Here is a 52993-nt window from a genome sequence, read left to right as displayed (position 1 = left end):
ACAACACTGCACACAAAGTAAAACTGCTTTTCAATCCATTTCACCTGCAGAGTTCAGAGAAAGGGACTGAAAGGATTCAGAAGGGGTGTGTGTGTGAACAGAATAACACTGCCTGCAGACCATTTTTTCTTTACAGTATAATCAACCAAATGAAAGTAGAGACCAAATCCTGGAGGCCACCCACTATCTGTGTCAGCAGCAGCTGCACTACCGGAGCTGCAGGGTAACGTGGCAAGATGTGGGAGGGTAATGGCTAACGTTATTCATATTTTCTACCTTATCTGCTTACATCAAGCTGCTTCTGTCTGCAGTGTGCTTAATGGGAGCTGACCCTGTTTAACGACCACAGCTGGTGTGTCTCTGACGATAATAGGGGGCCATCGGCCTCACGAAGGACCACATCTCATTTTCTCAAGCATTTGGAAATACTAACGAGGAAAACATTTCTAAAAGGTCAGCCCAGAAACTGATGCGGCTTATTATTATGTTAGGGACATATTTAGGTTTGAAGCAACCCTGGATACATTTCAGCAATTTGTAAGTTTCACCAAACGAAGAGGACACACATGACAACCGATGGCATTTGAGAAAGGGCATTTAATTCCACGAGGAGAAACATCGATGTAAGTGCACTTTCATTTTCAGCACACTTCTTGTGAACAGACATAACCTTGAAGAGAAATGTTAAGAGACTGACGGTGCAGGGTGATAAGCTTCAGGGAAGAGAGGAAAGGAAGGTGAGGAGAGGATGGGGGAGGGAGTAGGGCCAAGACGAGATTAATTGATTTTGGAAAGAACTCAAAAACACATCCCCAATCCAGTGATTTAAAGAGCTGGCTCACAGTCAGCGTGATGGAGCCGGTGCGGCAGCTGGCTGCAAGAATATGAAGGCATCCAGAAGTCTTTTAGATCACATATTTTTTGGAATTTGTACTTTGAGGTCATTTTCAAAACAATTTCTTTAAAGGGTGTTGCAACAGTGACACAGCAGGTTATCACTGCCGCAATACGGCATTAATGAATTATCCCTACAGTATGGAGCGACTACAGTTTTTAACAGCATAGACAAGACTGTAGCAGCACCTGCCCGGTGATATGTGCACCTCTGACACACAGAATAATCAAATGAGAAAATCATCTTTAACTACATAATTAGAACGAAGACCATTATGAACAAAATCATGCTGAATATATATAGAATAGCTAAGTTAATCAGACTTTACTATGTACAATGTACAGAAAAAAAGGTCATACTTTCAGAGGTATAGCTGCTTATTAAACCCATTTCTTATATGAGATTACAGACGAGTGTCACAGCGAGGGTTAGCAAGGTCCCCACTCAAACCTCCCCAAGAAAGCCAACTATGTCAACATGTTTAAACAGACTTTTTTCTTTCTTGACGGTAATGAAAAAACAGCAAAAATGACTGTGTCCATGCTGGACATGTCATCAAACCACAGTGTAAAAAGCCGTTTGAGTGGCTCTCAGAGGCGAGGAACCAAACATTACAACAATCATCAAACACACACACACACACACACACACAGCAGAGATTTTCAGACAGCCTGCAACACCACAGCACTTGTACTGACTAATAGGGTTTGAATGAAGCTGCACTGTGCTAAATGTCCCACTGCACTGAAGCCGAAAAGCAGAAGGTACATTTTAGTTTTGAGGATTACAGTACGTAATGTTACTCCATGTATGTAGTGTTGATTTGATAAAAATGTAATCTGAAAAATTAATATTAACTTGTAGAAATTGGCAAATTTATGAACTGCTTCAAATAAACAAGTCACATTATTCCAGCCTCAACTGTTTAACTTAGCTAGTTATTAGCTAACATAATAACTAAAAGCTACTTGTTAAACTTAGCTAGTTATTAGCTAACATAATAGCTAAAAGCTACTTGTTAAATTTGTGAACATGATAACACACTAAATAATTGCCCTTGTGCCTCAGGCTGAATTTAAACATATGCTCACATGAAATACACTATGTACATACTGTCATAACATGAATTTTAACTGCTTGAACATGGCAAGTTGTGCACAGATTAGCATTTTAGTGCAACTGTCATGCTAGCTGCCAAATTTTGTGAACACCAATCCGTTGAGTCTCTAATCACATATTATTCTATTGGAAGATGACAGTTTAGCACTTAAACATCACACAGTGCCAAATATAAGTGCTTAGGTCAGAGAATGCCACTTTCAGCTTGCTAGCTAGCATCAGCACGAATGTTTCTACCAAATTTGTGACGCAGTGTGGGAAACGCCGGATAAAGATGCAGGCTTTTCCCACACTGCTTGCACACAAAAAAAACGCCACGCAATCAATACTGAACAATGGGGCTTTTTCAACTTCACTGTCAGAAAAATCTTGTTTAATGAACAGTTTCTGGTGCACAAACTGCAAATGAAAAACACAGTATTTTCCATGAAATTCTTAAACAGCAAACCTCTCAACCATGAGGGGAAAACACTCGCTCAGCAGGCCTACACATGCCTCGAGGCGCAAACTGTCCAGGAAGCCAGTGAAACCTGCCCCAGTAACGCGAGCACCTTTTCTGTATTTGGCCTGTGGCGATAAAGCTGTGTGGACCGTGACGGATCAACACTTTCTTTAAAACCTAGAAGAATCAGAATTTTACTAGCGTGCTACCAATGGCTATTAATCTATTTCCATTTTCACTAAACCACAGTACTTGAAATAAGAGACTCATTTTGACATCTTTTAGTTAAAAATTAATGGAAAATAAACAAAAACGGATAGATGAAATCCATTTTTAAAAAATCTACAGGTTTTGAAAGTCTAGGAAACAATAAAAAGTGAAAAAAAAATTCATTTTGAACTTTATACTGGTTTCACATGCTGTGTCAAGCAAGCATGAAAAAATCAGACTAGTCTTCACTCACAATTGTTTGGTGCAGTTTATGCATGAGAAACTACTCAGTTACCTCCACTTTTCAGGCAGTGTTTTGCTTAGTCCCTTCCATTCTTAACGACTTTAACTGTAAACTGTAGTTTTCCACACTCAACTTTTTGAGTCCATCAGCTGGGTACTTATAGTGCACTCTGAACATGTACTCAAATGATCACGTGTAATTATGGAAGTACAGCAATTTTTGACACAGCATTTGTGTGCATATTAGCATAGCATTTAGCTCACCCTCATAGAGCAGCTAGCATGGCTTTAGACATTATGTCTAAATTTATTATATAGCAGTTACCAAGGATTAACAAAAATATGGATGATTTGCAAACAGCATGCTCAATGATTCTAAGACATTTCTGCTATTATTATTATTATTATTATTATCATATTACTGCCCTAGTTGGGTGTCACGGATTCTAAAGTAATACATTACATTTTTCTGTGTTGCAGAAGTGTGACATATTAACTACATAATAGCAAGAAATAACAATCCACAGAGCTACCAGTGAACCAGACGGACATTTTCTTAAGCTGTGCAAATCAAAAGAGCAAAAAATGTCAAACTTTTGCCAGGACAGCGGTGAGTGAGCGCGACAAGCAATTTATTCCTGCAGATTATGCAGTTTTCTGTCACGTTATACAGATAATTTCAGATTCTGAATTTTACTTATTTCCCATTGGGCTTTTACATAGATTCAAAGTTGCCTAGTGCAGCTTTCACAGCACCACTAAACAGCCATTTCATCTCCCAAGCAGTCTGGCAGACTTTCTGCATTCAGCACATTTAAAAGTCGGGCTCCTCCGTCGGCCCCCGCTCCCTCCCCCTGGCCCCAGCTGTCCCGGTCATCGCTCTCATCTGTGTTTGATTCGTACTCTGATCCAATCCCAGATTCCCTGAAACGAAGCAACTCCAGGGCTCCCAGGACCTGCTCCCCCAGCAGCGAGCTTTCATCGGGGGCCCCGTCGCTGGGAGTCTCCCCTGTGTCCTGTCCCTGTTCCTGGCTGTCTGCCGCTCGGGAAGCAAAGCGGAAGCACTCAAGCCTAACTCCGCTGCTGCTAAGCCCCGAGGGGATGGTGTCAGCGCCCATGGTGCCTGGAGAGCAAGACCTGGGCAGGACAGAGACCCAGGCACTATTGCTAATCTGAAGCTGGGACTGAGCTGCTAACAGGCCCGTAGATGACGAAGGGGTGGGGGGTTCATGAGGAACGCCGGGAGGCTTTGCACGAAATGTGATCTCCAGAAGACTGTCCTGGGAACCCACTGTGGAAAACAGAAATGAGAAGAGATCAAATATGACATATTTATAATGGATTAAGCAAAGAACAAAAGATATTTCATTATCACATATAAACAGAGATGCAGATCATGTAAGAAGAGGGGACTGGTCAAAGCTGAGATTACAAAGAGTGGGATGACGTCTGTGCTGGAACGGGAGAACGGGGAGCGGTACCCTCTAAGAGGACTGTCATAGTATAATTAACTGTGTGCCAGAAGCAGGAGAGAAAACGGAGTAGAAGAACATGAGCGCAATGGGAAAGAAAGAAACTAATTAAAAGTAAAGAAAAATAGGGAGAAATTTTAACGTTTTTATTACAGATTAGATTGGAGGTAAACAGGAAGATTAAAGGCAGCCAAATAAAAATCTACACTACACTTTAAAGGAGAAAATGATCTGAGTGGAAAGTCAATTACAAAAGTGTATTAGCCACTCACTGGATGTTAACTGGCCCGCAGCTTTGAGCTCCAGCTCCTGGATCTGTTTGACCAACAGGGAAATGTGCTGCAGCAGGTCTGTGTTCTGCTGCAGCAGCCTCTGCACTCTGGCCTGGGCTTCAGTCCGAGCACACAACTCCACCGACAGCTGTTCCTGCAAAACATTTACCTAAACACACACACAGACATACAACTTTTAAATGCCACTGCCTGGGAATATTAAGTGTTACCTGAAACTGTTCAAAGTTTATGTAAAGGTTTAGTGTCTGAAAGCGCTCTGTGAATTTCATAATCATAAATACAGATACTCATGTCCTGTTTCCTGGGAGGTTTTGATAATTTTTTTATGTGATCAGGAAGTTTTGTGTCAAACAGCCTTTGCTCAGTTACATTAAGTAAAGCACATTTAATTATTGAGCATATTTTAACCCCGTAACATCAAGCAGATCATATTTTAGACATATACCTCCACATAACCCAGAATGAAGACTCATAAATGCAAATCTTTTCCTTTAAAAAAATGTCCAGAAGGTTCAATAACCACTCCACTTTCAACAAATTACAATTTTTCTGCCAATTATTTCAGGGTTTCGGCTTTAAAGGGTTAAAACAACTGATGCTGGTATGCACACAGGCAGGTGAATTCTTCAAGGCTTGTGATTTTTTATTAAATGAATCACAGCTGATGATTCAGTGCACAAAAAAGAAAAAAAAACCCTGTGTGCATCAATACAGTTAGTGAGAGTTTCATCACAAAAAGGAAGAGAAGAAAAAAATTGTGCGATAGCGTCACAGTGGCATGAGATCACCTGCTTTAAAAATACTTGGGATATTTTTAGCTTCATTTACTCAGCACTTATGGGTCGGAACACACCCCTTTTTAAATGCAAGCTTCATTTCGATCTCAACTGCACTTCCGTGACGTTTTAATGGCGCTACCTCGCGTGGTTTCAACACCATCGCGCTGACAAGATCTGTCCACAGACAGGCAAACACACATAAACAGCTGCTATACTCAAAACTGCCGTTGTGGAAGTTTGCACTACGGTAAAATTTTCCATGAACACATTTTCCCATTAAGAGACTCACACAAACTTAAAAGGTGAAAATATCTTCTTTGAGGTTCCAGAAGGGGAAAATTACCTGCGCTGAAGCTGCTAGTGCTTGTTGTTCCTGCTGCTGCAGTTGTTTCTGAAGGAAGTGGACCTGGTGCTCTGCAGAGCAGGATCCCCCTGCTGCAGCATGAGCCAGCACAGAGGCTCCAAGGATGGGCGAGCTCAGCAGAAGAGACGGGTTATCAGATACCTATAATGAATAATAAAATGATGGCCATTTAGGCTCCACTACTTCTACAAGCTGAGTTGAAGTACTTTCACTAGTCATTCACTACACACATAAAGACTGCTATCTACAAACTTTGACAACCACTATGCTGGGATCAGACTACACAGTATTTTTGTAGGAGTAGGCAATTATAGACTTGTTTTGGCTTTTCCTGACCGAGAGACATATAGGAGTACACACACACTCGGGATCAAATCAACGTTTCCCAAGAAAAGAATACAATCGGACAACGGCAACCAAAGTAGCTCTTTTGATTCCTCTCTCAGTTCCCTCTGTCCTCCTACCTGTGAACTGGAAATCCATCTCAGCATATCCTCATGAAGGATGTCTCAAATCCTAAAATACACCCAGAGGATGGAGGAGTGAGGAGAGATGAGTCTCACAGGAGGAGCTATGATTGAAGCTGCACAGCTCTATCCTTTATGGAAGTGATTTTTTATTAGTGACTCGTGAAAAACACTCAAAGGGACAAAGCTGGAATATACAAAACCTGAAGGGCGTGAAGAGGACTCCTGAAATAAGTAAACGCTGTTATGCTTATCTGAGATCGTGGAATAGAGCAGTAGGTTTTAACAAAATCATGGACAAATGATCCAGCAGTGTTATACATCACATTTAAGTGAGATTGCTTTTAAATTACTGAATCTGTCAGAATCTGACTGATGTAGGAGTTTTAAAACCGACAGCGAAACAATATTTGGTGATTTAAAAATCTGCCACCTCAACACCCCCGTGTGTGTTGGGGACAGCTCTTTCATTATGCTTGCTTTGTTTATGCTATATACTGTCTTCAATTACAGTTGTGTAGAGTATCTTATTCTTATTCTATTCCAGTGTTCACTAATTTTTGCTATATAACTTTGCACTGTCCACTTTCTGCTGTAACAAAACAAATTTCCCACGTGTGGAACTAATAAAGGTTATCTTATCTTATCAATGATGTTTTAGACAATGTCCAGTTTGCTACCTGGTTGCCTGTCCAAGTGGATCCCACATACCTTGGTTGTATTACACTAATGCATTAATAGAAGAGAGATAGTTAGACAACAGTGTAATTGTCTGGAACTACTCTTCGGTTATTAAAGCGGTTGTGTTTTTAAAACCTTTGAAAGAGGAGTGAAAGAAGCTATCAATGTCCACTGTAAACAACCATCTTTGAACGATGACCTGGATGACTGAGAACCTTCACAGACAGATAACTACAGCCCAGCCCAGGCAGCAATATATTGACGACTAACCTTGTATTGTGGATGAATTATCTCAGTTGTTCTCCTGACTGAAGATTGGACCGTTTAGTGGAAACAAAGTTAGCGTTCATCCTCCAGCTTCACTGTGCTAATGTGTTTATATTATGCTAGCCATAGCTAGCCACCACGTAGCACATCATTATATACCAGCTAGCCCAACTTCAGTAACCCTCCAAACGTCACTGCTGTTTAGTTTCCTGTCTTCATTTATGTTGGAAGTGATAGCAGAGCTGTACGTTTAAATTTTTTCAGAAATCACTCAGTCAGACAATAGTATATTATGTTTAGGTGGAAACTAGCGAGCTAACGCCCTGCTAACATCTAACTCCACTAAACTTCATAAATTCTGTTTTCATGGATGCCTGGATTTTAAACTTAATTGTTACACCTGGTAAAGCAGCAACACTGATTATTTTATTAAAGATGAAAGAATTTATACAGTGTTTGTTTGACTTTGGGACCTGAAGCAGAGTTTGGACCCGAAAACGGGTAATGACATCAGACTTAAACATCGGATATCAGCCGATAATATTGGTCTGCCCATGAATTGGCTTTAGCTTTTATCCATTATGCCACATTATACGAGGCACACTGGTAAGTTGACATAGGGCTGCACGATTTTGCATAAAATGAGAATCACGATTTTTTGGCTTAGAATTGAGATCACGATTCTCTCACGATTTTCTTTTCCAGTATAAATATTTATTGCACTTATTAACTGCACATCAACTTCGTAACAGTTGAGACTGAACATAAAAACAATAAATAAACATAAAAACAACAAATGTCTCACGTTTTGTTGTTGCCGCAAAATGTTGTACTGCTTGAAATTCTGTCTCCACCGTTGCTCGACGCTGCGTGTATAGAGCAGGTAGTGCAACAATAGAAAAATAGTTGCGGGACGGCACTGTGTAGCGTTTGTCTAGGGTGTTGATCATTTTCCTAAATCCCTCGTTTTGCACAGTGTTATCTTTGGTCAGGTGATAAGTAATAGCCTCCGTAATTTCTTTATGCCTGCGGGAGTTCGACGGTTATAGGGAAGCGCTGTATAAGGTTCCCGTTATTGATGTTTGGGTGGTTGACCGGGACGGATTTTCTCCTGTCACTTTCTCGTCATCCCTGACGTGCTCTCCGTTGTTTTTTCTGTATCACGTGGTATAAGGCTCCGCCCTTGTCATTTGTTGAGCAGGAAGAGTGAGCGCTTGTTTTCATGCAGAGTACGTCCCGAATCAAAATGCGGTCCAATCGTCGTCGTCTTTTTTTGTTTTCTTTTTTTTTTAAAATCGTTGTCATTTGGAAATGAGATCGCACATAAGTATGAATCGAGATCGCGATTTTCTAACGATTAATCGTGCAGCCCCAAGTTTACACTCTGGTTTCTTTCCGGACACGAATAACCAACCTGTGTTAAGCTGATATGTTGTAGGCTGAAGTCGGCATTAGTCCCTGACATCAGGAAGAAACAGAGCTTGGCCACAGACAGAGAACAAAGTATAAGGCAGCAAAACCCACAATCCTACGTGACTAATAGCAGAAAGAAAAAATATATGAAAGTTTGTATGTGTAAAAGCATGTCTACAGCAGTGGTTTGAAAGCCTCTCTTTGCCAGTCTGAGCTCCTCAGGGAGGAAAATGCAAAGAGATGTTGCACTGACAGCAAGGAGCCTGTGTGCTTTCATCCCAATGGAGAAATCCGCAGATGGTTTCTTAGATATCCTCACTGCTTGATGCTTAGGGTGTCTACAAGGAATTTTGTGATGATCTCTTAAAATGTGTGTATAATGTGAATCCACTTTTACTGCTCAATGCTGCTGAAGTGCAGGCAGGTAGAGTGAAGTGCAGCAAGCCTGGAGCGAGCGAGAAAGCGATCAATGCAATATCTACCACGCCAAGTTGCATAAATGAAGAAAATATCAAAGTGGGAACTGTATTTCACAGCAAATAAAAATCAATAAACGCTGCTATTCTGTTGAAGTTGCTGCTGATGGAGAATTCTGTAGTGTTGGCTGTTCTTCTGAAGCTGCACAGCTACTTGGTGTTTGATTTTTTCTTTGAGGTCCTGACGACAGGCATGAAATTTACCAACATTTTAGAGCTGAAGATTGAATTATCTTGAAGTGTGTGAGGCACTGTGATAAATCAAAGTCTAATATTTAGACTGGCATTTTTTTTAACATAAGCATGATAATTATACTGTAAAGAAATGACCTTAGTCCAATAAGAATAAAAAAAATGTGAAAGCAGTGCTTTAATTAGGGTTTCTATAAATAGATGTGTATTGACTGTATGGGCCGCTGCTGCTGGGGTGAATGACTCACACAATTATGCTGGAGTGCTACAGCAGGAATTGTTGACATGAAAGTCTCATCTGTCAAGAAAAAGATGGGAAATCAATATGTTGGACTCCATTGTCATTAACACTTCACTGTGAAGGACACTTGACCTTCAGATTACAAACACAGGACTGAGACAGGTTGCACGTGAGACCTGATGAAATGCTGCAGGAAAATGAATAACGCAAAAACTATGACGCTTAAATTCCCTTGTTCTTGGGTCATTGTGCAATTAGACTTAATAACTGTTCGATTCGAACCAATTAACACCTCATCAGAACAACACCGGTTTTCTCTCTTGTGAGTAATAAAGCTGACAGTTCCTCAGAGACTCGGTGGGAAAATGAGCAGACAGGCAGATAGCAGAGAGCGGCTTGTCCGACATCACAGGACGAGCAGAGCAGCACTTAGAAATCCTGGCTGTGATTTCATCAATAAACCATATGATCCTATCAATATTGAAGAGCCCGTCTTCACAAGCAACCCTTAAAGACATGATTGCTTACAAGACCGCACATCCCTCTGAGCTCTGAGCCGTTTTCTGATCTTCTTTTGAGCTTTTATGAGGACAAACTTTAAAATTAGCAAACTACCCATCTGTGAGCTGTGGGACTCCAGGAAGCACTGAATAATACAATATTTTTGACTTTTTTTAAAATCCCATCCATCATCTATATATTTTGGTAACCTAATTCAGGATTAACAAATGGGTGGATGGACACTGGGCTTGAGGTGGCGTCGACTCTGGTCATCAGTTAATTTGCATTCATATTCAAACTTAAGGATAATTTATAGCCGATTAACTAATCAACATTTCTGGAGGAAACCAGAGTTACAGCCACTCCTACCCATAGTTAACATGCACAAGTTGCTTCTGCTCACTCCTAAATATCTCAGACCAGTTCTTCTAAAACATGGATGTAACCACAGTGACGTCACACTTTGGTACTGGATGCATTTTGAAGCTTTATTTTGTTGGCGTTTTGGCCATTGTCCAGTTGTTTTTTCTTTTCTTTTACCTTATATGAGAGGGTGCAGTGCAAATTTACCAGCTAAAAATGTACATTTACCTTTCCTTGGGTAGTAAGCCATATTCATAAACTGTATGGCTGCAATGCAGAGACACAAATATCTGCTTTTACTTTTGTCTTTGAGATACTGATGTCAAATTTGCTTCCTTTCATATAATTCCCTTGTATTTACTTTCATGCTTTAAATTAACCGTAAATATTTAACTGTAAATAGATACCTTGCTTGTATAACTATCTAGTTTGGAGGCTCAGTTTGTGGTTTAGTCTGCTGGGACACATGTGTGTCCCCCACATATCTGTTAATTAGTGCTATGTAATAGACTAATGAAATATTAGACTTTTATTCTCCAAAACAGAAGCACAAACGTATCGGATGGTTGCTATCACACAGCAAGGCATAATATTAATATCGGAATAGTCCAAATCAATAATCAAGGCGAATGAGTCACAATTTTTTTATTTTTTTTTTACCACACTCACACTTTCTATTCAGGGGGAAACTATCCAGGGACAAAACACGCTGTACCAGTCTGTAAACATGTTTTTTTTATGCTGTAAAGCTGTTATTTCAACATGGCAGGATCGGGGGCTCACTCCCTTTGGAGGTAGCCTCCAGTGGCACCAAGAGGAACTGCAGTTGGCTTGATTTTTCAAGAGATGAAAATGCCCCGTTGGTATCAATGAAAAAAGGTTTTACAGAAAAAAACAGGAGAGCGGTTTTCTAGAATATGTCATGGCCTGAATCAGCTCATTGGCATTTAAAGCTATAGACAATGGAGCCAAAAACCAGAGGTATACCTCTGTGAAAAATTAAAGATATGTTGGTATTTTTAACAATGAAACTTGAAGGATGGGAACGTGCTTGACGTATTTTAACTAAACTAAGGTACAAAATAGGAGAAAAAGTCCCTTTTTTGTTCTGCACATTCTGATTTAAAGATCATATTTTGTGGTTACCTGACTTCAAGAGTATAAGATCTGTGAAAAACACTGCCTACAAATACAATATGATACTACATACTGTTTTAAATGTGTCATATCTAAACATGACTTCCTATAACATCCTGGGCTATATTCAGAAATTTGAGAAAGCTCCACCCACATTATTATAGCATTATTATAATAGTAGTATAGTGTAGATTACTATAGGTAACTTGCCCTTGGTTATTTTTCTAACAGTAATCCTAATGAAATGCTTACAAGACAAAATAATTGTTTATTAATAGTAAAACTGACTCATTTATAGTTCTTTATTATAGTCATTTCAATTTTATTTATACATCTCCTAAACTCTCACCTAAAGATGCTTTACACTGCAAGGCAGAGACCATAAAAAGAGAAAAGAGAACACCTCAGCTGTCTATGAGCGTGAAGGAAAACCTGTCATGGTTCTGGGTCCCTTTGACCCAGCATTTTGAGTTTCTTTTGTTTTAGTGATATTTTGTATTATGTTTTAGGTTCAATAGTAGTCTTAGTCTGTTTTATATTTTCTCATATTCCCTGTTTAGTTCCTTGATTATTAGATTCCCCCTTGTGTCTTTGTCCACTGTGTGTCTGGTTTCCCTCCTTGTGTTTTATTCTATGTTCCCCCCGCTTATCATGTTTATCCGTGTTTCTCCAGCTCGTCATATCGCTCTCGTGTTCCCTCGCTACCTCTTGTCTGCCTTTCCTCCACACCTCTGTCAAGCTCATGTTTCCTGTTTTATTGTAAAAGACGTGCGTTCCATGTTCAGTGTGTTTAGTTTTTGCTTTCCTGGTCTCGTTGTGTCTAATTCGTCTCAGCTGAGTTTCCCATGTGTTTTCTGTTCCCTCGTCATTCCCTGTGTATTTAAGCCTTCCCTCTGTTCAGTGTCATGTTCTCCCTCATTCCCTGCCGTGTGCTCTGCCTACCTGCCTCTTTAGTCTCATGCATATTCTAAGTTTAGTTAGTTTTGCATTTTCTGCTGTGTTTTTGAGTTCAGTTTTGCCTCTGTGAGTCTACGTTTGGGTCCTATCTTGCCTGCTTTACACGGCCAGTCCATGACAAAACCTTCATTTTAACAGGAAGAAACCCCCAGCACAACCAGACTCAGGGAGGGGGGCATCTACCATGACCGGTTGGGGATGAGAGGAGGAAGACAGCAAAAGACACACATTGGGAAAGAGCCAGAGTTTAAAATTAATTACTAAAAATTAAATGGACTAAATGCAACTTGGTGTATAAATACAGGAGATGACTGAAGGAGAAACGGTCAGTGCATCATGGGAAACCCACCCATGTGCCATATCCATCCATAAATAAAATGTAAGTGTGCCTATATCATCTCCCTGCAGGATTTCTGTGTTTCCATGTTTCATAACAGCGATGCTGAAATGATGAAGGGCAACAGTACCTTTCCATCATTACCAAGAGCCTCGTCCTTTTTACTCTTCTCCGGGTCTGATGATGAGACGCACTCAATGCTCTCCTCTGTAGTGGCTTCAAGGTCTGTCTCCTCTGACAATGCAAACCTCTTCTTTGCTGCAGAGACCAGATGCACAGGATGGATTGTCATGCTTTATAAAAAAATAAATAAATTGTGCTTTAAAGTTCGCAACATATCTAGAGGCAGTGACAGCAACAGTGTCGGCTGGCAGCAGCCCACACAAAAAAGGGCTTTGATCAGTGGGCTCGCACAACTAACCAAAACCAATTTGCAGCTTCAACATTCAACGTGGCAAGTTGAAAAAAAAATGGAGGAGGATAATGACATCTTTTCACACAGAGGTGTGCTCAACTGCCACTGTTTGATTCTGCCTCACTCCGAGTTTTAGCTTGTATAACAGAGAAAGCGAGAGAAACAGGAGTCGCAGGCCTGTGTGCGTTGTGTTGTGTGACAGAAGCAGAACGGGAAGACGTGAGAGAGAAGGGAGTGGTTTTGCGGATGCAGATTTGTGTGTTTGCGTTTGTCGGTGTGAGTCACCTGGCACCGCCTGCAGCTCCTCCGCCTTCCCCTCCTCATCCTCCTGCTCGTCGTCTTTCTGTTGCAGGGTCAGCTGGTGACACACATCAAACGCCTGACCCACTGTCCGCACAATCCTCATGGCCTGAGACTGTGAGAGGGGGTGGGGTGGAGACACCAAGAAGATGGTGTGTGTGTGTTGAAGTTTTGAGAGAACAGCAGCAGGAGGCCAACGAGGGTGGATGCACAAATGAAAGTACACAGTTGGGGAGAAAATGAGGCCCCAGAGGAGTTGCACAGGAAGAAAAGCGAATACAGAGAGAGCGAGTGTATGAACATTGTGCACAGGTAACGAGAGAGAAGATGAAAAATGCAAGCAGGAGGAGGAAAGGGAATATTGGGGCAAAGCAGGAGGTGAAGGCAGACGGAAACGGAGGGAGGAGAAAGAAAACAAATTAGGACAGCAAATGCTGGGAGGACTTGAGCTGCTTGTCCTTGTGTATCTCTTTTGTATACATGCTGCTGTCACAGCGATGATTGGTGTAGTTCAGGAGCAAGTAAATTTGATGGCAGAGTGAAGATTAAGCCATTTTTAGTATAGGAGGTTCAATTTAATTTGAATTAGACACAAATATTAACTACTAAGATCTTTTTAGTTGGGTCGCAGGAATGGCGCTACAGTAAGGACTCATCTTAAATGTTTGGTAACTGTGCTAGGGTTAGGATCTGATCTGAAGAAAAAGCCATTAGAGATTAACCCTGACATTTACAAGCATGTCCTAAAACTTGATTTTCCACTAATTACAAACCCTAATTATACACAGGAGGAGAGACGCCCAGAGAGTTACAGAAAAAATTACACAGTATTAACCCTCGGTTGAAAAATGTCGACTATTTTACTGTAATCTCTTTGTTTTATCTCCACAGTTAGCTGGAAAGGGTTGCATATTGAAACAATTGAAATATAACACACTTAGCTCTGAATGATGTGAAACGCCACGAATGTGGGAAGTGAAATGACTGGCCTACAATAAGCCTCTTTGAATAGAAAAATAAAAATCAAGCAAGTACAAATGTACATGCTGGCATCAAAAACGAAAGAAATTCCATCCATCCATTCTCTTCCGCTTATCCTTGTTAGGGTAAGCATGGAGAGTGGGAGGAAGCTGGAAGAGAGTACACGGAAAGAACCCAGCAGTGCTCATCACCGCGCTGCCCATGATTAGGAATATTATTCTCAGTTAATTATTAACTGATAAATGGTCATATTCACGATTTCTTGTGTATAACTGTTTTCACTGATGCACATTCAGATCAAAATCTGTTGTATGGTGAAACATCGAACACGGAGGAAAGCATCAAGTTAAATAAATAGTTAGTTTACATGTTGTTTTTAGTCTTAAGAACAAACAGCTTAATGCTTCTTTTTCTTGATTTTTTTAGGTTGTCAGAGCCAGATCTGCATTTGTCATCTGTCCATATTTGTCTGTTTTAGTGTTTTAATAAAAAAAACCCCAAATGGTTGCAAAGTGGTTTAGCTCAACAAGAGGAGAACTGCAACAAGTGTCATGTGTCAATATTTGATTCATGAGTTTTCCAGACTTCTACATCATCAGTGTTTCAAAAATGCAACCATATATGGCAATACGATATAAAAGGCGAAAAGAGTTTGTACAACTCTGGACTCTCTTAGGCAGCTTTCTTGTAATTGCCTTAAGTATTCTTCAGACATTCAAAGCTCTTCTTTGGATGTTTCTGCCTTTTGTTCTGTTCTCTGTCAACATGCTCTCACACTGCTTCGTTAGTCTGTTGAGGCCAATCCATAACTGATGGATTGGCCTCAACATGTATTTCCATTCATTCTTTTGCTGCATTGGCAGTACGTTTGGGATCAGTGTCATGTTGAAAAATGACACCCGATGGTGCTGTTCTGCATTCATAAATCCATCAGTTTTGACATGCTCTCCAACAGCACAGTCACAAACTGTGACAGAGCCTCCACCGTGTTTTACAGACTGCTGTAGACACTCACTGGCTACACCACTCTCCTGACCTCATCTGTGCAGATGCATCTCTCAGGTCCTCTGTCAGGCCTGTCCTGGTTTTTTTCTCTATTTCTTAAAGACATGACTTTCAGATGTTGTTCTACTAAAGATTTTTTCCTCATGCCAAGATATCAAGATAACAAGTTTTCAACTAATAGGTCTTTGAAAGCTTTTTTTCAAAAATACTATTTCATGCCTGTCAAACTGTGCTATGTTTGGTATTTTAAGTAGATTCAGCTAAAGAAATGGGTGCTAAAGCTAAAGTTTTGGGTTTTGCAACTGGCTGCTAATAACAAAGTGGTTCATCCTTTGAGCTATGTGTCTTTTTAATTTTTGGATGGCTCAACAAACCAAAAAAACAACACTTCTCTGAGTGAAAACAAGTGAAAAAGCAGCCTTTGGAAAGCCTGGAGATCTATCTATCTACAGCTCAACCTCGCATTTCTTTTTCCATAAAGCCTTAATATGCAGTCCAGAGGCAGCAACCTTAAACCACCGGAGTTAAACTTTATCCACCATATCCTTCCCCAGTCTCATTACAGGTGACGCTTTCCATATTGAACAGTGGCACAGAAATGCATTTATTGATATCTGCCTCTAGAGGACCATCCTGCCTCCAGGCATTCATTTTAAATTTCAAGGCAACTCGAGCTTGAAAGTAGTTCAATCAAGTGAAATAGCAATATAAAACAGCAAAAGCAAAAACACTGTAAGAAAATTTGTCATATTTCTCAATCGATACAGAATTTAATTCTTCTTTAAAATTGTCAGGTTAAACTGACAGGCCTCCGAGGGCTGAGCACAAAAGGCTGTGTTGGTGTACCGAGCTGACATCGAAGCTTTGCTACGCTGCAACATGCCGTGATGAAAATAAATCAAATCTCCTCTTATCAGCTGGTCCATCTCCTCCTACTCAGCACACATGCTTGGCCTGCAACAACCAGATAAGGCTCAACAGCCCCAAGGAGGTAGAGAAGCACCACAGACCATGTCTCTAACATTGTGATGTGTATTTGGTTCAGCTGTAGTGAAAATGTCTTTAAGCGCGGAGCGAAAATGCCCCTTTTTCTTTTCGCTTCCCACCAGAACGATTAGTATTCAGCTTCACTAAGCCACTGTCTGTCTGGTATCCATGGTGAAGGGATGGGAGTCAACCTCAGTGATGCTCAGTCTTTGTCGTGGAGGAAAAATTGACACTGCTTGATATGCAGATATGTGGAGAAGAACACGCCTCTCATTTTTCATAAGTTATTTACTAGCACAGCCATTGGGGTCTGATTCTAGAAGTGCGCGCTATGGCTATACATCCCTGAGATTACAGACATGAACGCTATTAACAGATGCTTCAGAAGCTGAACTGGAAATGCAAATAAATGTGCTTTTGTTGATGTTAAAAAAGAAAAAAAATCTGCAAAAGATGTTTGTCTATTTCTGAATCGCTAAAACAGTAAAACACTGGAAAATATACTTTCAGTCATTCGCTCAGAGGTGGTTTTAGATGGGAAGACGGACAGAACCATCCAGTTTTTTTCACGTCAACTTAGCCTTTCACAGAGATTGAAGACTGGGAAAAAGAGAGTCGACATGTTGCCTCTAACAAAAAGGGGAAAAAAAAAACCTACAAGCCTCTGAGCAGTGCTCTGATTAACACATTCTGTTTGTATCTTGTTTAATCAGCACAAAACTCAGCGCGTGACGTCACAGCGCCCACAAGACGAGCAAGCCGAACAGCCAAAAAAAAAAAAAAGTCCAAACGAACGGCAGCTGTCAAGTTAACATTTCATTTATCTCTGGAGTAAACAAACAGCACGCCAATTAGCGAGCTTCAGAGATCCTGGCAGGGTTAATTCTGTTTCCACTGAATAGAGTTTGGCTTGCTGCTTCCCTTATTTCTGTGAAGCTCTATCTTCAGGTAAATGGTATCTTTGCCCTCATCAGACTGTGAGCCAGAGAGTTTAGGAGCCTCCTAAAATGACCAAATTGTTAGCATAGAGAGCTATTTGCTAACAAGGTGAACTGGTGAAGATATTCTGAAAGCAGCCTTTAAATAATGCAAACTAACCCTTTTTGTGCATTTGTGAGGAAAATGAAGGAAATGGAGACTCGGTGGCTAATTGTCATTTTTGAAAGTAACGTCTGTTAACAGGAGTAGAAATATTAAGATGCCTGGTTAATGTCGCTAACATTACCATTATCTCCAGAGAGGAGAGGAGAGGGCTAAATTGTAATGAAAGGTAATGTGTCATTTATGTTTGCAGTAGTTTTGGGATCTGTGAGCAGTGAGGCTTACCTTTCTCTTAGACTTAAACACGTTGCAGCGGAAAATGTTGCTCTGTCCGTCTCTGGCTATATAACTGAATATCTTTAAGTCTTGAGCATCATGTGAGACGTAAAAGATCCTGTTGAGGCAAGAAAACATGTCAATTTTTTTGTAAATTGGGTGTTTGATTGAGATGGTTTTTAATGTAAAGTGCTCATTTTTCTCCCTGCTATGTAGCTTTTTTTCCTCAGTAGAAAACGCTGCCACTAAACAGCCTCCAAGACCTTGTTTTGTAATCCAGGCCTTTCTTCTGGGACTTATTTAGGTCACTATGGCTACGTTCACACTGCAGGTCTTAATGCTTAATTCAGATTTTTTGATCAAATCCAATTTTTTTGTCTGCTCGTTCACACTACAAATAAAATGCGACAGCAAACGCGCTCTTGTGTGAATGCTCAAAGCGGCCCGCATGCGCAAAAGAAGACGTCGCACTGTCTTGTGTCAGTGACGTAAAAGACGGATTTAATGTGACATGACTGTTCAAACAGCAGTCGCTTTCAAAAACATCGGATATGTATCGGATTCAGTACCACATATGAAAGTGACCCAGATTGGATTTGAAAATATCGGATTTGTGCTGTTCACATTGTCATACCATGATCGGATATGGGTCACATAGAGCAGCGGTCCCCAACCCCCGGGCCTCAGACCGGTACTGGTCCGTGAGTCGTTTGGTACCGGGCCGCGAGAGTTGAGGCTCAGGTGTGAAATGTATGGTTTTCAGGGTTTTTATCGGTTTTCAGCGTTATTTTGTTATCATTTTTATTGTTAACTTGGTTTTCCTGGGTCTTTTCACGTGTGTTATGAATAAATCTTATTTTTTTCGGTACCGGTACTAGTTTTATTTTGTTTTATTTATCCGCGACACCTTGTGTTTCCTCCTGGTCTTGAACAGAGAATTTTTCATATGCAAGCAAATGTATGAAGCGCTACACCGCTTACTGTAGTTTAACTTTAAAGTTTCCACATAAACCTGAGATATGTATGAACCAGCTGCTCTGCCCTGCTAATGACCTGATTTATTTTTTAACCCTATCAAAAATCACATAAAGTTAAATCGCTTATGCTGATTTAGGATCTGACAAGTAAAATGATCACTGAGAGAAAAGTTAAAAGCCACACGCAGACTTCATTTTCACCAAAGTTTTATGATGGCAGCTCTTAAAATATGAGCCTGCGTTTCTTAGCTTTTGTCACATCAAATGAGGAATGAGACGTCTGGACTTTTCGAGAGATGGGTACTAAAATGAAGCTTTTCGTTGCACAGCCTGACAGGGAGGTTGTGTTTTGGATGCATGTAAACATATTCCAGCAGAGCGACATGTACACGTTGTTACAGTCGAGAGGGCCCACCTGTGGATAGGATCCTGTGTCACCAAGATGGTGTTGTCGTCCCACGACCACCCTTTTCTCTGTTGCAAGACAAAAATCACACAGGTTCACGCTGACAACTGTGACTTAAAACAAAGATGTCATTCAAGGTGCGAAAACAAGTAAATGGAAAAATCATATGTGGTTGTGCAAGACCGACCTTCCTCTTTTTGCGCAAAATCACTTTGACGAAGTCAGTAGATACGACAATGTTGACCTTCTTTTTCTTTATGTTCTTCAACTTGAATTCATACTGTGAAGGAAGAATAGATAGAATAAACAACATATCCAAAAGTTGAATCAAAGCAAACTGATTACAGTACTACCCGGTCTGACTCGCATTAAATATATTTATGGTCCTGCAGAGATGGAGCTCGATGAAGCGGAGGGATCACACAGACAGGAGCTATCTTTTTTCACTGTCTTCTTCCCCGGAGGAAAACTGGGATGGCGTAAACATCGAGAAACTGTCAGTTTCTCTTTCTGGGAGCTTTTTAAGTTTTCAAAGGCTGACTTCCCAGAGGGAGGCGGACATGTGTGGGACGCTTTCATCCCTCTGCTTGATTAACAGTGTGTCCTCCAAATCTTACAGTCATAGGATGTAGGGTAAAAAACAAAAAACAGAAAGATTTGTATGAAATAACATGTTTGGCTTTGAAAACACAAAGTCCAACATCAGATTATTAATTGATCAGATAAGGTTTGATGAAATCACTCTCCAGCACACACACAGTTGCCCAGCGTGTGCAGCAGGCTTGGATATTCTCTGTCAAGTTTCCTTTGGTTTGTGTAAATATGAGAACACAGAGCTTTCTCTTAGTTTCATCAGAAACTGGAGGCGGAGCTGATTTTAGTCCAGAGAGGTTTGACCATGCAAGCCTGTGACCTGTGTCCTTGTCATCTGGTCTTGTCCCGTTAATGCATCTGGTTGTTGCTGTGTGAGTTTTTTCCCCACATGCAGGCTGGATGCAGGTGCTCAGGTGAAGGACATTGATCTCTGTGGTGTGTGTGTGTGTGCAATCCAGGCTAATGCAGCTCTGCATAAACCAGGACCATCCATCTCCGCACACGCTGCTGTCAGAGGGAGATGAAGCGTTCGCGCCACGTTTTCACGCACATGAGCCTGAAACTAATTCACGCTGAAACCGCCCCCGAACAAAATAATGCTACAGGTTGTGGAAGCTCACCTCTCGTCTTACCCCCTGAGCCACTGCGAGTGCTTTACAAGTTAGCTTTTGAATATTCACAGTCTGTCTCCCCCAGAAGCAGAGACTATTAATTACTGTGTGATAACAGAGTTCAAAAACAGCCCGAGCATTTTACAAACCTGCTTTTATGTTATCCATCTTAATCCCACACACATTTACAATCTTTTTTTTCTTCCAGTTTTATTGTATTTTCATCATTTGTCTCTTTTTGCCTCGTTTGCCTTCTTATTATCAGTTTGTTTCAAAGACTTAGAGCAAAGCATTTCACAGTCTTTTAGATAGGAGCTTTGTAGTAAATTAACATTGTCTGCTTAAGCACAGATAAATAAAAGCTAAAATGCAGGAGAAAAGCCTTCAGCGGTTGGATTGCTTTGTGCATTGTGTGGGTTTCTCTCTCTTCTTTCTCCATTTGAGCTGCTCTGTTGAACGTGTCTGTCATTTTCTCCAAAATGCATAAAAGCAAGTTTAGAATCTACTTTCTAAAAATGTGCAAACACACACACACACACACACTACTGGGATGCCTGAGAATACAAGGGGAATCCAAACACACACAGCATCCCTACATCTTTGCCAGTGTGATCAAATGTCCAGCATTGCCCACTGTATGGGATGCTGGATCAGGATTAAGTCTTTCCTTGGGTGTCACTGGGGAGGCGGCCGATCTCCGAGTGACACCATAAACTTGGTTGTTAGATTAGATGCAACAGCTGACAAGCAGCTAAATCCTTTCCTCCCCGAGTGTCTCTGTCACACTGCAGTGATGTTTAATGACAAGGCCGCGTGTTGTTTCCAGCGGCCTTGCATGATCGTAACAAAAGGAGGCTTGAAGGATGTTGTTTTTTTCCCCCTGATGGCATCAAACATATCCCTGTGCGCCGTGTCTCTCCTCAGCCAGAAAATCCAAGCTGCCCTATGAATCCTGCCCTGATTTAAACTGCTCCTGACGGCCCACTGAATCTGCCCACTGTGTAGTTTTACACAGACAGGTCATTTATGTGTAAAGAGGGGACGCCGAGCACAGAGAAAGGAACTTGTGAGGAACGTGCACAAAGACGTGCAGCGAACGTCACCAGTGTTTCAAAGTGGGTTTTGTCAAAGAGGCAAAGTGTGTGTGCTTCAGGGAAATCTTACTCTGATTCTCCTCATTGCTGCAACTATCTCCATTCGACTCCCGGGGCGGCCCACCTCCAAACTGCCTATGTACTGCAAAACATAAGAGAAAGGTTTAAAGACGGGATTGTTAAGGAAGTGAATACTTGGGGAGTGCTGGGATGACACACTGTCTCCTCTTTAGATTGAACCAGTGTCAGCAGATTTTTTTTTTTACAGTTTTGGATAAGCAGACAACTACGTATAAAATTGTAATTACACTGCACATTATTTTTTCAAGCAAATATCAAATATAGACGATTCTACCTTCTCAGATTTGGCAATTTGCAGTTTTTAATCTGTCTTACATTACATAAAATTATGAATTTGGCTATATAAGTGTTGGTCAAAGAGGACAACACATCCGAACAAACTATGTGGATTTTTTTACAGATGTTATTAGTGCAGACCAGAGACAAAACAGTAAAACTTAAAGAACTGTTCATAATTCCCACAGTGCAGTCAGTCTCATTCATCTGCACTAAACCAAAACTTTGTATTATCCTTGAAACAAGATTATGAAAATGAATTTTAAAAATGATAAAGTCATAAAGGGAAATTTAATATAAAATATAAAATTATTGCATGATCAGAAGACGCAACAATAAACTAACACACACAATTATGCAAGAAAAAAAAGAAAAAAGAAAAATAAGACGACATCTGAAACCCAAGAAGCCCACATAACAGTGTTTAGCATATTAGGACTCGCTGGTCTTCAAGCCTGAAATGCTGCCCAGAAAGTACAATCTGTTGCAGAGGCTTCTTACCTTTGCCTCGAAGCACACCCCATGCTTAAACACCTCCTCGTTGTGCATGGGGATCCTCAAATCTTGCGCGTCATCCACTAAATTGTACTTGGTTACTCCTGGCATCGCTTTAATTTTAGCTCACTTGCTCCCGACACTTGTTTTACGACAGCGCTAGAGACCTGCAGATATGCGCATCTCCTCCGGCGCTCTTCCCTCCGCCCTCTCATCGGAGAGACGCGTCACTCCGGAGGTCATGCCGTGGGCGAGGCGCCACGGTCGCGACCGAACGATTGGTTGATGGGCTCAATTAATGTGTTAATCGGCGATCGGTGAGCGGTCTCACTGGCCCGTTTTTTTTTTAAAGCCGGGTTGAAGCGAAGCACGACTGAGGAGCAGTACGCGTCGCCACCGCCGGGGACCCGGTGACGCACGGATCTCAACACTGGATCGTTTTCTTCTTCAAGTTCCCTCAGAATTAATTAATGACTCACTGTCTGCACGTGTACTAGCTATTAAACGGGATGCATGACACCTAATAGATGGAGAAATACTCAGTGGTGTGTAGGTTATATCAGCAGCTGCTGCTGGTGTTTGGTTGTGTGACATCTAGCGGCATCACAGGGAACAAACAAAACCCTGAAGACAGTTTAGTGGATTCGAGATTCTCCAGGGCTGTGGCCTCCTCAGAGTGACAATTCATGTCGCCAGCATTTTCAGAGAAGCTCAAACACCTACAGAAAAATCAATCAATCAATCAATAACCCGACACATGCCTTTAACCGTCTGGTGACACACTGTTGATATTTATTTATCAGTTAACTCTTACCCTTATAAAGAGCATGATTATTAAGGAGACCAGCTGGATATTTTTTTGGGTTAAATGTACATATATGATTTTCCATGTGGACATAGATTAGACAAAGTAAGTAAGTAAAAATACATAAAAATTCTCACTATGCAGTTTCAGAATTCAGGAATTCAAATTTTGCCACATAGAGACAAACATTCTTGGGTGAAAAACAACAATATTTGCTGAATAAATTAGACCGACCTGTTTCGTTTTTTGTAAAAAACAAAACAAAAAACAACAACAACAACTTATGATGTCCCAGCAGATATTAATTTAAATAAACAGAAAGCATTAACTCAAATTACCTCTCATACAACTGAGGTATGGCATGCAGAAGAGCAGCTAGCAGCAGCAGAGCACAAAGGCTCACCAAAGTCAGACAACAGAAGATACTAAAATTATTGCCCGGTCTGATGAATCTTAATTTTTGTTGCCACATTTGGATGGTAGGGACAGAATTTGATGTAAACAACATGGAAGTGTGGCTCCATCCTGCCTCATACCAGTGATTCAGGCTGTTTGTGTGGGTGTAATGATCTTTTCTTATTTTCTTAGTACAAAATGAGCGTTATTTAAACACCAAAGCCTCCCTGAGTAATGTTGCTGACCATGTCCATCCTTTTATGACCACACTGTACCCATCTCCTGATGGCGGCCTGGAGTTCAAGGCGGTCTCCACAGTCACAGGAGATTCATGTCACAGGTGTGGTGGAGCTGACTAATCTGTGGATCAGCTGTGTGATGCTGTCATATCAATATAAACCAAAGTCTGAGGAATGTTTCCAGGAACTTGTTGGATTTATGTGATGAAGAATGAAGGCAGTTCTGAAGCAAAGGGGAGTCAAACCTGATGAAATGAAAAAAATATGTGATGAGTGTTTTTTTTTTTAGATGAGCTGAAATTGATAATTTTAGAATGAACGAATGAATACTGACAGTTGGAAAAGGTGAGTGGAGCTGCTCGTCCTTTCACAGCAGGAGGAGATAACTCGCCTGAATCCACAGCTTTTTGCCATCACCTAAAAAGCTTTCATGTCCTCACATGCACCTTATACAGTGTGACAAGCCTTCTCCACAGATTTGAGATATTCTGAAGTGAACTGTGCAGATGTGCTTTGCCCTCAACTAGTTCTGTTTTGAATTCAGTCACACCATTTCCCCAGCAGGGGGCAACAGAGCTCTTTACACGCTCAGGAGGAGTCAAACGCTCCCAATAAATACCAGGCACACACGTTCTCCATATCCATCTGTATGCAGCTTGTCTTTCACTGACCTGTGACAGAAGACACTGTGTAACTGTTGTGCTCTCTGTGTCAGTGTAAGGCACACACTAACTCTCACTACACACACACAAACATTTTTTCCACAATGCCAGCGTCTGACTGCTGTTTTCTGGGGACTATTTGTTGTGGCATTTGAGGTTGTTGTCTTTAAATTGCCTCATTTCAGGTATTTAAGATCAGCGTCTCCTCCAGAGATGATAACTAGTTTTGTGCACCTGCCATCTTTTCTAAGCCCTTACCGTGGCCGGTGACATGGCCCTCACGTGTTTTCATGTCACAAGGGTTCAATCTGGTGCTGCAGGTAAACAACCAAAGCAGCTTTGTTCAGATGAGATGCAACATGGGTAAGAGATAAGATGCAGGTGCATTATTCTTCTTCTTACGTTTCTTTTATGTCATATGTGGGTGCAGTAGGATTTTCTTTCTCATGTGACGTCAATGTCTGTTTACCGATTTACATTTTAATAAAAAAATAATACATGGAAAGAGCTGGAAACCAACCTCTGTGAGACTGTATTTAGTGGGAATTCTTCTGAGGGATCCCAAAGGAAAAAAGCTAACAATCAGGGAATTCATCAGATGTGGTCTGATAAGTTAGCCTCTTGGGGTAACTTCTAATGTATCAGGGTTTCTGGGGTGGCCTGCGGGTGTCCAGATAACAGATATCTGGGGCAAGACTCCACAGAGCACTGATCTTTTACAGTCCAAATACGAATGTAGATAAAATCAGACAAGAGTTAGTGGTTTCAAGATTACTCCCTGCACAGACCTGCATGCAGCCAAAGGCCAGACATACTAGGTATACACTACTCAGAGTACTAAATGATATGGAAATTTGTAAGATCCCCATTGATAAAATCTTATCCCCTGCTCACATATTCTGTGTATTCATTTGAAGATAATAACTGATAAATAATAACTGATACCAGCTTCTCAAATGTGAACATTGGTGCTTTTTTGTCTTCAAATCTCTGAGCCTTTGGTGGTGTTTTTACTTTTTTCTGAATCATTAGAGGCCAAACGGTGGATTAGTAAAGACTGATAATGAGTTTCAGGTAGCTAAACTAGTGATCAGTATTAATTCCCTGGAAAGCAAGAATTTAACTGCAGTTTAGTTCTACTGAGTCATGCTGTGAGTGCACAAGCAAACAGAGGAAGAAAGCAGGCTTTCTCTGAATCTCTGTCATTGTCCTGATTGCTGGTGACATTTTTTTTAACCTTGCACTGGGCAGTTTTACTAGTATACCGTGTCACATGGGTAAAAAGGAATCAGCTGTTGTGTTATCTACAAACTGCTGCTCGACGTGCAGACTGACACGAGATCATCTGCTTAGGCACATTCGCTGCTCTTCATAGATCAATAAGCACACAAGCCTGCGGCGTTTGTCAAAGCAGCTGAGCTCAAAGCCGACGTTCCCACAAACCCAATTACCTTGTCACCGTGGAAGCCACTCTAGATAGTTATTGACACACGCATTTGCCAGCGTTTCTGTGGATGAGGTTCACAGTCGTGAGGCTATACGTCACAGCGCTTCCCGTGTCTTTGTCGTGCTCCACGGGGAAACAGCCTCGGAGAATTGCTATAATAGCTGCATGCTGTGATTATAGAAAGCTGCAACAATCAGTTACGTTTTTCATCACTTCAGGTAGATTTCATTCAAACTGCTTATTCATTTTTACGTTCCTCTTTGAATTTTTCATGGTAAACTTGTGATACACACTCTTAAGACTTCCATCCTTGTGGTGAATAAGCACAAGCACAACAGCCAACCAATGATATGTGACACACGGTCATAGCTACTGGGTCAGAAAGGGAAGCCAGTGAAGAAATGCTTTAAAACTGGATTCTTTCTCATGGTCAGCGAGGGCCAGTTTAGATTTGATCAAAGTCTGAGAAGTTTAGTATTTCAAAAAAGTTTATCATGTCTGCCATTTAGAGTCAAATACATGATAATGTAGGACGTGTTTAATGACCAATGCTGCCTCCATGTGAACGTGCAGTTTCTCCAGTCAGACATCTGGTTTAGTATCACAACAACAACACGATGTCACAACGGTGACGGCATGCATGTGTGCGGATGTTTCGCATTGCAAAAGTGAGAACTGCGTCAGATACAAAAATATTATTATTACTATTATTACTTGCAAAAATAAGTGTACGTGACAAAGGTGGTGTGGTTTATCATTTTCATGTCAGTGATGAAATTGAAATCAAAATAATGCGCCTAGCTCACGGAACAAATGAAGGAATAACGAACAAAGTAAATCTTTTTATTATCTTTTTAATAAGATCGTGGGAAACAAATAATGATAAGAAGAAGAAGATGACAAAGAAGAAGAAGAGAAGAACAAAACTTTCAAGTCACAAAAAGTGTTGTGATAGTAATTTGTCTCATCTCCACTGCAAGGAGTGAATCATGAGGTGCTGTCAGGATGTTTGGTGAAAACTCCATATTCTCTGATAAATCAGAAAAACCAAGCATCCGTTCAGTTTATGGTAAAAACCACAGAGGAAGTATAACCCAGGCTTACAGCACACCTTGTTTATGATTTGTATTTTCTGCTGTTTTTGCCTAAAACTGCTTTCATTTTGATTTTATTAGCATTTCAGTAAAAAGGGGAATGCTACCAACAGCATGCCGGATACTCTGACACTCATACGTGTAGCAAGTTTAGGTCTCCAGTGTGACTAATTTGCAACTTTGGACCATACCAACAATGCCATGAAACACTGAGGAGTCGGTTTTCTTGGAAATGTAATGGTAAAAGAACCACATGGGGGTTTACCTCACTTAGATAAGTCAGCATTATTATTGCTAATGACCTCTGTGCTTTAAGTTCCTGCTGGCTTTATGTATGTCACATGAAATAATGCAGAACACATGTTGAATTATGGTCTCATGTCTCAGTCTAAGAGTCCATAAGTGTTTATGATGATTTAACAAGTGGCCACAAAGTACAAAGCAGTTTATTTGCAGTAGCCTATTTTCTCCTACTTTACAAACCAAATAAATGAAAAAAAAAAAGAAGAATATTGTGCTGGGTTGGTCACCTTGGTAACCTGATAACCATGCCTGCAGCTCTTTGTTTTTACACCACTCCAGCGGGTTCAACCTCTGATGGCAGAGCCATTAATCACCACTCACACAGCAAGTATGTTTTAGAATCAGCATGCTGACTCACTTCCAGTACAGCACTCAGCGCTCTAATAATCCGGTTCCATGCTCTAGCAGAGCTCCACCTCTTTTGTTCTGAACTATGTTTCACCTTCCTGACATTAAAAGCTGTCCACTTAAAACGATCCGTGCTTTGGAGACACTCATACAGAAAATACCTGGTGAAGCCTCTCCCGTGCCAGCTCATCCAGGTGTGGGATCTATATGTGTCAACAGTCTGTAATAATGAATAATCCTGCATGCTTAGTGAACAGATTGCAGACATATAAACTGAGCCTGTTGTGTCTGTTTGATCATATATGCATTGCATCATTACAGCCAGGGTACTTCTGGTCACAAAACCAGTGAGTTTCCACCAAGTAAAGACGCTTCATGTCGGGAATTAAAATGCGTTGAAGATACCACTGACATAATTTGAGGCCAGCAAGTTTGCACTCAGTCCAAATTCCTCAAATCCCTCAAGTTCTCTCTTAACAGTGGTCAAAGGGCCCAGCCAGTGCATATGGCATTCGTCATTGCAGAATTTTGTTACTCACTTGCGGTAAATACTCATGTTAGTCTTTACTTGTGAATCCGCTGACGGCCAAAACAACTTTTCCCACCTAAAATCAAGCAGACGAAGAAAAGTGAAGGAGAAGAATACCAAAAGCTTAAGAAGTTTAAGCAGAGTTTTTACCCATTTGATGATTAGTCTAAGATCAGGTTTTTATGTCTTTAAAGTAAGTGAACCAAATATTTGTCTAAATATTGATAGCATCTCTATCTGTGCACTGATGAGCTGTGTTGTTTTCACTGATGTCCCGCAGCTGCAGTTCAGGAGGTAGAGCAGGGCATCTGCTACTTGGAATATTGGTGGTTTAATCCCCGAGTTTGCCTCCAGTCTCCAGTCTGCATGCTTGAGTATTCCTGGGATAAGATTCTGAGTTGCTCGCCTATGCCTTCATCAGAGTATGAGTCTGTGTGAATGTTGTCTTGTGTGAATTGGTGTGAATGGATGCATGATGCATGTTGTATAAAGCACTATTTAAGAACCATTTACCATCTTTACACCTTCTGTGTTATTCAGATGATGTGTTTTATTGTAAACTGGTTGGGGGATTTATTTCAAAACTAGATGCGTCACTATGAATTTCAGCAGTGTTTTCTTTCACATTTGTGATCTCTGTCATCAAAGAAAGATTTAGCCCTGCACTCCATGTTTTCGGTCAAGGTCGCTTCCCTCGCCACATTGGTGACCTGTCCGGGGTGTATCCTGCCTCTCCCCGATGACAGCTGGGATAGGCCTGAGCCCCCTCCGCCCGGCCCCACCCATTACGGCCCTGAAATTGAGAAGCGGAATAAAATGGATGATGGATGGATCGATTATGGGTTGTGGAGAATGATAAATCAGATTTGGACATGCTTTTTACATTATTACACTGAAAATGATTTTCCGAGCTTCTCTTAAATCTGAGTGGCTCATCTTTGAGTGTTTTAGCTTAGCTGAGGATGGACTTTTTACAATTAATACCATTTCTTTGATGAATGGTAGATGTCTTTCTAACCAGGCAAAGAAACTGTTTTATCAAATTGCTAATCAAATAATAAAGAGGATTTTGCTTTCTTTTTCAACTTTTTTTTTAAACACGCTGAAAGCAACTAGAAACAAAGTATCGATCCTATCGCACTAATCTGATATCAATACCAGCATTAATGTCGATACTATTGATATTTGATTTGATGTCTATCAGTAATATTTTAAGCTTCTTTGCTCTTCTACTTCTAATATCTAATGATTTATTTTACATTTATTGAACAGCTTTAGTTAGTTTCAGATTTCTAAACTAGAAATTAAGTACAGATGACACCACATAATGATTTCTGAGACTACACCCATCTTCATCATCAGCTCTAATTTTTTTAAAATCTTGACAACCGCAGCTGTAAAGTTTCCTAAATGCTTCTTGCAAACTTGTGACGCAATCGTAATCTGTCAAAATCTGACCACAGACGAGCAGAAAGAAACAAACACAGGAACAAGCAAAGAAATACCACACACACACACACACACACACACACACACACACACACACACACACACACACACACACACACACACACACACACACACACACTCTATAGCACTCTGCGTAAAAGATTACTATCAGATTAATGCTACCCAGCATAATCTAGAGTTACTGAAACAGGCCCTACAACTTTCAGTATCACTGACGATTACTCATTTATCGTCACTAAAGAAAAAAAAATTGAGGCATGAAGGTATTTCTGGCTTTCATTTAATACATCATGATTCATCTTAACTTTCTTTGTCCACCCATCTGCATGCAGTCAAACACATGGCAAAAAATTGTATTGTTTGGGTCACAATGCACACGTATTCCACACCATATCGGTTATAGCCAGAAATTTGTTACTTAAAGTTCTAGTTTTTTTGTATCTCTTATTTTGTGCACCAAATATTGATCCTAATACGTTAAAAACAAAGTAAACCTCTCTCTCTGTTTTGATAACAGATTTTTTCATTCATTCATTTTCCACAGAAGTCCCGTCGGCCCATATGTATCTACTTTATTGGATCTCCATATACTTTTTTGACTAAATTAAATTAGATATAAATCATGAATGTCCACCCAGCAAAATATCGTCCACAGGGTTGAATTCAAATTCAATACTGCTGAATACTGTATGTGGGTAAGATGATGTGTTACAGCATGAGCAACAGTTAAAAATTAAGTCCATCTGTTCCCTGAAATTAAGATGGCAGTGTTTGAGTTTACAGTGACCGAAAAACAAATGAGTTTTTCTCCACTTAATCTCAATTACCGTACGTCGAGGCTCAGAAGAGGCCCTTTTTACTCATCACTTCTGTGTGGAAGTGACACAGAAAAAGAGGGATGGAGTGGAGAGATAGCCACTGTCTTTTTCCGTCAGTGTCAGAGTGGTGCTAATGACTTCACCCTCTGCGTTTTAGTTGCCAAGTGTTTGAACAGGAGTCATTTGTTTCAGCAGGACAGTGTAGGAAGGGGAGAGCAACGAGGAGGTGGCGCTGATGGATGGCGGCAGTATGAAAGGATGAGCCTGATTTACCGAAGGGAGGGGAGGCTTTTGTGACTCACAGGGCCCTAAGGTAGAGCTAGTAAACAAACCTGCCAGTGGAGGTGCATGGTAGGTAGCTGCTGTATCCATGGTGACCATCCTTCACACTCAGATGTTTCCCGGGAAAATGAACTCATGTTTTGGACACAAACACATTTGCCGCCCGTTATGGGCTTAGCATTTTACAACATTTAGCTTCAAACCTTTTATGAAAGCCTAATCTGCCTGTTGACACACTTGTAAATCTATTAATCTTTAAACAACAGTCTAACATTTTAGGATAACACTAGAGCTTATTGGATTGTTGACTTTATACAAGAAATTTCCTGATCTTTAAAACTTAAATCAAAGCTTTTGTCTCGTGTATGTAAATAGGTTAGCTTGACATGACTTCCAGAGATGCTACCAAAATAGATGCTGAAATCTGATATTTCCTGTAATGTCTGTTGATGCCACTCTCTTGAATGGCAAACATAGCACTACATGATTGTTTAATCTTTAAACAGTAACTGTATGTGTACGTGTTCATTTAGTATATTTTGAATGAGCCTGGCTTGCAGTTTTTTGTCTTTCTAGCCTTTATGCTAAGCTAACTGGCCACTGGATATAGCTATATCCATCAGATAGGATGATGGTCACATCTCAAAATAGGAGTGTATATTTTTTAGATTCACATAGACAAGAAGTTTAATGCTACTTTCATATGGGTATTCTAACTATAAACTGCAACGTATAGCTGGGTAGCCTAGCATAGGATGGGAAACATAAACAGCTAGCCTCTGTTTAAACAGCAAAATCCACCTTGTAGAACCTCCAAAGTTCATTAAAGTACTTTAATCCATTTTTAAAGATTCACAAAGGAAGCAAAATGTAAAATAAAACACAAGGTGACATTTTGTGTGAGGCAATTTCTCTCCCTGGCAAGGTGGGAAGAACTAAAGCAAACCGGCTGCTGCCTGCAGCTACGTTTTCTACTGTTTTGGAGTTTTCCCAGTTTTCCCAGAAAAGGCTTTCAGTTCTTAGAGTCTCCTGTGTACGTGGCCGTGGCAACAGAAAATGAAACAGAGGTTAACTGGTGGGAATAAACCTCATAAAAATACATTAAAAACAGCTGTTTAGCTGCCATTCTTCTTATTTTTAATTTCCAGGTTCTTGAGTCTATTTCAAGTTCAGGCCAATTTTGAAAAAGTGGTCATAGGAAACTTTGATTGTGTGTGTGTTTTTTTTTTAAATATAAAATGAAAACCTCTTTTGAAAAACCTGGATGTAGCCTCGAACTTTGTATGGAAAAAAAATGTAATGGATTTGAATTATACTGTGGACGTCAGTGGATTTAGGACAAAAATATTTCAGTTGTATGTGTTTTACATGTCTGTGCATACTGCTAATACTGTCTGCCTTTTATGTGCCACTTGGACCTTTAATCTGACTCTTGTGTTTGTGACTAGATCTGACATTTCCTCTGGTGATTAATGAATGTATTTATGCATCTATCCACCTTTAGTCTGGTTTTAAGGAACTGATCGTGGACTTCAGGAAGACCAGGAAACACTTGACCCCTGTTTCAATCCAGGGGGTCAGTGTTGACATTGTGGAGGACTATAAATACCTTGGAGTACACATTGACAATAAACTGGACTGGGCTAAAAACACCACAGCACTTTACAGGAAGGGCCAGAGTCGTCTCTATTTTTTGAGGCGACTGAGGTCCTTCAACATCTGCCAGAAAATGCTGAGGATTTTCTATGAGTCTGTGGTGGCCAGTGCAATCCTCTATGCTGTTGCATGCTGGGGGAGCAGGCTGAGGGTCGCAGATGCCAACAGACTTAATAAACTAATCCGTAAGGCCAGCAATGTTGTGGGGATGGAGCTGGACTCCCTCAAGGTGGTGTCGGAGAGGCGGATGCTGTCCAAGATAAAGACAATGTTGGATAACACCTCCCACCCACTCCATGACATGCTGGTCAGTCACAGGAGCTCGTTCAGTGAGAGACTGAGATTACCGAAAAGCACCACTGAACGACACAGGAAATCTTTCGTGCCTGTGGCCATCTCCCTGTACAACGCATCCACTTAACACACTGTTTACTGCTACAACTGCACATGTTTCTTTTCCAGCTATTTATTTATGAGTGACTTATGTATGTATGTATATATATGTATGTATTGTACTATTCTTAGTTAGTGTATTGTCTGTCTTGTCTTAATGTTGGTTTATAATGGAGCACTGTAACAAAAAATAATTTCCCCCAGGGATCAATGAAGTATTCTGATTCTGATTCTGATTTTACACAAACATACGCTTTTTACATATCATCTATTAACTGTTACCTCAGAGAAAATGAGGGGTCATCTTGCCACCTATCTGTGAAGTGGAACAAGGCAACTGTAAGTCATTAAGATTACAGTAAGCACGAACTAGCCTTCTACTCTCTTTTTCCTACTGTGACTAACAAACTCCACCATCTCTACAAATGAATTTCCTCTGGAACAAGTTCCTTTCTCTCATGATTTTTTTATTCAATGCATTTACTTTTCCATACAGTACTCCAGATACTTCAAAAAAATACAATGTAAAAAATAAAATAGGCAAATAAATACAAAACATACAATTTTCAATAATCAGCAAACTTTAGCTTCGTAAACATTTATTTTCAATAAATAATGAATAAATAAGCATTCATGCTACACAGCAGTATCTCTCCTAGTGGTACTTTTGTTGTGCAACTCATATCAGAATTTTTTTAGTATCGCCTTCATGCTGTCTTTCATCCAGTCTTTTATGCACAGTACACGTTTGCCCTTATGAGGCAGACATTGCCTGCAGGTCAGTTCATCCTCACAGCCTCGCAACTTCCGCCTCTCACTCCGATGTGGAATCTCTGGACGTCTCCGGTCTCTAAAGTTATTCCACAACCGGGCATGAAAACTCCTCGGACTGAGGTATTTATTCCGTCCAAAACTTGACAGTTTCCACTGTGTGTCTGTCAGCTTATGTCCTTTTGAAGAGTCATCGCATTGTAGGGCAGTGTTTTATCATTTTTTATCTTCCAGTCTTTTAGCCCGTCTTGGTTTTCCTGGTGAGCTCCAGGTATGTTGAGGATTTGAGGAAGCGAGGGTAGCAGTCTTTCTCCATCAGGGTGTAGATTTTGGATTGGGCCACATTGAAACAGGACTGGCTGGGCTGCTTCATGTTCTCTTTGGTGATCGCTTTGGTTTCATGGTCGAGATTTACCTGTAGACGGGACAAGGGAAAACAGTCAATTGATTATCAATAGTTAACAACAAGATAAGAGAAACCAGCAGTTTGATAGAGTGTGTCTAGTTCTGCTTATCAGATATTTACCTCACGGGGTGCGTCGGAGCCAATGAACTCATCATAGATTTTCTTTGCCTTGCTAGCTAGTTTTGAAGGCTTAGTTGTTTTGTAGTCTTCACATGCCAAGTAAAAGGCAACATTTTCCTCACTGAACTCTGTCACCAGGAATGCTCTGAAAAGACACAGCCCATCTGGAGAAAGGAGAAAGAGAAGAGAAAGAGTTAACATCTCATAGAAAGCTCAAAACTTATTTACATTTACTTCTGTGAGTGATCTGGTGGACTTACTTGGGCTGGTCAACAGATTGTCAAATGATTCCTTCCATTTAAGAGGCTCCTCAACATTAAACCTGCAGAAGCAGAGACAAAGTAGTTAGGAAATGTTCCTACAGTATCCAGGATTCACATGAACTCAACTGAAATGCCGAAAAAGAGATGCTGAATGAATGTCTTACCTCAGTTTGTCGCTTTTCTTTGAGTGCCCAGTGATGCTGTCTGACTTCTGTAGCAAACTCCCAAACAGAGCTTTCAGCTCTTTTGCCCTGTTAAAAAAGGAGGAAAAGTTACAGTGAGATTAATCCGTCCTGTATTTTCTACAGATGACAACATCATAATCTCTTGTTTAAAAAAGAAAAATCTGATATAACATCCTCACATATCTCACCTTTCGAGGCAGGTGATAGGCAGCGAGTCGCGTCCTCTGCACATGATGAGTCGTATGTGGTTCACAGAGCCGTCTTCCTTGTTCTAAGTGAATGAGCTCTCAGCTTGTCTGCTGTCTGTGTGGGAGTGTGACTTCTTATAGGTTTTTCCACTCTGTGACATCATGCCTCTTAGCCAATGAAATGAGATGTGGGTAGATGAGGAGACTCCTCCACTCAGATTTTTCCTCCTGGCTTTACTTCCTCAGAAATGAGCAACGTTTGTGACTGAATTACTGCCCAACACTCCGTGGTCATCCAGGGTGTGAGAATGCGTCTGCGTGGGGTGAAGGGCAGTGTGTTAATGCATTTCAATGGTTGTAAAGGAGAACCAGACATTCTCACAAGGACAGAAGATCCCCTAAAGTGAGAACATTTTGACAGTGTTGATTTTTGGGTCAACAGGCCCTCCATACGTAAAAGGCTGCCCTTCGGTGCTTTCCAAAATCTGGACTGAATTCGTGTCCGTTACTTGAGTAAGGTACAAAACAATATATCGGCTTATTATCAGTGAAAAAACAGGCTTGTTTATTTATAATCTAATTTTACAGGTTTTTACAGAACAATATTAGCTTTGTCTGTTTATTAGAGACAAAAAGTATACAGCAATATTTTCATCAAAAATTACTTATGCATAATTGAAATTCTTTTTCATGACTACTAATTTTTAGCTTTTATTACTGCGTCTTGTGAACCAGTTTATTAGGTACACTTGGCTGCTGTTACTGCAGATTTGTTAAGATAAACTAGAGACGGTTGTGTGTAAACATCACAGGAGATCAACAGTTTCTGAGATGCTCAAGAACAGCGCATTTAGCACAAACAACCATGCCACATTCAGAGTCACCCAACTCGCCTTTCTTGCCCATTCTAGGGTTGCCAACTCCCTGAAAAATAAATAAGGGACACCTCGTGGCCAGGGCCGGGCGACCCAGTTGTCTTCACCCTTCCCAGTGTGGTGAATTTTCTAGCTCTTTTTTTGTGTGTGAAATTATTTTTTTTAACCCTTTGACTTGAATTTGATTTAAGTAGATGTGTATTCTTTGTGATATGAACACATGTGAAACAAATGATCATTTAGCCATTTATTTTTAGCTCAAAATGACAACATTAACACATAAAACAGGTCTCTTTCTTAAACAGAAGCCTGTCATGCTTAACTTTTGAGAATATAAGTAAATCTTTCTTTAAAAGAACTCTGTCCTGCTTAACTTAAAATAATAGAAAACAATAGAAAGAAAAATATTCTTGTAACAGTGCACATTTAGTGCATTTAGTACAATTGGCTTCAGCTGAGGTATTATTTCAGCTTTTCTAATGCTAATCAGCTGCTCCTGTTTGTAAACCCGCTTGTTCCCATGATTACGCATCATAACTCATCATCATTATTCATCTGTGTATTACTTTTATGTATTAGTCATCTATTTGTTGTAATCATCTATCCTTGCAGTCGTTTATTACACAAAATAAATTATATTATCACACTTCTGGCCACATAGCGCTGATATTCACTGCACATGCCCATATTAACTTTTTCCAGCCAGGTGTTTTCCTTTTCCCATTCTTCCCTTTCTCTGAGGGGAACAAACATTGCTGCTCTAACGCTGGGCTCACACTGTGCGGTTTTAGGCCCATTTTGAGCCGATTTTTGAGTGATCGGACCGATTTTGGCCTTCATCGTGCGTCGTGTAGTATACGTGGGGTAACGAGAAGTGATTAACACCTCACGACCAGCTCCCGATCATCAATCGCTCGTGAAGGTGTCACCACAGGCGCTCACACTGCTCACGCGCAAACACGTAAACGTCGGTGAAAAAGACGGAGCAGCACGGCAGTGCAGTGTGTGATCTGGACACAAGCGATGGAGGCACTACTTGTAGAACTTCGAAAAGGCTCGGATGAGCTTTCCAATGTGGCCTCACAAAATGATCACGACCACAACAACCGTGAAAATAGTTGGATCTACATCGCTGCTAAATCACAGCTGCCTGATCATGTTTTTCATTTGCAATTTAGCAAAGTTGATGGTGGTGTGTCTGTGTGAGTGAGAGACAGAGAGAGCGAGCGACAGATTTTCTGTTATAACCTTAATTTTATGGACGCACAGTGTGAGCACTCAGGTCGCATCAGAGCATCGGGCGGTATAGTGTGAGACCTGCATCGTGACCTACCAACTTCTAACCCCTGCGAGTCAATCGTGCAGTTTGAGCAGGAGCTGAATAACGCGACTGAAAAAATCGCACAGTGTTTGCCCAGCTTTAGGTGTACTGTCGTCCGAGACTTGCACCGCAGTGACGGCGTTTGTTTCCCTGTTGGCCATGCTTCTTGTTGTGGTCATCTGTTGTCTTCCGGTATTTTCTCCGTAAGCGACCTTTCCTCGACCAATGAGATGAGCGGTAATCTGAATTGTCATACTCGAATTGTCATAAGTGTGCTGTCAGCTCATTGGTCACAAAGCAGGAGAGGGGCTGGGAATTATGTTTTCAAACAAAGCGTTAATTCCATAAACATTTATAGACTACTTTTGATTCTCACTGTATTACGGGACAAAGTGCGTCCCTTATTAGCTCAATACGGGACGTGTACTTTTGTTTCTAAATACGGGACGATTCCGTATTTTAAGGGACGGTTGGCAACCCTAGCCCATTCTGATGCTCAGTTTTTGTCTAGTGACTGGTGATTGGTAACTGGTAACAAGCAGTTGAACAGCTGTACCTAATGAAGTGGCAAATAAGTATATGTTTACTAGGGGTGCAACGATATTCGTATCGATATTGAACCATTCGATACAGTGCTTTCGGTTCGGTACGCATATGTATCGAACAATACAAAATTTTTAATTTATTTTATCAACTTTCCTTCTGATGATGCTGTCTGTGTTGAGCGCTCAGTGAATCTGCGTTCGACTACTCCGCCTAGGGTCGACAGTGCAGCCTAGGCGGAGTAGTCGAGCGCAGATCCACTGAGCGCTCAACACAGACAGCATAGTCAGAAGGAAGAGCGCAGGGCAAGCTAGCGAGACAGAAGTTAAGCTCTCCTTGCAACATGGACCTCCCCCACCCTCATTCAGATCTGGCATTTGGAATTATTTTGGTTTTCATGTGACGTATGACCCTGAAGGTAAGCGAGTCATGGACTAAAGTAAAACAGTATGTTGGATGTGCCATGCAATGCTCAATTACATGGGTGGGAACTAGTGTGTTAGCGCAGTTAGCTCGTTAACGTGTTGGCTGTCTAGCCCCATGCACGGGCGATCGGCGGTAGCTCGTTAACGGAGATTTGCCGTGTTGTGGCGTTAAGGTCATTTCAACGAGATTAACCTGAAAGCACTAGTGGGAACACAATGAATATGACTGCACATTTATGCCGACATCATCCTAGTGCAAAGACAAGTGGAAGCAGACAAAAAAACAAGCAAGCATGCTACTAACTTTAGCCGAGTCATTTAGACAGCTGTTAGCACATGATTCTCCTTATATGTTTAATATGCTGCTGAGAATATAGCCCAGAAGAAGCGGATAGTATAGCTTTTATTTTGGAAAGAGCCATTTCTCTGTAATAAACTCTCTTTTCCAAAGATGAGTGATTCCTCAATCAGATACAGGGCTTGCAATATCGCTAGCCCGACGTCCCGGGGCTAGCGATCTTTTCAGTCAGGCTACCAAAATCTATCTCTGCCCTGCCCGTCGGGCTATTGTAGGAAAAATATATGTCAATGCTTTTGCATTCTTTCAGAAATGTAGCTGGGTAATTATGTCATTGGCATCGGTGAGCCACTGTCAATATGTGACATATTGAAATCGCGTTTGAATTTGCGCTTGTTTTTTTGCTTTCACTTTGCAATGACAGCACTGATCTGTGAGTGATGATAATTTGTGCACCAATTCCTCTGACATCGTCTTATTAATTGGTAGCTTACTATGCAAACATGACAAGTGAAATCTCCCGCAGCAAGCTTAAACATGTGAGAGGTTGATCGCGCAGAGAATCGCTGAGCTTATTTGAGTGCGTGTGTAAAAGCAGCAGGATATATATTTGACTACGATGACCTTCACAGACAGATATACATTTCAGTTCTGCTGAGCCAAATAAGACAGGTCAGGGTGAAGAAGTGACAGCCAAAGAAAAGCTTACCACAAAACGGAGAAGTTATGACAAATCAGACTATAAGGCAAAAAGAAAGTGCAGCTTTATGGTTTCATGGACAAAAGAATTTCTGTGGCTGCAATATGACGAGCTAAATAACCAGGGCTGCACATAAGTGGTCCGCAGGTGCGCATTCGCTGTCAAAATAAAAAACACGCACAAGGGTTAGGGTTAAATTTAAAAACTGTACTTTTGAGTTAAAATATATATTTATAATTTTAATAAATGACAAATTAAAAAGGCATGAACATTTTTTTTTGTATCGAAAAAATATCGAACCGTGACACCAAAGTATCGAACCGAACCGAACCGTGAATTTTGTGTATCGTTGCACCCCTAATGTTTACATATACAAAATATTCAGTATCTAGATATCAAATATAAGCGGACTGCAAGTAAAATAAGTAAAAAGTACACTATATGAGATAAATAAGGACCTCCCCCCCAATTAATTACTCTCATAGTTTATGCTTTGACTTTAGCTTTCTAAGCTTTTTAAACATACATGTGATACGTTCTCTGTCCAGGATAGAATTGGGAGGGAATTGTTTTGTCAGATATCAGTATAGAGTATAACTGAGTGAAATGACCCCAATAATTGGAGGCAAGTAAAAGAAGACCAAGACAAGTACCTATAGTGTCTGCCAGGTGAGGGTTAGGCTTTTGATTATTAATGGGAAAATAGATAAAGAATCAATTATAAAACAGGAAAAACAAACTAAAGCGTATAATAAAAAACGTGTAAATGGTTTCAGTACTAAAAATACAAAAAACAAAAAGCAAAAGATTTCTCCTCACAGTTATATAAAATAACAGCAATTGTTCCTTGGGACCAAAAGTCCCATATGTATGTCTTTATGCACTTCATTATCTTTTCTCGATGGAGAAATCATTTAGCTTCAGCCTGTGTCATAGAAAAAACACGCCGTCTGCACTTCCAGCCTTGCCTGTCTTTTCTTACCAGGACCTGACTAAACAGAGGTAATTGTCTCCATATTTAGCCCCAGGGTCGAGAAAAAGGTTGGTTATTCAATCCGAGAAATCTATTTTTGGACTGGTAAGGGAGCCAACAAACAGTAAACTCCACTAATAGCTCATTTCTCATTGAGTTTAACTAAATGGACAGGAAGGGGAAAGCAGCCAGCCAGACATGAAGGCAGAAAGTTCACTGATAGTGTCTGAGCCACCTTCCTCTGGCGGCAGCCACAAACAATACTTTCCCTGTAACGGGCCTACACTAATGAGCTTCTCTTCTGCTTGTTCCAGTGAAATACAAGCTACATTCCTGCAAGGAAAACGTACAAAGATAAGGCAGAGCGACTGCTTCATCTCCTTTTTGGTGCTGTAGGAAAGCAGCATTTAGTCATCTTTAAGAACGAGTGCAAAAATGTATCAAGTGTTGCAGTTACTACTAGAGAGTATGCTTGGTTACAAGTAATAACTTTTTTCCACATACTTCTCCCTTTCTCTTTTAGCCCAGGAGGAATCTAATGAGAATAAATACAGTGAAGTAGAGACTTAAAGGCAGAGAGATAATAATGAACTGAAAGTTACTCTTTCTGTTGAAAGGGAGTTTTTCCTTCCACTCTCACCAAGTGCTTCGCCAACGATGTTTAGCTAACAATATAAAGAGTCTTGAAGCGACTGATGTTGCGCTATATAAATAAAATTGAACTGAACTGAATTAAGCCTTTTCAGTCACTGTGAACTTGTCTTAAATTCACAGCGCTGAGGTGGAGCTCAGTGCCTCGCAGTCTCACTCTTGGGTCAGTGGTTTCATCATGTTCTTTAGCTGACCTGCTGGAGCCTTTTGTATGTGATGTGATGCAGTGGTGATATATGGTACTGTAGCTTAGAAGACTTTTCAAAATGCATCAAATACATTCAGCAGTATTGGATCTACAATGTGCTTTGTGTTACCTTAGTTCAAGATAGTGATTACTCTTTAATGTTACCTGCCTTACATGTATATCCTTATGTAACCTTTTGCATCCTTCTGTGTCTCTCCTTTTTGTAAACAGACAGTTCACGATATGAAATGATTCTGCATCAGTGACACAAGAGATGATACAATTGATGTTATATCACTGAAAATTCAGAAGTTATACAAGGCCTGGATGTGTCCCTGCACCTATTAAAGTCCAGTGACTCAGACACACAGAGGGCCTGATCTGATCTGAACTTCTTGCATCTGTATGCGCGTCGTGTTGTGATTATTGCTGTTGATGTTGTGTGGGTCAAACAACGGTGGCGCACACACACACACACACACACACACACAGGATGATAGAAAGTGGCACAAAGATATTACAGTCAACAGCGTGATAAAATTAATGGGCCATAAACTTGTGCAAAAACTGGGTCATTTAAAGAATATTTGATTTTATGAAACCTGTCTTGTTCCTCACCATTCATCTTTCACAGTCAGCAACTCTGCCCCAGTTAGGTCTATTGAAAAATATAATAAGAATATTCTGGTCAAGGCAAGATGAGGAGACTATCCGAGTGTGTCAATTTACTGGCAGACTAAAATAATATGACACACTTATTAATGATTGAAATTTTAGACAAAATGCACTTTATTTTGCATGTATTAGACGCCAGTTCAGCAAATTTCCCAGTAAGATAAATCAGCATATGACATAAATAGTACTCATTGTTTCACTATAAAACCTTTAAAACCATTCATATGAGTTATGTGAGTTCTTGACAATGACAATAAATAAATACTACTACTACTACCTACCCGAAACACAGCAACACATAGTGTAGAGTGTTCACAGCAGATGTTTTTCTTCAGAGCTGAAGGAAACCAAACACGAAAGTCACAGAAAGGTAAACACTGGATGGTCCTCAGGTGGGCACCACCGTAATGTCAAATAAGTGCATTTTAATTTAAAGTGTAACTGTTTGCGAACCAGTCTACATATACTCTGGATGATTCTGGTAACACCTACTGGTTATCTGTGCAGCTGATGCTTTAAGCTGCAGGTCCCAGAATGCAAAGCCGTTCAACCAGAACAACAGTGACAGACGAGCTCATTTTGAGCTGATCTTGAGCACAATTTGTGTGTATTGCGGACAGACGAGCGGACGCCTTGCTATGGTACATTCTTATCAGAGTGTAGAGATAATAAATGCTAAATACTATTTGATATATATATGAAATTTATAAGATCATTCATACACACTGACCTTCTGTAATTAAGGCCCCAGTCAACCGGCTTTAGTGAACCCCCCTGGCAACCATCTTCACTAGGGAAAAGTTAGCAGGTTGCTGGAGGTCGCTGGTAGTTGCTGGCGTGGGATCGATTGTAAAGAGGCCGCACTGTCACCTGTTATGCATCGACTCATCTGCGAACAGTTGCACACTTCTCTGTAAGCAGTTGAGAAACTTAAGGGTCCAACGCAAATCGGAGACGACTAACTTCTAGAAAAAACAAAATGGGTTGTTTGCAGCAGTAAGCAGTGTGAAATTTACACGTTTATTGTGGAAGTAGAAGAAGACAAAATCCATCTCATTTGACAAGTCCACTTCTGGAGACACAAACAAGAGAAACTGCTTAACAGAAAACTCGTGTACATAAGTAACAGGAGCTGTCAACTCTACAAGCAAAAAGACTTTGGAGATAAAAAAAATAAATGGTTGTACAAATATCAGACACATAAAGAAGTGTCAGAAGAAGAGGATTTACTAAAGAAAAAAGTCTAGAATGATAATAAGAAATGCATTCTGTGTCAAACTGACGGTTTGGTTTTATGTTAATCTCTGTCTCGCTTTATTTTTCATTTCCTCCCTCACCATATCAGGCTTGCTTTGTTTTCTAAAGCATTTATTTTCTAAGATTAATCACATCTGCCATGTTGTTGTGAAGCTTTGTTGTACTTTCTGCTTGCCTATCTGCACTTTATAGCCCCTCACTATATGTACAACATCCTCGTTAAACAACTGAAGAAGCTTCTCGAAAGAGCTTTTCTTTCTAAGCTCCTCAGACTATGATGACCTGGATGACTGAGAACCTTCACAGACAACATCCTTGTTAAACAGCATTTTAGCGTAAATAGATTCTATATGCAGTTAATTTCTTCTTAATATCCAAAGATGGACTTGCACCTATGTACAGCATTGCTGACTTGACACCGGCCTAAATTACTAATATACTGTATATTAGTGACTGTCAGTGTAGTTTGGTGAAAATGAGAGTTAAATGTATGCTCCTCCTTTGAACTTCTGTCATAGACTTGTATATTTTGGTGAAAAAATGCTAATTTCCCTTTAAGATCAATAAAAATAAATCACCCCAAAGCTTTTAACTGTCAGAGAATGCAAATATAACTCCACTGTTAAGAAGGTTCCCATGCTCATCTGTTGAGTCTAGTATAAATATGCCAAATTTATGTGGATTCACCCTCAGTTTACTCTAAGCTGATTAATCTGGGATAAATTCACAATAAAAATTGTGTTGTAATCAGACTTATCATGATGTAAGGAGGAGACTGACTCTGCATCCTGTCGCACTGTGTTTTCTGGAAGCTTTGTTTTCGACTGCGGGAAGTAACCAGCACCGTGGAATTCCCAGCTACTCTGGCCATTTCCCAGTCGATGTGACCCTGGCCTCTATTTGGAAGACTTCCAACAACCACACCAACTTATTCCCTCCTCTTGGGTCCGCATGTTTATATTTAAAAATTTTGAGCTTGCAGGCAGAACAAGTCAAAGATGGAATACACAACAGCAGAAACTGTGGACAAATCTTGTTTTAAAAAAAAATGTATTTACTTTTTTTGAGAGATACCATCTGGCAGTGGACAGAGAAGTCATGATCTGCATATTCACTCAGCTGACAACGCAGGTGGAGGCTTACCTAATGCATTCCAACTAAGACTGCCACTGGCCACAAGTGGTGCACGTGATCCTATCTATGTATTATCAAAATGTCAAGTGGCCATTGAACAGCTGGAGATAAAGCAGCGAATCAGTGTTAACTAGCCTCAGATTCAGTGGAACATCAGTGACTGCACATGTGAAAGAAGAGTCACAGTATCCAGTGCCAGAAACACGTCTCTCATTAACTTTCTCTTGCAACCAGCTCATAAAACTGAGCATATTTCCAATCCTGACACACTATTTTTTTTTTATTAATACATGCACAAGCTATTTTTCACCCATCTGGTATCAAGCTGCATGAGCATATTTAAGAAAACATCATACTTTGTTGATACACTCTTGCTTCAATTAACTAGGTTAGCTTAATTATGAACCCCCTGATCATGCACATGACCTTTTTTTTAAGTCATGCAGAGCTTCATCTTTTTCCTGGAATAGTCACAGGTAGAAAAGGAGTTTTCCAAAGAAGTCTCTGCAGGAGGTTAATGAATCTGCACTTGCTGGCACTGAAACATATCCTCCTGCTCCAAAGCTAACAAAACCCCCCCGGGAGGTCGGGAAGACACATGGCTAACTGGGTACATTGCCAAAAAATTAGATGCAGGCAAGAGAAAATCATTTTTATAGGAAGTGAGAAGCAACAATATCAAGTGCTAATGTGCCATCTCTAATTCTGAAATATGGCTGTATTTTAGGACAACTTGGTGAGCGGGAACAGCAGGTTCACAAGGTTCCTGGAAACAAGACATCCATGTCACGTCAGCCCGATTTGTTCATTGCTGTCTAGTCCACATTTATCATTTAATTTGCTAAATTCAGACCATGCAAGTCAATGGGTCTGGCAACGTGTCAGCGTTATCTTGTCATCATAATACATTAAAGACATTAAAAATGAATGAACAAAAAAACAAAAGAAAAAAATGAGAAAACCCTCCACTTTGTACGCAGAGTTATAAAAATAACACTCATCGTTAATACAGTTTTAACCAGTAGCATTTCGGGTTTTCCCCTCTCCTTCCATTGCAACAGCAAGTAAATGTTTGACCGCTTTTAAGTGCTTATGTGCTGTTTTTGGGGTCGGGTAAAGCCTATTCTGGTAAAGGCCTGTTAAATGTATCTAGGCAAGCACATCGCTGAGAGCTCAGTCTGCTTGGCAACACTTGAGTGGGGAAATAAGAGCTGAGCGCTTTCCGGAAATAAACAGTGAATGTGGATCATTAGTACGATCTAACATCAGGTCGCTAAAATGCTCACACTAACCTGCTAATGCTTGTCAAGAATAATATTTACCATCTTATGTAATTTGGCACACTGACATTTGCTACTTAGCACTAAACACATGGACAAACAGGGCTGTTAGAGCACATCAGATTTTCCTGGTATCGACCTACAAACCTAAGTGAAACTTAGGATGGTACTTTGCGAAAAAAGAAGGGGATTACTTTAGTGCCACGCGCTCTCCTATCAGAAACATTAAAGTGTTTATGTGTATCTGAGACATTCAGAAATCCATCCATGGAAGTCCATCTGTAAGGTACTGAGATATGTCTAGATATTGTCATTACTAGACAAAATCAAAGGTGGGATATGAGGCTCCTTCTCAAGCACTGGGAAAGCCTGTATTGTTGTGACAGTGAGTTCTTCATTTCTCTCCATTAGAGTTAAAATCCAAGCTACTAAACCCATTGCGGGGAGAGTTAAAGATTAACCTTCAGGTGACTGAGTAGAGCCTCATATTTAAAGATACCGCTGGGATATTTCTCATTATAAAAATGTCTCCTACCATGAATCTGTGAATCCACTGGTCCTAGTATAGTTCAATTTCCTGCTGCAGAATCCCTGAGGCAGATACTCAATGCACAACGTGATGACAAAAACAGTATTGGGATAAATCTTTTTTTTTTTTTGCTTCAATATAATAATAATAATAAAAAAGATTATTTACAGGATTTTATCATATTTGGGGAAAGAAATGTATTCTTGTATCATCACCATGATTCCTGTTGCTAAAGTTGCTTGGTCACTTGAGAGCTAATCAGCTCTATGTGGCCAATTCGATAAATACGCTCTTTCTAGCACATTCAAGCAAAGCAATGTTCAGTGCAAATCAATACACAGTTGCTCTGAGTGGTCACGTTCACCCTCTGATGAAACATTTCTTTGCTAACGGCAGGGGTCTCTATCAAAATGACAATGCCCAATCAATAGGGCGGGAGGAGCGCTCACTGAAGGGTTTGATAAGTATGAAGTAGTGGTTGGGCCCTTATTGCCAATACCAATACTGATTCTTTTATCCTATAAAAGCAGCTCATGACTCATGAGACTAATTACCACTGAATCACCATGATTTTTACTTTCCACAACTAGCAAACAACAAAACATATTGTGAAGCTTTTCATGTATTTTTAAACTTTTTTGGGGGGCTAGAATGTGCCTGTCTCTAAACAACTTTGGAGGCTGTACAAAGTATCGATTATGTTGCGCTAGTATCCATCTGAAACTAATACCAGTGTTGGTGTTGACAGTATCCATATTCGGATAGATCTGCCCACCTCTAGTATGAAGCCAATGTGAATCTGATGGTATGGTCTTCCCTGAAGCAAGATTTCAGCCCAGCATTTGTGAGATTTTCAAACTTCAGGTTTAATTCTTGTTCGGTCATCAAAACACCAAATGACAGAACATCTTTTAGAAGATATGCTTGATAGGGTCACAGGGACTTATAGACTGAAAAAACAAGGCAAATGGAAGCTGCTCTGGTGGCACATAGTGGGCTAACATCTTAATGAAACTCTTAATGCAGGCTCTTTATTTTGTCACCTATCTGTAGATACACATGCCTCATTTTTAAAGTTAAATAGAAAGAAAACTGTTGCTAAATCTACATTTTCTTTGGACGTACAGCACACAGCAGTGTGCAAAAAGGGACGAATTGCCTGCTGATGGTTTGAAAATGAATATGTGGATTGAATCCCATGGCTTCTGTCCATAATCCTGATTCATTTTTGCCCTCTGTTTTCATGCGACGTCCTCTGCACAAGTGATCCCTGCGAGCATTGCTCATTCCTCAAGGGATCAGATGTTGTAGACAGATTATGCAACAGTCAGATATCTATGACGACTTGTTAGATGACTGCAGGAAGTCCTGGAGAGAGTTCAAGAGAATTATTATGCAGGACGATTGTTTCTTTAGCTGCAACACAAAACTAAGATGTGAATTTTGCTGGTGGGAAACACAAGACCTAAAATGACCCAATGAGTTTAAGGTTAATCTCACTGATATGTAACACTCAAACAGGAAAAGCCTTTGATCTAAGTTAAAGAGGTGAAAATGTTGTGCATGAGTTAAAAAGAGAGAGAAGGCACAGCAAAACTAGGAATGTAGAGCTTAATCCCAGAGTTTCTCCTGAAGTGATTCAGCCCCTGTTGTGTAATACATGATTGTATCCATGTGGTGCTCAGTCTTAAATCAAGTTGTAAAAAATAAGAACTTATCAAAGTGTTGCAACATATTATTGGAGGAATTTTCAAGAAAAGCTACACAATCATCACTGTATCACAAAGCGTCTTCCCTGGAATGTAACGCAGCCGGTTGCCCTCTCCAACAATTCACAGGAAAACTGAATTCTTTCTGTGAGGCTCTGCTCACTCTGCTCACCTTATTTGGAGCAGAGGAAGCCTCTCCTTGTTCCCGCTTCCAGAGCCAGATGTTTATACAATGTTGATGTATATGAAAAAGAGAATAGGTTAAACATGCCACACAAAACCTGAGAACAGCAGAATGGATGCGTAGATTCCTCAATACAAAACAGATTGTCAAGCAATCGACTGTCACAGCTCATGAAACAATCTGCCGGTGGTCAAAAATCCATCATAATTTCCATAAATGGTCAAACAGTGGCACGATCAAGGGCTTTTTATGGTTACAGGTATGGACGAGTGACATTTATCATTAGCACAAGCCTTTGGATTTGGGAGGTTGTGGATCTGCTTTTTTTTCAACAACATATTCTTTATTTGGTCAAAAATAATACATTTTTATTCAGTCTAATAATTGTTCAAAGCTTGCAAAATGTACCTGATGTGATCTAGTGAAGTTTTATTATTGTGGAAAGATTTAGTATTTGAGTGTTCACTTGATTAATGAAGAATTCTGATGAGTGTGATTTAAATCATTTAAGACATTAATAAGAAAGATCATATCTTTTAAAGACCAACTATGTAGATGTACACTTTCTATATGTTTTCAAACCTAAATTAGTTGCTTTATGTTTCAGTGGCTGAAGAATAAGCCAAAAGCTGAGAGCTCAGAAGGAGGGTAAAGGTCATCATTCAACTCTGGATCGCAGAGAGTGATAAGCAGGGAACAACTTGGAAAGGTCCATTAGAGAGACTTTGGGAGGAAACCAAAGGGAACATTCAGAGAGCAGTCTGGTGGATTCAAACTGAGGACCTGCTTGCTGTGAGGCAAGGCTGTTAACCACTGCACCACTGTGTCACATATAGACACAGAGTAGGGCTGTTCGATATAACGATATATATCGGATGACGATATAAAAACGTCTATCATTTCATTTTACACTATGGTTTGTTTCGTGGTGTCGTAAAATAAACTGTTTACAGCAATATTTTTTCATCGTTTTGATGGTCACTGTAGTGGCTATATTAATTTCTATAAGTTCTCTCTTTCTCTTATATTTTACATAACCACACTACTGACGGTCAAGCCCCTGTTTTTACATGTTGTCGATAGCAACAACCACGGTAAAACCATCGCGTGGCTCCGCTGTCCGCTTGTTTGTTTTCTACGCAAACCTTTCACAATAAAGCTCAAGATCCTGTTGAGACTTTTCAAAATAAACTGAATCACGTGAAAGAGTAATGAGTTTACGGATGAGAAGAAAAACAAAAGAGCCGTCAGGTGCTAAAAAATTAGTCTTAGACTCAAACTTTGAAAGAAAATGGTGGCCGTTACAACTTATGTCTAAAAATCAGAATCAGAATCAGAAAGGGTTTTATTGCCAAATGTTGAGCGGGTTTACAACATTAGTGTAGGATTTGCTTATAATAACCAGTCCGCTGTAACTGTATGCCAGGCGTTTATTATCAGCCAACATGAACGTCCGTACGCTCGTAACAGGAAGTACACATAACATCTAGAGAGAACTACAGCGACACCTGCTGGAACTCTCCGTAACGGCAGCAACAGGAGGAAGTATGGACAAACATAACATTGCTGTTATCTACAGCCCCCTTTTCAGTTTTTTTTTTCTTCTTCTTAATTTTGCACTTTTCAGGCAAACCCAAATCAAACAACACCACCGTGATGGAAGAACTTATCAGGTTATGGATTACACAACAAAATGAGGCTTCAAATATCAAATGAAATTCACAGTAATCATTGCCATTACTGCGACAAGTATGCAACAACATAACACGAGATAAAACACATTTCAAAACAGAAAATACAGCACCGGTGTGCTTTTAATCCACGTATTTACTATTCGGTTTAGACACTCTACCAGATCTGGTTCGGTACAAGTTGTCATCAGAGCGTACTTGGCATTTTGTAGGTGTTATCACCTGTTCTGACTGTTTTGTGCCATGTTGTGGTGGGTCGAGTTGAACTTGAACTGTTTCATGTTTGTTGGTTTGTGTTTTATTAGGTTCAGTTTCATCCGCTCGTCGAGATGAGTCCAGTTCATCTTGTGTTGTAGCGAGCTTTTCGGGTTGAGGCTCGCTCACAGGCAGAAGATGTTGTCTGTTGCGCCTGTATTCTTTTCCACCCGACTCAACGACATATGAGCGAGGTTCAGCACATACTTTACTTACAACTCCAATCTTGTCATGTCCTCTCTGTGTTTGTAATCTCACCACCTCGTTTGGTGTTAATGGACTGAGCAGCTTGCTGGACTTGTCGTAGTGCTGTTTTTGAGTTTTACGCTTTTTTGTGAGTTGAGTTTTGATAGTGGTTGTCACTTTTGCTGTTGGTGTTAGCAGTTTTTTGCACACAGGAAGGGTTGACCGCGTTCGTCTTGATAGCAGCCTCTGTGCTGGTGAGCCAAGAATGTTGTCTCGTGGCGTGTTGCGTAGATGTAACAGGTTCAAATAGAAATCAGTTCCATCTCTTTTTGATGTTTCAAGGAGTCTTTTAGCACTCCGGACAGCTCTTTCACTGAGTCCATTTGACTGAGGGAACTCAGGGCTGCTTGTGACGTGTATGAACTCCCAGTGTGTGGCAAACTCACGAAAGGTCTGGCTGGTAAACTGGGTGCCATTGTCTGAGTACAGTTTCTGTGGTATCCCATGTACTGAGAAGTGGTGTTTGAGTTTGTTAATGACTGAGGCCGATGTTAGGTTTTCAAGTTTATCTATTTCAAACCATCCAGAATATGAATCCACGAGCACAAGGTAGTGGCGATTGTCCCATTCGAATAAGTCTGTGGCTGTGATGGACCAGGGAAGATCAGGAATTTGGTGTAGTTTCAGGGGTTGTTTTTGTTGGTGAGGCTTTAGACTGTTGCGAATGCTGCATGATTTGACTTTGTTCTCAATGTCAGAGTTTATTGTCAGCCAGAATACGCTGTCCCTTGCTCTCCTTTTTGTAGACTCCATGCCTGGATGTCCCTTGTGTAGTTCCTGCAGATAGGTTTCATGTAGTGATGCTGGAACGATGGCTCTGTTGCCTTTCATAATGACATTGTTGTCGATGATTAGTTCATCGTGGTAGCTGAAGAATGGTTTTATTTCTATAGGCACGCTACTTGCTTGTTTTGGCCACCCCTGCTGGATGTAGCGAGCAAGTGTCTGTAGGGTAGCGTCCTTCGAGGTGTGTTCGGTGAGCTCTTGTAGGCGTTTTGGTGAGATGAGCTGAAGTGACATTACCTCGAAGTCGCGCCCCTCTTCCTTTAGAGGTTGCTCATCCAGCGTTGGTGTGCGAGAGAGTGTGTCTGCGATGTAAAGGTGTTTGCCTTTCTTGTACACCAGAGTCAAGTTGAACTTTTGTAATCGTAGCATCATGCGCTGTAGCCGTGCCGGGACTGTGTGGAAAGGTTTGTTTTGGATTGTGACCAAAGGCTGATGGTCAGTTTCAATCACCACTGGCTTTCCGTAGATGTAGTCGTAAAACCTGTAACATGCGAACACTACAGCTAGTAACTCCTTCTCTATCTGAGCGTACCTTCTCTCTGTTGGAGTTAAAGTTCTTGATGCATATGCCACAGGTTTGTCATCCTGAAGGCATGCAGCCCCCAGACCATGCTGGGAAGCGTCACATGTGAGAGTCACTGGCTTGTGCATGTCATAGTATTGAAGTACTGGTGGGCTAGTGAGGCATGCTTTAAGTTTGTTGAAAGCATCCTGCTGATGTTGAGTCCAGCTCCACACCACATCCTTGTGAAGCAACTGACGAAGTGGTGCCGACAGTTCACTTAAGTTTGGGATGAACTTGCCCAGGTAGTTGATCATTCCCAGGAAACGTTGGAGAGACGTCTTGTCCTCTGGTGGTGGCATTTCATTGATCGCGGAGATTTTAGTTGGATCTGCTTTTAGTCCTTCGTCAGTGAATATGTGTCCCACGTAGCTCACTTCTTTAAGTCTGAACTTGCACTTTTTTGGATTCAGTTTGAGTTTTACTTGTCTGGCTCGCTCCAGAATCTTTTTTAAATTTTTGTCATGCTCCTCTATTCCTTTGCCTCCCACTATGATGTCATCCACTATCACTGCGCATGGATATCCCATGAATATTTGTTCCATGGCTCTCTGGAAGACTTCAGAAGCGGTGTTGATGCCAAAGGGCATCCTCAGGAATTTGAATCTGCCGAAAGGTGTTGCAAACGTAGTGAGAAGAGATGAGGCAGGATCTAGTTTGATTTGCCAGAAGGAGCTCTTTGCATCCAGAACTGAGAAGATGGTTGCTCCCGACATCTGAGCAGCTACTTCCTCCACAGTTCGCATGGGATGGTGAGGTCGCATTAGTGCCTTGTTCAGATCCCTTGGATCAATGCAGATACGAACATCATCTGTATTCTTTTTGTGTGTTGCAACCATGTTAGATACCCATTCCGTGGGCTCCTCCACTGGTTCAATTACTCCCAGGGCCTGCATTCTTTGAAGTTCCTCTTTAACCCTTTTCTGCATAGGAACAGGAATGCGTCTTGGAGGGTTGACGACAGGTGACACGTTTGGAGTGAGTTTCATTGAGTAAGTTATAGGTAAGTCACCGACTTCATCTTTAAACAGGTCTGTGTATTCATGAAACACTTTCTGCGCTAGTGTCTCATCCTGATCTGTGTCAACTTGGTAGACTTCCTTGCTGAAACTAACCAGTTTCATTCGCACGCTGTCCTTTAATCCGATGATGGGTTGCACATCGTGTTTTACAACTTGGAATTGCAGGTCATATAACTGTCCAGCTAGCTTGCACTTGAGAGTAACTGTGCCTGTGGTCTTGATCTTCGTGCCTCCGAAAGCAACAAGATTTACCTGTTTTTGTGACTTGAATAGGGTTTCGTTGTTGCCGATCTTTCTGTAAGTGTCTAGTGAGATTACGTTACATTTTGCCCCAGTGTCTACTTTTAGTTTGAGGGCCTTATCAGAAACTTTGACTGTGCAGTATCCTTCTTTGTTGTGATTGTTCTCACCCTCCATTGTTAGGTGCTCAATGCAAAATGTCTCATCACTGTCTGGGTCAGCATCCTCTGAAATTTGGTTCACTTGTTTGCCTCTGTGATGTTGTTTTGCTGATCTGCATTGTTTTTTGTAATGATTGTATTTTTTGCAGACGTGACACTGTTGTCCGAAAGCAGGACATTGCTCCCTTTTGGCTGGATGCGAACCGCCACAGTTTCTGCAATTTTGAATGTTCGTTAGAGGTTTATTTATTTTCCTTTTGAACTTGCCATGTTTAATCTGTACAGTGTCCACACTAGCAGATGTAATATGCTTTGGTGTAGAGAGGGCTTTGCTATGTTGATCTGTGAGCTCGCTTATTTGGCATATACGCACCGCCTTGGCAAGAGTGAGTTCCGTCTCTTTAAGAAGGGAACGTCTGACGCTGTCACTGGTTATACCACATACTAATCTGTCTCTGATTAACTCGTCTTGTAGTGCACCAAAGCTGCAGGTTCTGGCCATGTTCTTTAACGTGCTCACGTATGC

At 40.7% G+C, this 52993-nt stretch overlaps 2 protein-coding genes across 2 annotated transcripts; both read right to left on the bottom strand.

Moving 5' to 3' along the window:
* Positions 1-2370: 2370 nt before the first annotated feature.
* On the bottom strand, positions 2371-22913 carry LOC101475110 (carboxyl-terminal PDZ ligand of neuronal nitric oxide synthase protein). Its single transcript, XM_004567124.3, has 10 exons — positions 22395-22913; positions 21607-21678; positions 19425-19517; positions 19247-19305; positions 17864-17972; positions 13550-13679; positions 12980-13107; positions 5797-5958; positions 4654-4822; positions 2371-4200 (listed from the first exon to the last, which is right to left on the bottom strand). Exons 1-10 carry the CDS (start codon positions 22497-22499, stop codon positions 3668-3670), a joined length of 1560 nt encoding a protein of 519 aa, XP_004567181.1. The 5' UTR covers positions 22500-22913; the 3' UTR covers positions 2371-3667.
* A 10348-nt stretch (positions 22914-33261) lies between these two features.
* On the bottom strand, positions 33262-34881 carry rgs5b (regulator of G protein signaling 5b). Its single transcript, XM_004567123.3, has 5 exons — positions 34764-34881; positions 34555-34641; positions 34388-34449; positions 34128-34291; positions 33262-34016 (listed from the first exon to the last, which is right to left on the bottom strand). The coding sequence occupies exons 1-5, from the start codon at positions 34805-34807 to the stop codon at positions 33840-33842; spliced, it is 534 nt and encodes a 177-aa protein (XP_004567180.1). The 5' UTR covers positions 34808-34881; the 3' UTR covers positions 33262-33839.
* Between the last annotated feature and the right edge of the window lie 18112 nt (positions 34882-52993).

This window comes from Maylandia zebra, linkage group LG18 (assembly GCF_041146795.1).
Source record: "Maylandia zebra isolate NMK-2024a linkage group LG18, Mzebra_GT3a, whole genome shotgun sequence".
Taxonomy (NCBI): Eukaryota; Metazoa; Chordata; class Actinopteri; order Cichliformes; family Cichlidae; genus Maylandia; species Maylandia zebra.
Note: the sequence above shows the minus strand (reverse complement) of the source record. Positions and strands in the feature narration are given on the sequence as shown.

Excerpts from the sequence above, each read along its gene's own strand:
- rgs5b (XM_004567123.3), bottom strand. The coding sequence starts at position 34,807 with ATGTGCAGAGGACGCGACTCGCTGCCTATCACCTGCCTCGAAAG. Across the intron at positions 34,450-34,554 it reads AAGAAAAGCGACAAACTGAG|GTTTAATGTTGAGGAGCCTC; the intron begins GTAAGACATTCA and ends CTGCTTCTGCAG. Across the intron at positions 34,017-34,127 it reads GCTCCGACGCACCCCGTGAG|GTAAATCTCGACCATGAAAC; the intron begins GTAAATATCTGA and ends TCCCGTCTACAG.
- LOC101475110 (XM_004567124.3), bottom strand. The coding sequence starts at position 22,499 with ATGCCAGGAGTAACCAAGTACAATTTAGTGGATGACGCGCAAGATTTG. Across the intron at positions 19,518-21,606 it reads CAGCAATGAGGAGAATCAGA|TATGAATTCAAGTTGAAGAA; the intron begins GTAAGATTTCCC and ends CTTCCTTCACAG. Across the intron at positions 13,108-13,549 it reads GGAGCTGCAGGCGGTGCCAG|CAAAGAAGAGGTTTGCATTG; the intron begins GTGACTCACACC and ends TGGTCTCTGCAG.